This window comes from Glycine soja, chromosome 12, assembly GCF_004193775.1.
Source record: "Glycine soja cultivar W05 chromosome 12, ASM419377v2, whole genome shotgun sequence".
Lineage (NCBI taxonomy): Eukaryota > Viridiplantae > Streptophyta > Magnoliopsida > Fabales > Fabaceae > Glycine > Glycine soja.
In genome coordinates, this window is record NC_041013.1 from 18,120,676 (window position 1) to 18,192,764 (window position 72,089).

At 33.8% G+C, this 72,089-nt stretch overlaps 3 protein-coding genes and 1 non-coding gene across 5 annotated transcripts; all 4 read right to left on the reverse strand.

Moving 5' to 3' along the window:
- Positions 1-15,557: 15,557 nt before the first annotated feature.
- On the reverse strand, positions 15,558-17,538 carry LOC114378840 (uridine kinase-like protein 1, chloroplastic). Its single transcript, XM_028337441.1, has 5 exons — positions 17,370-17,538; positions 17,182-17,273; positions 17,027-17,096; positions 15,864-15,962; positions 15,558-15,715 (listed from the first exon to the last, which is right to left on the reverse strand). Exons 1-5 carry the CDS (start codon positions 17,536-17,538, stop codon positions 15,558-15,560), a joined length of 588 nt encoding a protein of 195 aa, XP_028193242.1.
- A 5,015-nt stretch (positions 17,539-22,553) lies between these two features.
- LOC114379484 (NAD(P)H dehydrogenase (quinone) FQR1-like) lies at positions 22,554-24,680 on the reverse strand. The gene is made up of 4 exons (XM_028338157.1): positions 24,555-24,680; positions 24,374-24,467; positions 23,450-23,712; positions 22,554-23,007 (listed from the first exon to the last, which is right to left on the reverse strand). The coding sequence occupies exons 1-4, from the start codon at positions 24,575-24,577 to the stop codon at positions 22,776-22,778; spliced, it is 612 nt and encodes a 203-aa protein (XP_028193958.1). The 5' UTR covers positions 24,578-24,680; the 3' UTR covers positions 22,554-22,775.
- Positions 24,681-45,093: 20,413 nt separating this feature from the next.
- LOC114380603 lies at positions 45,094-45,200 on the reverse strand. The gene has a single exon (XR_003659779.1). It is a non-coding gene; the product is annotated as a small nucleolar RNA R71 (small nucleolar RNA).
- Positions 45,201-66,299: 21,099 nt separating this feature from the next.
- Positions 66,300-70,562, reverse strand: LOC114379069 (G-type lectin S-receptor-like serine/threonine-protein kinase At4g27290). 2 transcript variants are annotated; one of them, XM_028337627.1, is made up of 7 exons: positions 69,003-70,561; positions 68,758-68,877; positions 68,051-68,202; positions 67,749-67,959; positions 67,381-67,618; positions 67,145-67,295; positions 66,300-66,624 (listed from the first exon to the last, which is right to left on the reverse strand). In XM_028337627.1, exons 1-7 carry the CDS (start codon positions 70,270-70,272, stop codon positions 66,319-66,321), a joined length of 2,448 nt encoding a protein of 815 aa, XP_028193428.1. In that variant the 5' UTR covers positions 70,273-70,561; the 3' UTR covers positions 66,300-66,318. The 2 variants fall into 2 exon arrangements, with proteins under 2 accessions (XP_028193428.1, XP_028193429.1); XM_028337628.1 differs by lacking the exon at positions 68,758-68,877 and having other exon boundaries at positions 69,003-70,562.
- Between the last annotated feature and the right edge of the window lie 1,527 nt (positions 70,563-72,089).

Here is a 72,089-nt window from a genome sequence, read left to right on the forward strand (position 1 = left end):
GGAATGTACACAGTATGACAATATTTACCGAACATAAGCAAAAGGGTATATGATACTTATGCATGGCAGTGTGAAAAATGGCACGCAGCGTGTTTGCTCCGTGCCCCTATTTAAGGGACCTATAAGGGAGAGAACTAACTAGGCTTTTAGCAATAATCCCCAAGGTAGTTATATCTCTCTTGATGGTTTCTAGAGGTATCATCCCCTTCGAAGAACATATTGCAGCAGTAGGGACTACTAGCAACAATAAGTTTTCAAAGAGAAAAGCTCTAGATGAGGGTTCACTGTAATCAAGCAAGTCGGAGACCTAGCATGATCACAGATTCACCTCCACTCCTTATGCTCCCATGAACCCGGGTATAGGGCCCTTTTTCACTCACAGTGTGTGCAAATAGTGTTGGTGTTTGTGTGCATCAAATGAATAAATATTTACTTCATGCATACATTTTAAAACGCACTAAAAGCAACAAAGAGTTTATATACACAAAAACATAATGAAAGGAAACCAACAAAGGGGTAAGTCACGGTAAAACATTGCACAAAATTAAATGGCCTAACTCTCTAAAAACAGTCCCCAGTGGAGTCGCCAACTGTCGCAACCTACCCTTCGGCGGGAGGGCGACGCGTGACTCGCGGGATGCGTGTTCCACGAAAGGAATACGCGCGGAGTCGCCACCAACGTTTATTTGAGGAAAACGTCGGAAAAACCGGAAAAGACGCGATCTACAAACTTTTAAGTGAAAGGTTCGGGAGTTGTATTTACGCACGGGGAAGGTATTAGCACCCCACACGTCCGTCCCAAGGGACGGCAGCCTTTAATCGAATGTGCAAACATGACTTTGATTTTTACGTTCCCTTTTATGTCCTTATATCCTTTTTATATTTTTTCTTTTTTGTGGTCGACAAGGGTGTTTCCCTTTGCTCCTACGTATTCCTCAATTTGGGATGAGAAAATCAGACCTACGTAGTTCTTTCTTGTCAAGTGATTCTTTTTACTTAAGTGGTGATCATTTTAAGGCGTTGGACCTTAAAAATGATCCGTTTTACTTAGTGAGAAATTGAAATGACAAACTTCAAAAGCCTATTTTTTATGGACGAGCTTGACTAGGCGAGTTGATTTTAACCTTAGTTTCACTTTAGTTATTAATCAATTCGATTAAGAATGAGAAGTCCCAAAGAGAAAACGTCCGATTGATTTTCCGCTTTATTTTACTAAAAGATGTTTTTTTTTATTATTATATTATTTTTTACCTCTTTTTTTATTTCCAACGTGGTTACGGCACGACCGAACGGTCGGAATTCATTTTAACCGAAATTAACGGATAATACAATTCAAACGTTCGGTGGAAATTTATTTTATTTTTAAGTTAAGCGAGAAATGACTTAAGTAAAATGGCTTAAGCACGTCAAGAGGGGGTATAAAAAGTAAACAAAACGAGAATAAAAATGCACGAAACACAATGTGGACCACTACGGGTACATAGAATGAATCGAAAAGCTTGGTTCGAGGTACTTACCCGTTGAAGATCGAAGAACGATGAAGAACGAATGAAGAACGTCGAAGAACGGTCGAAACCTTTGCGAAATTCTTTACGGAAAACGTTACGGAAACGTTTCGGAAGCGCCTCGGCTTAGATTTTCTTCACGGAAACAATTTTTCCAAGCAAATTCGAAAGAGAGAGAAGTGCCTAAGGGGCTGAACCCTTTTCTTCTTCACTTCCTCCCCTATTTATAGCAAAATAGGGGAGGTGCTTGCCGCCCAGCTCGCCCAGGCGAGCCAGGTTGCTTCCTCCAGAAGCAACAGCCTTCTGGAGGAATATTCTGGAGGGCCCAAGTGGGCCTGGGTGCTATTTGCACCCCCATTTTTACTAAGTACACCCCCCTCTGCTTTTTTTTTGGTGATTCTTTTTCGTAAAGTTACGGAAACTTACGAATTTCGTAACGATACTTGTTTTCTTTCCGTAATGTTACGGAACCTTGCGGATTACATAATCATCCCCTTTTTAACTTACGGAATGTTACGGAACCTCACTTAATTATGCAACGATGCTTCCATTTGATTTCCGGTGTGTCACGGAAACTTACGGATTGTGCATCAATATTTTTTTTGTTTTTCGGCATGTCCTGAAATTTCACAAATTGCCTAATGATGGATGCCAAGCACCTCACAAGGACCAAAGAAAGGTCGCATGTCATCAAGCAAAGGTCCCCAGACGAAATTAGGGTATGACAACCTGCCATAGTTGGGAAACAACCCCTTCGATAGAATCAGCTCCTTTCTTGACTTCTTGAGCTAATCTTTCCATGTGCCCAAGCATTGGGCACTAAAAAAATGGTGTTTCCAACGACACAAATTCGTCGGTAACCCCAAAAATCTATCAGTAATTAAGTATTTCCAATGGACAAAAATCCGTCGGTAAAATAGTCATAGGAAATTCTAATTAACGAAATTTTGTTTTCCATCGTTAAAATAGTGTCATACCCTAATTTCGTCCGGGGACCATTGTTTGGTGGTATGCAACCTTCGCTTGACCGCCCCGAGGTACTTAACACCCATCGTTAGGCAATCCGTGAAGTTCCGCAACATGCCAGAAGTCGAAAGGAAGCATTGTTGCGTAATCCGTAAAGTTTCACAACATTCCAGAAGTCAAAAAGGGCATTGTTGCATAATTCGTAAAGTTTCGCGACATTCCAGAAAGAAAATAGGTGTCATTACATAATCCGTAAAGTTCCGTAACATTTTGAAAAAGGAATCAGCAAAAAAAAAGGGCAAAAGAGGGGTGTGTTTAGTAAAAAGGGGGTTGCAAATAGCAACCAGACCCACTTGGGCCTTCCAGGGGGTTCCACCAGAAGGCGGTGCCTTCTGGTGGAAGCAACCCAGCTCGCCTGGGCGGCAACCACCTCCTTCTTTTCTCCTATAAATAGGGGAAAGAGGGCAGAGTAAAAATTCTCAGCTCTTCTGGTATTTAGGATTCTCTCGAAATTAGTGAGTGAAATTGTTTCCGTGGAAAAAATCCAAGCCAAGGCGCTTCCGTAATGCTTTCGAGACGTTTCCATGAGCGATTTCGTGAAGATTCTTCACCATTCTTTATCGTTCTTCATTCATTCTTCATCATTCTTCGATCTTCAACCGGTAAGTTCTCAAAATCCGATCTTTCAATTCATTCTATGCACCGTTAATGGTCCCCACTTGTTTCGCGTGCTTTTATTTTTATTTCGTTTGTTTTCCGTATCCCCTTTTGACGTGCTTTAGCCATCTATTTAAGCCGTTTTCTTGCCTAATAAATAATAAAATGAATTTTCCACCGATCATTTGAGTTGTAATATCGTTTAATCTCTGTTAAAATAAAATCCAACTGATCATTTATGCCATAACCACGTTTAAAACCAAAAAAGACAAAATAATAATAAAATAATCAAAATATCTTTGAATAAAATAATCATAAAATCAATCGGACGTTTTTCTTTAGAAGTTTCCTTGAATGAATTGACTAATAACCAAAGTGAAACTAAGGCTAAAATCAACTCACAAATCAAGCTTTGTCCACAAAAATCACTTAAAAACCGTTTTAAGGTCCAACGCCTTAAATGGTCCTCTTTGCTTTTATTGGTTAACATGGACTTTCGAAAGCATAAAATCAACATGTAACTTTGTCGCTACTTTCAAAAACCAAGAGATCGTTAATGGTCCAACACCTTAACGTTTCTCTCCTTTCAAAATCAAAAGATCGTTTAATGGTCTAACACCTTAAATGACCTTTTGTTCAATCAAAATATATCTTGCAAAAAAGATAAAAACAACTTAACCAACGTTCAGTTCTCAAAGAACTTCGTAGGTCTGATTTCCTCATCACAATTTGAGGATACGTAGGAGCGAGGGAAACACCCTCGTCGACCACAAAAAGATAAAAACTCAAAAAGGCGTAAAAAGGGAAAATAAAACATTTTGAAGTCATTTCCACACTTAATTAAAGGTTGTCGTCCCTTGTGACGGACGCATGGGGTGCTAATACCTTCCCCGTGCATAAAAATAACTCCCGAACCTTTCACGATTAAAGGTCGTAGACCACACCTTTCCAATTTTTCTGACGTTTTCCTTAAATAAACGTTGGTGGCGACTCCGCGCATTTTTCTCTCATGGAAGACGCACCCATGAGTCTCATGTCACCCTCCCGCCGAAGGGTAGGTTGCGACAAATAGTCATAGGAAATTCTAATTGACGAAATTTTGTTGTCCGTCGGTAATTACCGATGGAAATATCCGTCACAAAAGACCATCAGTAATTTCCGACGGAATACCGACAAAAATATCCGTTGGAAAATCCGTCCGTAATATTTTTTCAACAATTATTTATTTCATTTAAAGCTTATATTTTGTTTCTTTTGAGCAATTTAAGGCCCAAACACTTATTATATAATTAAAATCTGCCTTCATTATATCAAACTGATTGTTGAAGGTTTACCTAACCTTTCTTTGGTGTCATCTCTTCTTATTTGATGTTTTTATAGAAGAAACACTGATTAAAACTCACTAATTCAGTAGTAGTAAATTTCCACTAACATGGCACATATATACCATTTGAGATGGAAATTTGGAAGGACACATGAAAAAGGTCTACTCCAAAAACTAGCCCAACCTTGATTTTCCATGCTTTAGGCTAATTGGTTTGCAATTCTTCAATGTGGAGGATGTGAGAAATTGTTGACTTGGGTTGGTCCAAACTAGTCCATGTACACCCTACCTATAATTGGTTGATAACTATTGTGCTAATATGTTGGGGCATCTTTGTATGGTTAAAAAAAATGGATCACAACCCTTCACATCTTTCTTTCTAAAAATTTATTTATTTTATTTAATTGATAACCAAACAAGGAGGAATCCCCTCTCCAAAAAAAATACTATAGTATTTAAAGAAGCAATAACAATTCTGCAAGTGGTCGTTACTAGGGAGAATAAGTATTATGCATTACACATTTACACATAATAAATAACCAAAACAAAAACAATTGAAGATTTCTAAGAATCCTAGAGTTAATAAAACTCTCCAAAAGAAACCATTGTCCAATTCACTCAAGACTCCTTACTTTTTATGAGCACATTATGCAATCAAATTTCATAGTTGTGCAATAAATTACTTGTATCTATGGAATCAGGACATGATAACTAATACACAAAGAAGAAATTTTTCTATAGCAATTAAGCTCCTACATGATATATGGTTATTACCAGGAAGTCTCCCTTCTTTAGGGCATTGTTCAAGTCCAAATACATCCATTCTTCCATATTTCATAGGGATTTTGGGCCTCTAGCTTCCTGAAATTCCAAAAAGTGATCAATGTATCATCCAATTAATTCAAATAAACAATAGTTAGTGTTGAAGCCAAAATAGAACTAAGATAACCTCCACAGTCGTAGTACCAGCCAACTGAAATAAGTCTGGATATGTCACGCTAGAATATTTGTCTTTGATTAGCTGAAAAAGTTTCAATGCATTTATAAGTCCTGATATGACAATTCATCAAGGAATATTACTCCATAAGCAAAATTCAGAAGAAAAAAACATGTACCGGAAAAATGATAATTAAAAATAATTTGACAGAATTTAAATTGGCTTAAAAATATTACTATAAGTAATTGTCTAACAGTTAAAATTTTCCTACATTAGGGATTATATTTGTTATCCATGCGATCCTATAAAATATCAATACATTAATTAGTATAAGAAAATACAATAGTTATCTATTAAAGGAATTTCTCGTGTATAAGGTGCTTTAATAGCTACATATTCCAAAGAAAATCACTAATGTAAATATTTATTCTTTTTAAAACAAAAAAAATGGACTTATAGGTTGTAATTAAATCTCAATTGCAACTGCAAGATCTATTTTTAAGGAAAAAAATATAAGAATTTTAATATCAATTGCAATAAATTGAATACGCTAGAATACTATTGACTTAAGGTCACTACTAAGAAAGTATGCAAGTCCATGAGCAGAAGTATACTTGATAACAAAAAAAGAAAGAAAACCAATAGTCACCGAATTTGATTATTTAACGTATTTTTTTACTTGCATGCGCAGAGGATGATTATCTAATAATAACACTCTTCACCAAATGACAAATGAAAGCTCGCTTGATTTGTTTTAATTTAATTTTGTTTACATTAAAATCAAATGCAACATAGCAACACAGTGATCTTTAAAATGAAAAACAATAAATAAATAAATAAAATAAGTAAACATTACGAGAATAGGATGGCAGAACTTAGAGTTGAGAAGCTCCATGATATCTTCTCTAGCGAAGGTTAGTGGAAGATGAAATGACTATGGCGAATTGGCGATTGGAGTGTGAACGTTAGTGGGAGAGGAAACGACTGAGGCAAATTGGAGTGCAAACCAGCTGGCGTGGGCATGACGGTTAGGGCTCAACAGCAGCAACGCGACGATGTCAGTGACGGGGGACTCATGCGATGACGTGGACTGAGTGCAACAAAGGTGTGGCTGTGAGTGTGAGTGAGTGAGAGAGTCTAGCTAGGGTTGGGATCTTTTTATTTTGGTGAAAATTTAAATTTTTGATGGATGTATATTCCGTCGAAAATATTTAAATTTCTTACATAAATAAATCTGTGGGTAAAAATTTGTTGCTAATTTTAACTTTTTGATGGAAAAAATATTCGTTGGTAATTAAAAAATTTCCGATGAATTTTAATTCTTTGGTAAATTCTGTTGGCTATTTAAATATTTCCGATAAAATGTTTTTCGTGAGAAATTAATAATCCATCGAAAATAGCTATTTTTCTTGTAGTGGAGTAGTACCTGTCAATGCAATGCTAAATTCTCATTTTCTAAACTAATTGAAATGTACATGTTATTTTCTTGTGGACAATACAGATGAAATAGGAATTGAAGATCACAATTTACCAATGGATGATCATAGTACCATGTATGAATAAAATGAAAATGAAGCAAAAGAAATTTAAATTCGAAATATGCTTTGATTAGGTGAACATTTGGATGGGCTACCGTAGGAAATGTAAAAGAACTATTCAAGAAGCGAATGCATTTATAGCAAGAATGAAAAGAAGAGTTAAAATGACAATGCTTAAAATCCAAGGAAGTGGAACCACTACTACAAAAGAGGCTTTCTACATCGGTTAAAATATGTATTTTACGTCGATTATTAACCGTCGTTGTAAGAGACATCATAAAAAGTTAAGTTTACACTTTCTACGACGGTTCAATAGGCAATCGTCTTAGAAAAAAATATCATTCTAAGACAGTTCATAGCTAAAAATTGTCTTAGAATGATATTTTTCTAAGACGGTTCTTAGTTACAAATCGTCTTAGAATGATACACTTTCTAAAACGATTTTTTAGATAATCATTTTATAATGCATTTTTATTAAAAAAAAATTAAAAATATATAAAGGATTCTAAGACAGGTTTCTCATATAGACGTTCTAAGACAGTTTTTCATATAACCATCTTAAAATGTGTTATTTAAAAAAAAATGTTTTGACGACCAAGAAAAATGAGTAAATATTAATTGGATATATGTTAAGGTAATCATATATATATATATAGTAAAATATTAATTGACGATCAAGAAAATTGAAGATACTAAAGGAATCTTTCGCGTGGGAGTGTGTGTGAAAACTTAATAATGAATAAGAAGAATAACAATTATGTATAAAAAAAAAAAGTATTTAAGTGTATATATACCTTGTTATCAATGGTCCAAATGATGTCTTCCGTGCAAGGAGGTGCAGTGAGTGATCCCATGTACCTATAGTACATCTTGTTGCCCTTTATGATTTCTCAGGGATCAATCACCCCTACGCTTTTCTCTTCGTCCTCTGAATCTCCATTATGTATTTTCCCAACTGAAATTTATGTATAAATATTATACATGCAAGATTGATAAATAGCTAACTGCATGCTTGGTTTTCTTCTTTTGTTCTTTAATTTTATAGTAAACATTATTGCACTTACGTACCTTAGAGAGCAATGGATCGGGGGAACCGTACTTGTACAGAATACCAACAACAGCGGTCTTGTTTGTTCCATCAAGTTGTATGCTAACATGAACCATGTGCAACTCCAAGTCATATCTAATATTGATATTAAAAACAAAAATTAGAACTTGTGATCAATGATATTTAAATTTGAGAAGAAAGAAAAATAAAATAAGAAATGGTTGTGATGAAGGGAAATTAACCTCCGGCCGTTGGTCAAATCGACTTAGGTATAGTATTAGCTTAAAGATGATCTTGTGAAATTTGTCTTTAAGACAGTTAGACAAAACCTAGATTATCTTCTCTAGTATAGCTGCCAGCTAAAGATGGACATGTCAAAAGTAACTAGATTTGTAAGAACAATTTTTGGAGTATTGACAATCAGGAGTACTACGTTATTATTTGCCTAACACCCTATAACTTGGACAAGGAGCCCTTAAATTTGATGAAAAAGTGCATGGTTCTATATGGTAGGCTTATCATAGACTGTCTCCATGTGCGAATATATGGGTTAGATCATTCTTGAATACAAGGAAAAAACCCTTTTATTCATCAATGTAAAATATTATATTTTCATAACAAAAAATTTTAAACACTTAATTAATAATTTTTTTCTTTATTTTTATTTTTTTATCACATTACACAATCAATCAAATTAATTATTTATCTTTCATCTCTATTTTTTTCTCTCAAGTTATATATAACTCAAAATTATCCAAAAAATATTTTATATATATATATATAAGTTATATATATATATATATATATATATATATATATAAGTTATATATATATATATATATATATAACAGACATTCGAGTTTACTTTTTCCTCACTTCCTTAAAAGTGGGCTAGCTTTATATTTAGACAAGACACATAATGCAGCACCGCGATGGCCTCGGTCTTCAAAAAAATAAAGCTGCAATAATTGAAATGTATATATTTCAATATTTGATATATTTTCAAAATTCAATAATGTATTTGGCTATGCATTATTTGCTTTTTTAATAAAATTTCTTTTTATTAAAAATACTTTATTATAATGTTGATTTTTTAAGCACATTACAAGCATGTTCTTTATGTGACACAATTGCTATCTAATTACCTGAAATGCATGAAAACTATTGCTGTCTCACACACTCAATCATACATACATGCCTTGGTCTCACGTAACTAATTATGGTTGTTGTATTAGGAAAATTAAATTGATAGCCTCTAAACACCTTAAAGTCAGATCATGGCTCTATTCTAGCAATTCCTAATGAAGTCAAAGAATAGAATGACTCCAACATTACCGCTGTGTAGGGCTTGCAATCAAGCAAATTATATAACTAATTGTATAACAAATTAATTGTATAACTAATTGCATGAATATATTAATTTTTTGCTAAAAAATTATGAAATCATTCTTGCATATGAATGTTGAAACACCGAGAGCGAATACAAAAAAGAATAAAAAGATCTAGGAAACCAAATCAAGTAAAAATTGATCTCACCTGAATTAACAAATAAGCTAGTGCTACGAATCTTGAAACACCGAGAGCGAATACATAATACCCTGTAAATGTTTCAACCATCTAGAAAATACAAGAATTACAACATATACTCTAAAAATAATAAAAATACTAGAACAGTCTAAAGACCTACCTTTGCATTCTGCATAAAACGAAGTTGAGGCAGAACAGAAACAGCTTCCAAATACAAACTGAATGCCCAAACAATTCGAACTAAACGCCAATGAGTCATAAAAGGGTGGATTAGTATCGCAAGGATTGCAGAAGGGACCACCTAGCACACAATGATCAATTTTATTCTATTCAGATTCAATTCAAAAGTAATCGTTTTAGCAAATTGTATAACTAATTGGATGATCTTACAAATAAAAAATGGTAATCATTGCAATTTATTTTTGCTAATATAATATCCATGTTTCCTATGATGTGGGTGTTGTTAGCCTGCTGGAATCCGTATTTTCAAAGTTATCTAGGTTAAGCTCCCAAAAAGGGATATATGATGTTACATATATATGAGGTAAACACAAAAGGATCTTTCCAATACAGGGAAAATAGCTTCTCTGCGACAGTGTTAAGCCAAGGACATCATGACTTGAGTTAGATTACGACAGAAACAACATGTCAGCTCTTAGATGAATCCTGTAAGGAGAGAAATCTATGCAAAATTGTGTCAAATATAAGTAATCAACAATTCCGTATTAACAGATTGCCCATATTAATTCATAAAATTTTAATGAAAAAAATAGCAGCAAAAGTGATAGATCAGTGCATGGTCAATTTGGAGTAGATTCCCTTTGAGCATCCTAGGGTGCCACAATTATTCAGCAACATATGACCCAAATTAACTTAATGCAAACATAAAAAGCAAGGAACAATGATTCTACTACTGAGCACCATTCTCTATATATAACTTCCAACTGCTAAGGTGATAACCAAAATTTTTTAGGCATGTAAAAGGTGAAAAGGTTGTGATATTTTATTTCTTGTTGGTTCAAGTTTGATGCATCGAATCTCAAATTCATCTCTAGAAAAAAAAAAAAGGTTGTATAGGCACCAAAAATCATTGAAGTGAAACAGCAAATGTCAATAGCCGTTTTAGAACTAGAATTCAACTTGATATCTCCAGAATTATTCCTCTGACACCCTCTACCTCTCACATATATATTAATAAAGGAATAAAAATTCAAATATTAATTAAAAGTATTTTTAAAACATTTTTAAATACAAGTCTTTCAAATGGGTAAAAGGCTCACATTCACTTTCTTCTCCATCATATTCAAACTTGTCCAAATAAATAATAAAGTCATCTCGGCTCAAAGAAGGTCATCTAAGTTTCATACAATTAATATAGAACATATATCCTAATGTCACATCCTATCAGAGCGTGGTGTTCTCGTGTCCTCTAGCATGAGGTTCTTCATAGTCATCCATCTATTCATTGCTCCCCCGAACACAAAGTTCAAGATCATCACAGGATCCAAACAAAAACAGCAAACCAGGAGTGAATTATCACATTTCTAACTACTAGAGAAAAACAACACAACATATAGTAGCCAAATACAATTTACTTAGCATATCTCACACTATTTCATCACTTTGTCATTCATCAATCACACTTTTCAATCATCAATCACAATACACAGGAATCACACACTCCGATCAAGACATAATAACACATCAATTTCATAATAAACAATTAGCAAGTGTATGTTAAGACTCAAGCCTATATGCAATGTGGTACCATGTCAGTGAAAAACCTCGTCGGGCGCCTAGGAGTACATGACAAGACAAACCACACAATAGTAAGTCAAGTCACTCTCACTAGGTAATATCATAGGGAGACCAGTCAGGGTCACAGTGTTTTGCGAGAATGCTTCAACCATATGGGATCAATATAGGCTTAAAGGAGCACTCAAACCGCGTGACCCCCAAGGCCTACACTCCGAAGAGTCCGTCAGGGCCTCTCCCTCCTGATTCAGGTCCAACCCAGAAAATATTTTAGCACACAGACTCTATCTATGAACTGTACAAAACACACGACTCCTCAATTGTTCTCAAAATAATTTTAACTCGTCGCCCTTTAAGGGTCTTATCATTAACTCGTCACTCTTAAAGGGACTTAACATCAACTCGTCGTCCAAAAAGGGACTTAGCATCAACTCGTCGCCCTAAAAGGGACTTAACATCAACTCGTCGCCTTAAAATGGACTTAGCATTAACTCGTCGCCCTTGAAGGGACTTATGATCGTGTGATTGTACAATTCATAGTTCACAACTCAATGCACATATATATCTCAATCATATACATACTCAATTTATCACATACACTTAATCTCAATCACAATGGTATAATCTCAATTTAACATGTTATCACACCTCATGAATCATATACACTTTACCTATGAAATATGCAATACACACATCTACTCAATTGTTTTCAAAATCATTTTAATTCGTTAGGTTCCCACAGTGGATCCCATCACAATACTCGTTACCCTTAAAGGGTCTTACAATTGTGTGATTACACAGTTCATAGTTCACAACTCAATACACACCTCTCATCTCAATACACATGTATTTCATCATCCGTCACATGTTCAATTTATCACATACTCACAGTTTGAATCATCATTTCATAACCTCAACATAACGATTCATACAAAAGATTTTATCACAACATGGAATGTAAAACCTCTGAAATAGTTTCTCACAATTGTATCAAAATCATGGGTTAACACAAAGACATCAAGAGCACTCAAGTTTATCAATCAATTCTCATCAGGACATCAATTGGTACATATAACACAATAATATTGTATTCATAATCATAAAGAAAAATTATAATTCAATAAACATCCCAAAATAAACCCAAATTTAGTTCTCTAAGGATCCCTACACATGTTCATTCTAACCCCCAATTGCAATAAACTCATCTCTTACCTTTGAGCGGACTCACGTATCTTCAGCTAGAGATAGTAACATCTCTAGCGGTTCCCTAAGATTCCTTCAGTTATTCCTTCGACTGCTCCGATAAAATTCTCAAACGTCAGAGAGACGGAGAAGAGATTGAAACCTCCACTTGTACTGTCTTCATGCGATTCCTTTTTCTCCCTCCACGAATATTATCTCAAAAATCACAACGGTAAAAGTGTGCACAATTGAGTTTCGAACAACATATCAAAATTTCATGAAAATCTAACGGTTAACGAAACAGGGATCGTAGTTTTACCGAGACAATTTTTGGTTTCTGCGGGAAAATAAAAGGCTACAATACGAAGGGTTTTCCTCTAAGCTCAGAAATAATATAGAAATTCCCAACGGTAAGAATGCTTCGAATTGGGTTGCGAATGTGGTGCTCAAATTTCACAACGATCCAACGGTGAATGAGCCCGAGATCGTCGTTTTACTAAGACAAGTTCGGTGGGCTACGAGAAAAGGAAAGGGTTTTGAGAGGAGAAGGGGAAAAATGAAAATGAGACCAAAAAGAGACACCTGACTTAACATAACTATTTATACCTAGGGTACTCAGCGTATTATTTGCTCTATATTTATTTATTTATTTATTTTATAAAATAAACTCTATTTTATTTTCTATCAAACAAATAAATGAAATACCCTTTTTATTTTCTCTCAAATCATTATTTTAATTAATAATTATCTCCTTATTTATTTATTTATAAAATCTCATCATTTTTTCTAAAAATTTATTTAGAAAATCTCATCATTACAAAAATTGGGATGTTACAATTCCCCCATCCCCATTAGAGCTAAAAGCAAAGTCTGACAAGAGGCAAGCAAACTTCCAAAGCAAAATTGTGTTTTTCAACACACAAGCAACATGATAATATGTATATTGGTTTGAACATAACCAAGCATAAGATTTGTTGAGGCATTAACTAAATAGAAAGCTTCCTAAGTATTATTAAATCTGATCTGTCAGCAATATCACCCAATCTAACATATTATGATAGTTTCACCTCCCAATCTAACTTTGCATTTTTTAGTTATTCACCCAAGTGACTGACTTTCTATTTAATTTTAATTTCTTCATCATCTAACATACAAGATATGGCACCATGATTAATAGTATACTTGCACATTGTTACGAACAGAACATAATGCAGGAAATTAAAGAGTTGGCTTCGAGGCACTAGAACCTCCAGAGGAAGAAGAAGAGTAGAGAGGAGAGTAATTTGCTAATTTCATTCATGCCTGATGTTGTTATTACATAGTCATATATATATATTGAATTCTATTTACTAATTTTGGCATTTTGTGATTTCTAGAATGTTCAGAATTCAACAATTTGGTTATTCTTATCCCCTAAAGGCCAACATCAAATCTTTCATCCTGCACACAATGCTCCTGCACAGTCCTACTCAAACGAAGTCACTAAGGTAAGCAGGCCTCACCATTCTTCTCTTGTTTGTTGTTGTTTGCACCCCCTTTGCTTGTGTTTGATCTATTTGTGCTTGGACTTCTGCTAATGGCACCATCTACTCTTTGTCTTCTGCTGTTGTATGCTTCCCTATCACTCCCTGCCCCATCAAAAACACCTTGTCCTCAAGGTGTTGGGTTTTCAAACTATGGTGTCCAAAAATAATGCCGAGATCCCAAGGTTTATTCCGACGAACTGCACTAGGTGAGTCAATGGGTAGTGAGCCAAGAGGAGCTTCAGGAAATCCAGCAATATGGAAGTACGAAACATCCTCGTTGTTCCAATAAAGGTGGCAGAACTGGTGTTGGGGAAGAAGACCCAAAGTGGTGGCATTCTCGCCCTGCAATTCCACGAAGTGCCCGTGATGAAAGAACATCACGCGTAATCGTGTTGGAGCGGTCCGACAAGGTAAGCTCAGAGAGTTAGCTAGTTGAGGCTGGAGGAAGTTGTGGGTACTTCCCCATCAACAAGGAGGACCACACGATGGCCGGAGAGAAGGCCGATGAGGCGCAAAGTTTTCGGTGCTAAATTACCTGATAAGGAGTTCAAACGAATTTGGGCCAAATGGGTCAAGTGTGGGGTTTGGGTTCAGGGTTGGGTCAATTGGGTCTATATTAGGCAATTGGGATCTTTGTCTTCAGCAACGAGAAGGAAAGCTTTAGAGGCGCAGCAATGCCCGCTAGGGTATCGTTCGTCACAAGTGAAACACAACCCACGCTCCCGGTGGAAAATGGGTTCCTCTAACGTCAAGGGTTTCACCATGGGTGGCAGAGATGGCGGTGGTGATGGCAAAAGAGGCGAAAGTGTCATGGGACGAGGGGGTGGAGGGATGATAGGTGGGGGTTGCGGATGAGGCAGCAGACGAAGGTCTGACAACTTCTGCTTTTGGAGCCTCGCGAGGCCGGCGACCTGGTCCAGAGTCATAGGTTGATGGGCCTAGACTGCGTGGCGAATCTCCGACGTCAAACTCGAGATGAAGCAACTCAACAGGAAGGGAACCGGTAAGCCAATAATTCTATTAGCCAAGTCTTCGAACTCCTTCAGGTATGTTGGCACAGAACCCGTCTGAGTGAGTTTGAACAGGGCATCGGCAGGGTCCTCATACCGTGATGGTGCGAACCGGGTTTGTGCAGGAACAGAGGTGGAGTGGCGAGGGATTGGTGTGGAGTTGGGCATGGTGGAGGAAGGCACAGGAGCAAGGCGATTGAGAAGCTTGTCCATTTTAAGGGTCATAGAGTGCATGGTATCGTCAAGACGAGCAAAGGAATCATCAAGGTTGTGGGAGACCATGAGGACAAACGAGAGCATCAAATGTTACGAACAGAACATAATGCAGGAAATTAAAGAGTTGGCTTCGAGGCACCAGAACCTCCAAAGGAAGAAGAAGAGTAGAGAGGAGAGTAATTTGCTAATTTCATTCATGCCTGATGCTGTTATTACATAGTCATATATGTACTGCATTCTATGTAACTAATTTTGGCATTTTGTGATTTCTAGAATGTTCAGAACTCAGCAATTTGGTTATTCTTGTCCCTTAAAGGCCAACATGAAATCTTCCATCTTGCACACAACACTCCTGCACGATCATGCTCAAATGAAGTCAATAAGGTAAGCAGGCCTCACCATTCTTCTCTTGTTTGTTGTTGTTTGCACCCCCTGCACCCCCTTTGCTTGTGTTTGATCTGTTTGTGCTTGGACTTCTGCTAATGGCACCATCTTCTCTTTGTCTCCTGCTGATGTATGCTTCCCTATCACACATACAAATGTTTACAAGTAGAAACTAAATATGATCGAGAGCATATATTGATAAAGGGTATAATCCAAAAATTGCAATGCCTTGTACTGTGAGACGCTTAGCAAGTAAAGGGTGTAGATCTGTTTGTGTACTAACCCCACCTTGAAAGCCAATAATAAAAAGCCTTCCATCAAAATTCAAGCTATCAAGATTTTTTTGATAGTAGGTTGCTCCCATACAATCAAGAATAACATCAACACCTGCCATCACACACCAGTTAAAATGTTAAATATGCTTCTCAGTAAAACTAGTAAAATGCACACTCATGTTAATGGTTTTTTTTTTTTTGTAACAACTCAAGTTAATGGTTTAGTGTTACACTATTTCTTAGTATATTTATGTGCACAAATTAAAAAGGTAGTATAAATAAACAAATAAACAATTGGAAATAGCAAAGCGATTGGTGAGAAAGGTAAGTTTTATCATTGTAGGGAATTGCAAAACGATTGGTGAGGGCTGCACTAGAAGAGGAATTGCATTAATACTCCTATTGATATCTTCTTTGTGAACTCAAATGAAGTTGATCTTTAAACTGAATTAGCTATTAGCAGTGACTCTCCACGTACTGCTTTTTACCAAGAAATTTGTCTCATTCAAAAATAGTAGTTACGGTGGCCAAAGGAAAAGGATTGTAAAAGGAGTAATACTCATTATCTTAATCATCTTATCAACACTTATTTTTTTTTTCTATTTCTCTTATCAAATCATAAAACCTACTATACTTATATATATATATATATTTTTTTTTTCTTTCTAGATATAGAATAACATATAAGATATTTATGAAACATTTTTCTTCTAAAAATAAGATAAACTAGTAATCTTATATTATTATTATTATTAATTAAAAGATAAAAGTTTAGGTGATTTGAAGGGTTAATTGAGATATCAAAGCTGCGTCAACAAAGATCTTCATGTTCAACAGATCCCACACACGCTGATCATGGAACACAAGAATCCCCTCCAATATAATCACATCAGAGGAATTCACCAAAGCCAAAAGCACCACATTAACATCCTAGTAAGTAGTAACAAACCAATAACAACAAAACGACGTCATTCAATCGAAAACTTGGCAAAAACTATCGAAAGATCGTTGGTGATTCTTGAAGTCATTAATGGGAACATGCACGCCCTGACCACTGATGAGCTTCCTCGTGCACTCTAACAACTACTTTGTGTAAAAAGCATCTACAAAGAAACGAAACTTTAATCATCCTAAACTCAACCACACACACACATAGTGAGTTTAACTGAAAATTACCAGGGTGGTTGAAATTGTACTTGTGAACACGTTTCAACTCTTCAGGATTCAACCCGTGATAAAACAAGTCCTATAATTATAAAATATAAATTCAAACAAAAGTTACTATAAATTAATTAATTAATTTAAATTGAAAGAAGAAAAAAAAAAGATACCTTATTTACAAGGACAACGCAGTGATCGTGGAGTTGCTGAATGATCATATTGCCGACGGTGGTTTTGCCCGAGGCAGTACCTCCAGAAACTCCTACATACACGTGTGAATCGCATTGTCGTTTTAATTTTGGAATTGGAACATTGAAGGAAAGAAAAGTGTGAAGAAGAAAAAAAGAAGAGTAGTGACCTATGACGAAGGGTTGATTGGGAAGGGAATTGAGGGTTAGGGTTGAATCGAGAGTGGAGGACGCGGCCGTGGCGGAGGATGGGACCTGGCCGTCGAGTCTCAGGGCGGAGAAGTGAGACCTAGATGATGCCTCCATTACGTAGTCAATCGACGTCGTTTCTTCCGACATCATCGTTTTCTCGATAATGTCATTTTTTGTTTTGGTCATTGTCGTTTCATTTGGGGTGCTACAGACTCTGAATCAAAGCCATTATTGTTCCCAAAAATGCTTTTCCTCTATCATCGAGCTCCTCCACATGGCCACACAGGTGCGCGATCTCCTTCGTCGTGGCATCAATCTGGTGTCAGAGGCACTTCTCCTCCACTAGCCATGCGTTCCGGTGCGAGGTGAAGAACGAGGGGGTGTGTGGTGGAAGCGAATGAAGAAGAAGGCAGTGGCGGTGATGAATGAGGTTAGGGTTTGGAGTAGAGGGGGTGTGAAACATGAGGTTGTTTTGGGAGGAGGCTCTGATGGAGTGTAACCTAAACGACAAGGAGGAAGACAGAAAGTGAGGTGGCGAAGGAGAATGAAGATGGTAACGGAGTGAAAGAGAAAGTCCTGTGGAAGAAGTAGTGAATGTGAACAATCTTTGAATACTTGAAGACTGAGCGCGACAACGAGAGGATAAGGCTCATCGAGAATGACATTAATTTCAAAGACGATTTTAAGAAAATTGTCTTTGAACAGTCATTTTAACACGATTTTGATAAGACCGTCGTTGTATGTATTTTATTATTTCACTACAAAAAAAATGTTAAATAATGGAGGTTATTTTGCGGAGGTTTTAAAAACCTCCTTAATTTATTAAAAACTACAATTTTTTGTGCTTAATTTGTGGAGGTTTATAACCTCTGCTAATTAAATATTATTTTCCCACTCTTTTCTCTTTAAAATAAAATAAATCATGTTTTTTTCTGGCAAAAAAAAATTCCTCTAAAAAAAATAACAAAACCCCTCAAAAAAAAATTCCCTCTCAAAAAAATCACAAAATCCCTCCAAAAAAAATTCCCTCTCAAAAAAATCACAAAACCCCTAAAAATAAATTCCCTCTCAAAAAAATCACAAAACCCCTCAAAAAAATAAATTCTCTCTCAAAAGAATTACAAAACCCCTCTTTCAGTCACAGCTTCCTATTTCTCTTCATTAAAGATTTCCAAAACCCCTCTCTTCAGATTACCCCCAAAATTTCTCTCGGTTTCTCGTTCCAGGCTTTGATTTTTCTTTTCTTCTTTCGCTTCCCAAATCCCCTCTCTTCAAAGGTACTTCCTCTCTTTTTTCAAAGGTCCGTTGCTCTTTTCTTATTTTTGTTTTAATTAATCGAATCACCATCTTTGTTTTTTTTTTCTTTTTTTTTATGTATATATTCGGACAAAATCAATACACACTTGATGCAAGCATGTGTTTTGCTTGCTATTATAGAGTGCAGTTATCTTCGGAGAGATTCGAAGGATTCAAAGAGAAAATAAGGCCAGGTATTGCGCAGTTATCTTCGAAAGCACTATTTTTATTTTATTTTAATATATCTTATCTTTTGGCATGTGTATTGTCTGGGCACTATTTTTATTTTACTCTGGTATTTCTTTCCCTTGTTTTGCAATGTGTATGCGAGAGAAATCATGGATGTTTGTGTAGTGCGGTGCGGTGCAGAGAAAAAATACTTCATTTAGATTTTGGTCTCGTGATAGAGATTATATCCTTCATTTTTCGGTGCAGAACATTCTTGTTATAATTGGGACCCCTTAATTTTTTATTTATTATTAATTGATATGCTAGTTTACAAGCCTTGATATTCTTTTCTCTCTCTAGCTCTATACTATATACGATAAATTCCATGCGCCATTTTCAGAATAGAAGAATGAATTCCACCAGCTGATGTTAATTGTTAACCACCCTAAATTGTGCACTCCAGTTAGGGGATAATGCATTGACATTCAACCAATGGGATAAGACATCTTTTTGATATGATTGTTTCCTTATTTATATTATTAATTTAGTTTCCTACTTACTATTTGTATGTAATTGATTTATCTTGATTATTATCCCTACAATTAAGGGATTAGGTTATTACTCTAATTAAACATTGATATACAATGACAGGGAAGAGGAGGAATGTTTCAACCAAGTAATTATTATCCCTACAATTAAGGGATTAGGTTATTACTGTAATTAAACATTAGATTATTATCCCTGCAATTAAGGGATTAGATTACTGTAATTAAACATTGATACACCCTTGTATATAGTATATGTGACTAAGTGTTTTTTCTTTTCTTATTTCAGCCAAATGATGCTTCAAGTGTTCCTAATACACCTTTGGATGCAAGAGGATCTTCTGGTGCTAGCAACCCTTAGTTTGCTTATAATGTATTTTGGATTTAAAGTTTAGTACAATACTAATATTAATTTGTTATGGATTTTATGTCATACTTTGATTTACAATAGAAATTTGAATTATAAATCTTTGAACTATATGCTATTATTTTGGTTATTGAAATATAATTTCTACGTCCTCATTATGAGTTTTTTTATTACATTTTTTTTATCGATATCATAAGAAAATGAAAAATTATAATACATGTAGATTATGAAACTAAAATGAGTATACAAAATCATTATATACAAGAAAATAAGGAGAATTAGAAAATCAATTGTAAAACATCTATTGCTAGCATGATTTAAAAAAAACCCCTCCATAGTATAGTTTTAAAACCTCTTTTAATAAACCTCCGCATTTAGCATAGGTTTAAAACCTCCTACAAAAAACCTCCATATTTAGTGTAGGTATAAAAACCTCTTCCAATAAACCTCCACAGTTAGCGTAGGTTTAAAACCTCTACAAAAAAAACCTCTGCAAAATGTTCTCGATACCAGATGTTTTCAAAAACCGCCGCTAATTGCTTGTGGCGCATCTAACTGCGGAGGTTTTTGAAAACCTCCGTAATTTATTTTGCGGAGGGTAAAAACCTCCACTAAACAAAAAAATAACCTCCATTATTTAACAGATTTGTTGTAGTGTTTACAAAAATGCCACCGCTTTATATATTAAAACAGTTTTTTTAGAATTGTTTTAAAAAGCGCGCCGTAAAAAATTACTTTTTTAGTAGTGAACCCCAAGACCTTCAAAGAATATTAAGATTTGGAAATACTTAAAATTTAAGAACCCATTGAAAAAGTAAAAGAAACCCAATGGTAAAAACAAAAACCATTTTGAGAACCACCATAGTAATAAATAGCACTAATAATAATGACAAGAAGACAAACCGAGTATAACAAGAAAGATAAAGTGCACACAATGTAAACTTTGCAGCCATTGTTGATCATGTAAGGTCTTTGCGATTCTCCTCTTTCTCTGGTTAAAATTATCAGCTAAATGAAATGAACTGTTTAATTTGGAGATTATGAAATGGTGGGAAGCACAAGCCTTATAACTTATAAGTTATAATAATTTATACTTCCTTTCTTTTATAAAAAAAAAAAAATAGTTGCTAAATTCTTGATCAAGTCTACTAGATTAGGAAATAGGCCTAAAGCTGAAATTTTACTCGTAGGTGTTGGAGTATTCAATAATGCTAAGAAATAGTTTATTTTTCTTTAAGAATTTCATATCAAAATTCAACATGTGGAGTATGGTATTTACTGTGAAAAAAAATGTCTGTTATGGTATTATTAAGTCTTTCCTCAACGACGAGGCAAATAAAATAAGGCCAATAATGTGATTGGATAATAAATTAATGAATTTTATTTTAGGTCTCTAATAATTTTTTTTACATTGAGTCTCTAATAAAATAAAATTATTTTTTGTTATTATTATTTTATTTTAGTTTATGATAAATTAACAAATTTTATTTTAGGTTCCAAATAAATTTTATTTATTTTGTATTAATTCATTTAAAAAATATTTGATATGCACTAATAATAAAGGATCTACATATTTTTTTAGAGATAAAAATAAAAAAATAAAAATCTTAGAATGATTAAAACTAAATAATAAAGACTAAAAATAAAGATTTTATTTTATTAGAAATTTAATAAAAAATCATCAGAGTTACAATAAAATTCATCAATTTATTAAAAACCTAAAATATATTTAAATCTTTTAAATATGAAGCCGAACCATTATTGGATAGTCAAGTTGTTAGAATTTTTAGATTGGATCAAGTAGAACTATATTAAAATTGAGCCCAAGTTTAGATAACTCAACTGCTCTATATATATGGACTATTTAACCCATGTATCCTTGGCCTATTTTTTTTTAAGGTTATCATTGACCTATTTTAATTACCCATTTAGTCCTTAAAGTTTCCAAATTTATTCAATTTAGTCCCTATAGTTAATAAGTGGTCTTTTTAGTCCCTGTAGTTTACCTTTTTAATTTTCAATAGGTTCCTACCGTTAAAATTGTTTAACACTGTTAAGGGACCTTGACAAAACTCCCTTTGCACCGCACCGCACCGCTAAACTCTCTCTGCATTTTGAATTCATCTCCCTCTCGGCCACTTTCGTCCATTGTGTTGGGAATTAAAACTCATTGCGATTTGCTGCAACCAAGCATTGGCTCATGTCGTCCATTGTTGCTACGAACTGAAAACTAGACGTGTTCTTCTTCAACAGAGGATGAAGGTAGGTTAAGGTGCGAGGTGTTGTGCAAGGTGCGGTGCGATATGAGGTATCGTGCGAGGTGCGGTGCGGTGCGAGGTGTTGTGCGAAGTGCGGTGCCATGCAAGGTTGCAGCAAATCGCAATGAGTTTTCAGTTCATTGCAACAATGGACGACATGGGCCAACGCTTGGTTGTAGCAAATCACAATGAGTTTTAATTCCCAACAATGGACAGCAGTGGCCGAGAGGGAAATGTATTCAAAATTCAGAGGGAGTTTTGTGGTGCGGTGCATAGGGAGTTTTGCCAAGATCCGTTAACGGTGTTAAACAATTTTAACAGTAGAGACCTATTGAAAATTAAAAGGTAAACTATAGGGGCTAAAAAAGTTACTTATTAACTATAGAAACTAAATTGGATAAGTTTAAAAATTATAGGGACTAAATAGGTAATTAAACCTTTATTTTTTAAGAAACTGCGTCTAAGTTTTGTCTTGTCAGCAGAAAGATGGACATAGAGAAGGGAACAAACATTATTTAATCACAAAAGGACAAGACAAAACAAACTTCCTTTATTCAATAAATTTCAATAATCACTACACCGTAGTGTAACATAAAAATATAACTCAATACATAGTATTTTCTTTTTGAAAGATAAGAAAACTATAACATGCAAGCACCTAAAGAAACAGAACTCAGAACATTCTAGGACTAAAATATAATGAACGATTCTCAAACATATATTTAATTCTAAATCTTAATTGATTCAACATTATGCAGCTTCCTTGAGCTTCTTTGTGATGCCGGCAATATACTTGCCTTGGTGGAATGCTTGCTCCAGTTCAAGCTTAGTTGGCTGTCTTGAACCATCACCAGCATAAGTTCCTGAACCATATGGGCTTCCACCTTTGAGTTCCTCCATCTCAAACATTCCAGCACCAAATGTGTATCCAATTGGAACAAATAGCATTCCATGATGAACCAACTGAGTTATAGCAGTCAGCCTGGCATACATTCCACAATTTCTCATCATTAACATTCCGAAAGATCTTGCTTACCATACCTTATAGACACTAGTCAGCAACTTTAAATACATCATATTAAATACTTACAATTACTTAAGAAGTTAACATTGAAAGTTCTTTGTGTTTTCAATATAATACTTTTTGCAAACAACTAACAAGTATTCTTAGAATCAAAAGTGACAAATTTTACAGAAAAGTATCACTAAGTACTAACACATACCCCATTATGATTTTAATAAAAACTTTATTTGTTGATTCCTTAATAAGTATCTTAAACATTTTAAAAGAACCTATAACTTTTCAATAAAAAAAAATTATCTGTTTGATTTTTTAACTGGTGCTAAGTGACTGTTAGAAATTCCCTAAACCATATATTTGGGAAATTGATCAGTAAACTACAAGTTTATATAGAGGGTCTTACGCTGTAGTCTCTTGTCCACCACCCTGGGAACTAGTGCTATAGAAGATTCCAGCCGGCTTCCCTGCAAGTTGTTGTGTTTTCCACAAACCTCCAGTTGCATCTATAAAAGCTTTGAACTGAGCAGCCATCATTCCAAATCTTGTTGGGAAGCCAAAGACAAACCCATCAGCCTCAGAGAGCTCATTAGGGGTAATGATTGGTACGTCACTCTTTGGTGGTGCTCCCATTTTGCCAAGAACCTCTTCTGGCAATATCTCAGCTACCTGCTCATGTACACAGCAAATTTTTACAAACAACTTAAACATCTTTGGTAAGTAGCTTGTTACATGATTTCATTGGAAGAACAGAGATTTAAAGAACAGAGATTGAGGACAAAAAATAGGTTCTGAGGTGTCAGGAACCATTGCAAAATATGATCACCATGAAGAGAAAGTTTAACATAACCTTGTGAAAAGTGGCTATTTGATAGGAGGTTGACCAAGCATCTCCATTTGGGCCTTAGTTATTATTTAACTTTATTGAGTTATTTGTTATTTTTCCTAAAGTGGCACAGCTATATATATTGGGTATTCTTTGTAGTCCACTTCATGCTAGGTCTTAGTTTGTATTTAAAAGAGTACTGTTGCTTTGAATCATCATCAATGAAAAATATCTCAGTTATTCTTTTATCTTCTTCATAACTTTCTTTAGTCTTTAATGGTGTTTCCTTAGGAGTATATTGATAGACTGATAGTGTAGCTTTCAGCATCCCAACACTATAACTATGAGATTGAAACCAATTACATAATAATCTAACTCTGAACCCTTAATATAATTTTTAAGGTAAGCACTACAAAAATTCAAAATTATGAATTATATGAAAATTTATCATTGAATAATCATATAAATTGTATATTCCAATCAAATTAACATAAATAAACTTGCCTGCCATAGTTTGGCCTCAACGCCTTCCACCGAATCAGCTCCTTTCTTTATTTCTTCTGCTAATCTCTCCACATGCCCGTACATAGAGTAGTACCTGTCGAAGTAAATAGAAAATTTTCATTTTCAAATAAAGATTTACAAAATTCGCCCTTAGTGTGAATAAATATAGAAAAATGCATACACAATATAAACTTGGACAGCCATTGATGATGATCGATCTTCTAAAGTTACTGTTCGTGCTTCTCTTTTGTTTTTATTTCTTTATGAATGAATTGATAGCTAAGTCGAGGAATGTGCATAATAACGGGAAGCGTCAGCCATATTAATAGTTGAACACATGACTTGATTTTGAGCAAGGTGGCTTGACTTTTTATTAATTAGTTTCTTATTTCTAAGTTGATTTCTTATTTTATTTTGGTTTTGTTCGGAATGGAACGACGCCGTTGCTACAAGAAAAATAATCGGTGGTGATGATAGGGTGGCGTCACGCTCGCTCACCATGAACTGGAATTGATTCGAACAATTACTGAAATTCTCCAGAAGCTGCCAAATTCGGAAGCTTTAAATATTGTACTAATTGATACTAATATTTTTTAATAAACATTCATTTTTGTATTTGTTTTTTTAATAAGTTTTTCTTTTCTATTAAGTTTCTAATAAAATAATAATTTTATTTTTTATTCTTGATATTTTTGTTTAGTTTTTGATAAATTAACAAATTTTGTATTTATTTTTTAATAAGTTTTTTTTTTATTTATCAGTGAAGACTAAAAGAAAATTGGTTAATTTTTCATGAAAAAAATATAAAATTCATTAATTTATTGCAGACTAAAATAAAATGTGAAGAATTAAAAATATAATTATTATTTTAATAGAGATTTAACATAAAAAAATTATTAAGAAAAAATAGATAAAATATTTATCAAAAATAAAAAATATATTTGAGACTTCAATGAAACACACGAAAGTTAGGAAATTTTCCTTGCTACTCCTAGTTTCTATACCGAAAAGCTAGCTCTCTTTTCAATTAATCACTTAAATTAATAGTATATCTAAGTCTAACTATAATAATGTGTCATGTAAACACGAGACAAATTTTCGGACGGGTAGTTGGGAAGAGATGGAGGTGAACATGTTAGATTCTTGAATTTTGAGGAATCAAGGGTGCGATTATATATGCATGTGCATTTTAAGTATTTTTCAAGCCGACTCAATATATAAATAGATTTAAAGCACATTAGGAGATAATTTTTTAAATTCTTTACTAATATAAAAAGTTGAGAATTTATATTGTTAATTTGAATAAAAAATATAAATATTATACTTACCATATATTAGAGTATTTATAATAAATTAGTATATATTATTTACAATAAAATATAAACGAATAAAAATGTTATTCCTTCTCGTCTTCTTTATATATTTAAATTATACTTTTATAATAGGGTGAAGGAACAAATGTTATGCTTGATTCCTGAGTAATAATTTGATTTATCATAAATGTTAAACTCAATTTCAAATTTATATTTTAAAGAGCAGACATAATTTTTAACATATTATTAGTGTGAAATATTTATGATGATTAATTTTCGTAAAAACTTCTAGTAGGTAATCATTTGTAAGTCTTTCCATTTAATTAATTATTTTTATTAGAAGATTTGAGATTTTATTTAAAGAGATCAATGTCATGATGAAAAAAAAACCTTTTATTATACTGTCTTAATTGGATTCGGGCATCACTTTTTCGTTTTCTAAATTTTTCATCATAAAAAACTTACATCGTATATATAGTTTTTAATTAAGGCTTAATGGTTACTGTTTATATATATATATATATATATATATATATATATATATATATATATATATATATAAAATTTGATTATTGGGTGCGTATATCGTTAATTATCATGTGATGTTCAATTACAAATTTAACTGTTCAATAAAATTGTCTGTGATAATTATAGATACTCCAATTCGGAATGCAACTATATAGCACGTTAATGTCAAAGTCAAAAGTCTTATATATCCATGGTCAATAAAATATCAAATATGAAGATGTTACTTTAGTTTTCCCGTTTTGGTGGCTTCTATATTACACTGGTGGGATGATACTAAAAAAAATTAATTCAGCTATGTAATAGTAACATCACTAGGTTTGACGTATAAAAATCAATTAAAAATTAATGATCAGAATTATAATTATATATTAAATTAAAAAGTTATTACATTTTTTAATTAAATTTTAATTGAATTCTTATAATTTTATATTTAATTTTAAAATATATTCCGCTCTTCACTTGTGGAGATTCAATAAGAAACATGAGGGTCTGCGCAGCCAATAAATGACGGTATCCCTTTTAGATATCTAAATATTTGTATTTGGATATGTTAAACACTTGAACTCGTCATTTGTCTTGTTTACACTTTTCGATTCGTACTTTGTAGAACATGACGAAGGAACCACGTCGGCTGTGCGTAGGGTTTGTTGAGATATGGTTCGAATTGAATTTCACGTAAACAAAACATTTAATTTTATGATTAACAAAATTGTGATTTGAAATTAATATTAAATTGCAACTAGTTTAACTCGAGTATTTATTATTTACATTAAATTATTAATTTGATTTTTATTTTTATTTTCTTATTTTTAAGAATAATACTTTTTTATATAATAAATCAATGAATCAAATTTCATTAAATAAAATAATGATATGTAGAGTCTCAAGCCTATATATGATTTTTTTAATGACTAACCTATTTATAAGTGAAAAATACTTATATTAAATAAAAAGTTAATTACATAATTAAGAAAATGTGATTTATTAATTTGTGTGTGTGCGTGTCCTATTGGAAGGTCTACAAGAAAGGTCATTGAATTTTCAGGGTTTGGTATGTACATTTCCTGTTAAGAAAATAGTATATTATGATCCCAAATCAACAACCACGATTCTCAACAATCATCTTAAAATATAAGGCAGTGACCATTTTATAAATAAGAAAAGTTCAATAACGAGAGTTTTACAAAAACCGTCGTGGAATACTATGTTCAACGATAGTTAATTATATAACCGTCGTTGAATGTAACATTCCATGACATGTTTTTGTAAAATCGTCATGCTTTGTGCGCTCATTTTACAAAAACGCATTCACTCACTCACTCTCCCTAGAGCCCTCACTCAGCTCGTGCCCTCCCTTCCTCACCAACCGTAGAAGGTATCTTACACATTGTGTCATTGTGGAAGGTTTCTCCATTTTTCGTGTTATTGTTGTCGGGGAAAGTCGTGTGCTGCCATTATTATGGAGGAAAGAACCCTTTATTTTGTTACTTCTATTTTGTTACTGTTAATTTCATAGCAAGAGTCTTCTGTTTTGTTGTTGTTGCATAGAACTGAAATGATAATCAGTCTAAATTTGGGGAAAACCCATCACGCCAATATTTTGTTATGAAATAAAAAAAAAATCAATTGTAGGAGAGATGAGAAGGTTAGAGGGGAAGGGAACACTACTAGAAAATAGGATTTTAATATTGGTTATTAAAGACTTTCAACATCGGTTAATATGTTAACATTGGTTTTAAAAAATCGATGCTAACATAAAAATGAAAACATCGATTTTTTGAAAAACCAATGTTGTATAGTGAGAATTATAAAAAAAGGTCAAATATCTACAAATCAACATCGGTTTATATCAAAACCAATGTTAAATTATACATACAACATCGATTTCTAAAAATCAATGTTAATATATACATACAACATCAGTTTTTAGAATAAATCGATATTGATTTGTACTATATAACATCGGTTTTTATACAAATCAACATCGGTTTTTTTGGATTTTTTTTAATATATTATTTGTTGTTTTAATTACCCCAAATTAACCTGCAAATTTAAAAGCAGAACCACAACAGATAAATTTTAATCTGTTTTGAGACAGTTTTTAACAGAAACTCCATAAAAATTGAATATTTACTATGAATAAAAGAATATTTAATGTTCATACATTGCATAAATTGTAAAAAATGTAAATTTGACTTAACTACAATTCCAAAATTACTTAAACACTTATTATTTCATTTTTAACTTTCAAATAGTAGCTTGCCCACTAGATGTGAAAAGCCTTCAATCTCTGTGGTTCCAATGGTCTAACATCATTGAAATTCTGTATGATATAATAAAACATAAGTTAATAATATATATTACCAATTATAACAAAATGAAATACGTTTGAATTAAACAATTATTGTTTCAAAGTTATTCTTAAAACTTTTTAAAAATATAGTTGACATCTAGTGCATGACGTAATATCCACACTTAATGTTTTCTTTTTGTCTATTACACTAAATACATTATGAAATTTAGATATTCAATGTTAAGTACAAATTAGTCTACACATTAATAAAATATTATTAGAAACATTGTTTAAATGACTTACTTTAACAACAATCCACCTAGAGTAACTTTGGATTTACTTTGTGGATTATCGTTAAATCCTTTCAAAGCACTATTCAATACAAACATGGATGTGTATTGTACAATTAAAGCATTGATGTTCCTGACTTATGCTAATGTAAATGTATTGAAAAATATAACTTACCTGTTAATAATTCCTTTCAAGTAGTTGTCTGACCTATTGTGCAACGAACAAAACCAGATGACAACAATTTCCTTAGGCAAAATGACAACCATTTACCAATGTGCACTGCAGTGTAGAACAATATAAGTTATTATACTATTATACATTATTTAAATTCATTTGTTTAGTTTAACTTACGCATTCAAGTAGGCTCCTAGGTACACATCCCTCTTTGAATTCTGCATCTAGTTTATAATATAACTTTTTGATTCAAATTGTGATTGCCCAAATCTCTGTATGGATTGTGGCTCAAGGAATCCATACATATCGGAATTCCCCGCTCGCCTACTTGTCTTAGTCATATGCCTATTGTTGTTAAAATAAAGTAAATTATGTATGAATTTAAAAGAATAAGTTAGGTAATAAACAATAATGTAAAGTGACTTACAGAATACACAAGTGTATAACAAAGATGCTAAGATATTGTCTACCGTGGGCTATTTTAGACAGATCTTCATACTTTATGTACAAGGGGAAGTTGTCATTAAATAGCTGTGGGATGGTCAATATCATAAGATATAGGGGATCATCGACATCATGATTCGACCTATCTGCAGGTTTCACCGATCGCACAACTCCTGTTTTATCCAACACAATTAATTAACATAATTTAATGACAGTGAACACTTTAATTGAAAAAAACATTTAATGACTGTGAAATACTTGTTCTGAGAAACGCTTCACAAGATGTGTCAGTCAAGCAACGAAGGTGTTAAGTGCATGCCCCACTAACTAAACCTCTTGAGTGGGTATGTGAATATGAGAATCTGCATCTCTAACTTCCTTAGCACCAACCTTGACTTGATCATTGCCTAAAGGGATGTTGTGAATGGTTCTCAATCTCTCATAAAGTCTTCCTAATGCAACTAGGCAGGGAGGATTTTCTTCGACGTACTACTTGCATTTCTCTAAATCACTCGTGTCTGGGTTATTCCTTGAGGGATCAACACAACTCTCCTTTGTGTTGACAGGAGTAGCTGAATGACCAACGTCAGGCTTAAGAGGCATTACAAGTCCTTGTGATTACATCTATGATTGAATTAGGACTGCATGTGGTTGAAGGACAACATTAGTTGTCGAGTCACTTTTTCTATGATTGACTCCTCCAAATGGTCCTTAATTTTTTGTATCAGCTGCTCCAGGTCTTCGGGAGCCATGGACGAAGAAGTGCGGGAGGTCGTTGGAGCCGGGCCAAAGTATTATCTAATCGTGACACCGACTCTAGCAACACGAACACGACCAGGGTGTTTTGGTTGCCCAATGACAGCAGTCAGTACATCCTGACATCCATGGGCGACAAAGGAACCCTGTGAGGCTTGCTCCTCCAAGGAATCCTGTAATGAACAGATTTATTGGTTTACTCTATGCAACAATAAATATAAATAATAGCAATTGACAATTAAAAGTGACTTACAATCTTGTCAACAATTTCCTTTGCTGCTTCAGACGTCGTTTGACCAGTTTTCTTGGTGCGGGTCATCTTCTACGTCACGTGTCGTCTGATGGGAGATGGAGGATCAATGACGGTGTTAGTGCTTCCGAATTTTGCAGCTTCCTCAAGTTGTTTGCTCTTCTGCTCTATCAACTTGTTTTTCTAGAAATTCATAACCCCCATGAAACAACACGTGAGGGAAAGTGTTTTGTTTCTGAATGACCTGTGCCTTCTTTCTCATATCCTTCGCAAATTAAACATTATCCAAAGTTATTATTACTGACAATAATAATTAAATTTAAAGTTTAAAAAAATTAAAATCACAAAGTTACCTCTCGCGAAGGGTCTCTATGGCTCTGACAAAATTAGGTCCACTTCACCTTGCTGATGTTGTACTTTTTGCATATAGTCATTGACACTATTCTTGTTGGCTGCAAGAACTCATTTTGACGTGAAATCAGACTTAAACAGTCTCCACCGCTCCCCCACAATCTGAAGTATTTTCTTTTTTGTCCTTATATCATATGCTCGAGGGATATCAAATTCATCCTAACAAACGAAAATTACATTTTATTGTTACTAAATTACAATTTAATTGTTATCAACAACATGCAACATTTAAGTAAAATACCTGAATATCCTCACATATTAAATCCTTCTGGGCAGTAGAGACTTGTTTCTAATTATTGTATGCCACATCCACCTTATCAAGAGCGGCAATCCCCAAATATGTTCTTAATTTTTTCTGTGTGGTTGTCGGCTTTCCTAGTCGCAGGATCGACATGGACCAGGGGTCTCTCTGCCCCAATTGGTCTAGTAGCCAATGATCTCAAGCGTGTGGCTTTTCTTGTTTGCTTCAAGGTAGAAGGGGAATGTGATGTTGCATCAGTAGGAGGAGGAGGAGGAAAGCTGGGTGGTGTAGTCATTTGCATGTAAAGAAAAGAAACATTAATTTTCAAGATGATCAGAAAACTCAATAGCTCGTGTAATTGAATGGACTGAAATGAAGTACATAATAAAAAAAATTACATCAGACTGTGTTAATTAATTCTCATTCACAATGATCATTATGATTTGCATGAATGTCGTCAGCTTCTTCTCCGACGATGTTAGGCGAGATTTGTGTGGACAAAGGACTAACATAAGTATCAATGAGTGAATCATCATCTTCAACATTAACACCAATTGTCTTCTCCTGTAGAACTACTAGCCACCTTTCATCACAAGGGTCTTGAACATAAAATACTTTTTTAGCTTGTTCTGTCATGATGAAAGGGTCATTTTGGTAAGCAAGTTTCTTAAGATCTACCAACATAAATCCTACATCATCGGTCCGCACACCGATATTGCTAGCAACCCACTTACATTTGAAAACTTAGACAATGAATTTGACATAATTAAACTCCTAGATTTCTTCAATGAAACCAAAGTAACGGATGGAAGCTACATAGGGATTATCATCATGTACACCAACGAAGTGTTGAGATTTAGCCCTTAAGGTAACCCTACTATTTTGCATTGTATTTTTCTCGTCTTGTGCTTTTGTATAGAATGACTACTTATTTATATCGTATACTTTCCAAGTTATAAGATTTCTTTTAGTCCCATCTGCTAGCTTTCTCAATGTTTCAGAAGCGTTATCGTCACAAAATATTGTATCTTTAAACCAATTTAGGAAAGTCTTGTTATGCTCTTTCAGCACCTTGTTCTTTGACATTTTTGGACTACTTTCCTTCACTAAACCTTCATGACGAAGTATGTATGACAAAACTTCATTACTATTATTCAATACATACAAATGAGCTTGTTACAAATCTTCTACACTTGGAGTGATAACATGCAGTTCTCTTGAACCCTTACCTCCCACTCTTTCGTCATGCTGAGACTTGGGAAGCCCAACAGGCTTTACCTTTTCAAGGTACTCTGCAAAAAACTCAATAGCTTCTTCTGTAATGTACCTTTCCACAATAGATTATTCTGGACGGTGTAGATTCTTTGGATATCCTTTTGAGATCTTCATGTATCGCTCAACTGGGTACATCCACCGCAAATAAACAGGACCAAAACATTTGATTTCTCTGACAAGATAAATAATTAAGTGAACCATGATGTCGAAGAACGCAAGAGGAAAATACATCTCCAACTGACACAATATAATGGCAGCCTCGTTTTCCAACTCATCTAACTTGATAGGATAAAGGACTTTGCTACATATGGCATTGAAGAATAAGCACAACCGAGTTATGGCAAGCCTGACTTTGTTAGGAAAAATGTGTCATATGGCCACGACTAACAATTGTTGCATCAAAATGTGGCAATTGTGAGTCTTTAAGACTACCAACTTTAGATCTTTCAACTGCATAAGGCTCTTATTATTTGAAGAATATCCTTGTGGGACTTTGACATAGCGCAAACATTGACAAAAACTCATATTCTATTTTCTGAACAAAGTATAACAAGTTGAAGGCAAGAATATTTTTTACCATCAGACCTTGGATGTAACTAGGCTTGTATACCTATCTCAGCTAGATCTTAACGAGTATTCAAATCATCTTTCGTCTTGCCTTGAATGTTAAGGAGGGTACCAATAACACTATCACATACATTTTTCTCTACATGCATAATATCAATACAATATTTAACATCTAGATTGGACAAGTACAAAAGATTAAACAAAATCGTCCTTTTCTACCACATGCAAGTCTGACTTGTTTCCTTCTTTTGGGTCTTCCCAAATATAGTATTCAAGTGTTGAACCCACTGAAAGATCTTGTGACTAGTTAATGGTATTGGTGAACTTTCATGCTCTTGACTTCCATTAAATGCTTTTTCAATCGCCAATAAGGGTGATAAGGTTTCAGAAAATGTCGATGCCTAGTGTCTACTATTTTTCTATCATGTTTTAATTGTATGTAGCTTGTGTCTTCTTCATAGATGGGGTATGCATGATGGCCCTTAACATTGTACCCGCTCATATTCCCATATGTTGGAAAGTCATTAATGGTACAAAAAAAATTGCATGTAAATCAAGTCTCATTTCGAAACCCATCAAACACTGAAACCTTCTCGTCCCATAACTCTGTCAAGTCTTCAATCAAGGGACTGAGATAAACATCAATGTCATTTCTTGGCTGTCTTGGGCCCGACATCATCATAAACAACATCATGTATTTTTTGCTTCATGCACAACCAAGGAGGCAAGTTGTAAATTACTAGTAAAACTGGCCACGAACTGTGTTGAGTGCTTAAACTGCCATATGGATTCATTCCATCAGTGGCAAGTTCAAGCCTAAGATTTCTTGCGTCTTTGTTGAAATTTGGATACAAATGATTAATCTTCTTCTATTGGGAGGAATCAGCCAGATGATCGCAATTTCTTCCATTTGCATGCCATGTAAAGTCTTTTGTATCATCTCTATTAGCAAATAGACGCTTAAACCTTAGAATGATCGAAAGATACCACAAACCGTCACTAGGGGGCCCTTCTTTGAGTTTTCGTCACTACTACACTTGTCATCATCCTTCACGTTGTACCGTGATACCCCATACCTAGGGCATTTTTGCATTTCTTGAAACTCCTATTTGTACAGTATGTAATCATTAGGGCAAGCATGAATCTTCTGATACTCCATACCTATCAGACACATTATCTTATTTGTCTGATAGTAACTTTTTGGCAACGTGTTATCCTCTGAAAGCATATTGTGCACTACTTAAAGCAGTGAACTAAATATTTTGTTACTCCACCCAAATCTAGCCTTCACATTAACTAAACTTAACACCGCTGACAACAACGTCAAGGAATTGTTGCACCTCAGATACAAAGACTTCTTTAAATCAATTTGCAATGTATCATATATAGGGCATACACTTGCTAAAAAGACTATTGTCCAAGATCACGAGTCATATCATCTAAGCGATCTCCCATTTCTACATCAAATGGTTTAGATTGGGACCCCCTCTGCATGTCTGTCAATTCAGCATGCCATATCCATATTGTATAATTCTTCTTAATCCCATCACACAACAGATGCTCCTGTATGTTGTCTAGTATTTTCTGTCTCCCGTTCAAATATTTTATATAAAGAAAAAAATTTTTCGTCCCCATTCAGTCGACTTCTTTCAGAAGCAAATTGCAAAAATTGTTCCACGCCTTCCTCATATGAAGGGCTCATGCAACTTTCATTCATCTAACTTCGATCCATCTGACTTTTTCATTAAAGGTGTGGCCATATCCCATTCAGGAAGGCATTCTTTTATGGTAGATTCATATGTCAAAGTTAAGTCTCTTTTGTTAAGTTTGACAAAATTTTGCATTGATCTCCAAGTACACGACTTGAAAGCAGTGAGATTAATTCACTGACAATCAAGTATGCACTCAGAGAACAACTAGAAATGCATTGTACCAAAATTTCATCAAATTCAACAAAATAATCTTAACCTTAACACATGAATCTACCATAAAAATATGACTCTTCCCAAACCGTCCAAATGGACAACTCATGATTCAATACAACGATTAATGCAAACTATCCGCAACAATCATGGTATTCAATCTCAAACGGGAATCTAAGGTTCACTCATGATGAACATAACTTGAATAGCATATATCAATTCTCATTAATCGCAGTGAACAAGTAATAAAAACATTGGTAACAGAAAACAACATCAAAAGTTTACAAAATACGTTTGTACCTGTGATGATGAGCAACATGGTCCAAAAACAGAGCAACAATCTAATAAAGAACTCAATCACCACCTTCATCAATCATCATTCCCAAAAACATTAGATATAAAACTTCCTCGACACAGCCAACACAGTCCAAAACCACCATGATCCATAATCACTGACTCTATATAAGTAAATAACATAATACCTAAGGCGTAGAGCAACAAATTCTCTAGTTGAAGACATTAAGTTCTTTACTACCATTGAATTACAATTTTTCAACAGCAAAAATTGGAGACAACGAATTAAAGCAACCAAATTTGTTCAACCATATTGCTAACATGTGACATACAAAAGTTGATTGTACCAATAATATAGAATTTGTAGTACAAAACACTAACACAAGCCTTAGAAGCAACACAGAGTCACCTCCTTTGGACAAAATTCAACAATTTAACACACAATGAATCAAACTTACCAACAATTGCAGTAAGAAACTAATGTAAACCTAGGTTGGAGTGGGAGCAACCAACTCATGGGACACAACTTAAATTGCTCCTATCTGGAAAACACACACACACACACACACACACACACACACACACATATATATATAAATGATGCATCACATTCTTCAACATTATTAATAAGTTCAACAACTTTTATGGTATGTGTTGAGCAAAATGTGTTAATGGTTTTCTGTAAGATTGTATAATGAACTTGGAGAACTACATAAATGAATGTAAGCAAGCGATATTACAGATTTTAACTAGTCAAACCAAAAATTATTTTACAATTTCAAACTATGCATGCCAGTAGTCATGAGTCAGAGGGCCACTGACACCAATGTTTATAAAGCAATTGAATTCCTTGTTCTATGCAGATGACTCTAACTGAAACAAGGTAAAAGCATGGAGTAATATCCATATGGCTCTGTCTTCTCTAGACACAAACCTCAAGTGAAGAGTTTTTGTCCCAGTAAAAATGGAAAGATGCTTATCATTAGACTTGTTGGAACAAACTGAAGAAACCTGTGAACAAGACATATTTAGATTTGGCATTCACTGGAACAAACAAGTAATGAAAGCTGATATATGTATTAAAATTGAAAAATAAAATAAAACGAATGGATCATTTTTGTTTGTCAATGATAAAATTGCAAGGATACAATCAGAACCCAGTAATACTACTTCTATAGATGCCAATTTCAGCAATAGATAGTGAAGACATTGAAGAACCCAATATTTCAAATATGTAATACCCATATATAATTTAACCAAGACTCAATTACTCAATTTAACTCAAACTTTTACCTAGAAATAAAAAAGACTGAGTGAGGGGTTGTTAATGTTATGCAAATCGAGAGAAGAGAAACATACACACATAACTAAAGCCTAAACATGTCGTTGCACAAGCATTGCTACTACAACAACCTGCTAAATGTAATTATCAAAACTCAGCCATGCGAGGTCTAGCCAAGAACGTTGCAGCCACCATGGTCGAGGCAATGCCATGCTACTCTGCCATGGCACTTGGCAAAAACTCAACCATGCGAAGTGAGCCAAACTCAGCCATGGTATTCAACACAAAAAGATTCAAAGAGAGACACAATCGTGAAAATTCAGCATAAACACAGTGTTCTGATATTTTTAAATTTAAGTTCAACACCAGTTTTTTATTGAAAACCATATTTAATAAAGTGATGTCAACGTCCAGAAAACCAATGTTAACTTATCATACATTAACATCGGTTTTTCAAAAAACCGATGTGAACTAATACACATTATTTACAATTATGCCACCGTGTTTATGTTAAGATCAGTTTTGTCGAAAACCGATGTTAAATCTATATTTTCTAGTAGTGGAAACTTCGTCTTGGTTGGTTTCATCGACAACTGACTGAATAGTCTTGTTGTGTTGTGTTGTGTTACTTCCTAATTGGAAATTGAAATCGAAATCCCTCCTCCTAGCGGTGGTCATTGTGGTCGTGGTTTTTTCCTTGCATGATGCGCTCAGGAGTACAGACGAGCTTATTGGGGATTATCAAGAATCTCCTTATGGTCTTATGCTTGGTGAAACTCCTACCAATGGGGCCTATGTCCCTATTTGAGCTTTTTTAAACTTTTTTTTGTACAATTCACTAACAATCTCAAATTTATTCTTTTGCTCTTTCACTGCTCTATTGCATTCCTTGTATGCAAACATTTAGTTTGGTATTGGATGGGATGATAATGCTTGTCAATATTGGTGTTGTCTCATAAATTTAACAATGAATTGTGAAGCTACATGTGGCGTTGGGAAATGGGATTGTGTCATCATCATTACAACAGGGTTTCTATGTTATGGATTATTCACTTTATTAACTTTGCTCTATGATTTGCTATGTTGAACTAAAATAATGCACAAATAATGAAATTTAAACATGTAATTATTTTAAGTGTTTTTGGTACTATTCTAGTTTTACTTTGTAAATATGTGAAATTAAGGTTTATACTAAATCTCAACATAGGTTAACTAGGTGAAATTTCAATTTTGATTGAAAAATAGAACATCAATACCTAAGGACTTGTTTCACATCCTTTTTGGGGTTCTGAGTCTTAGGAATGGTTAGAGTTTTACAAGTTTTTTAGAACTTGATAAACCTTTTACAAGTTTTTAGACAAACTTAAGAAAACTTTCTCTAATGATGACCCTTATCTAACATAGGGTGGTGGGCTCCTCTACAAGCCAACAACCTAGATATTTGAATTATTCTCCCAAAACAAATTCATTTGTTTTTGTTTAATTTCTTGCTGGAAAAAAAGTATGTCCTATGTATGCATGTAATATTATAGAAAATCACAAAACAAAATCCAATTCCAAGCCAACCATAAGCTTTGGCCTGATAGAGTGAGTGAGTTGTGAGCAGATCCTTGCATAATAAAAAAATGACCTATATATATATATATATATATATATATATATATATATATATATATATATATATATATATCATTCATGGAATTTCAAGTTACCTATTTATCCAAATTATAATATTTTGAAGTTCTTAAGTATTGAAAGAAATACAACATAAATCTTTTGCTCCAAAAGTTTTGGTTCTAATTTTAACGGCGCTCTGGGGCGTTCATCACAACAAAAGCCTACAAACATGAAATTAACAAAATTTCATAAAAGTGACATTTTCATATTTAGTTCTGATATTCTACAGTTTTTTAAGGTATAGTCAATATGCTAATGTTGTTATGCTTGTCTATTTTAGATTATACTAGTTTGAGAAAGTTTCTAGCCACTTATAGAGCTGATCTTATGATTAAGGTAAAAGGGGATTTCTAAAGATTTAGAGTAATGATATACATTGGCACTTGTATAGTATATACACTTGATTGACACTCTTTATTTTTACTAATCAGTCTCTTCTTGTTGCATTATATCATTATATTTATTCTTCTTTTTCTTTATCTTTATAGAAACACATCAGTCTCTTCTTGTCCATGCATAATCTTCCAAAAATTTATTTAAACTTAATTATGAAAATGACTTATGACATATATATACTTTTTTATATCATATTTGAATGGGCTACAAAGAGAAAGCATAATAGAATAGTTTCTTTTTAGTGTGTTTCAGTAACTAAGTTAATTATAATGGAATATGCTAATCAAATAATAGATTTTGATAGATCGGGAAAGGTGTATGATAGGAGATATCCATGAAAGAGCTAAGAGCCAGTTCTATCAAATTCCCTATGCTAATCCAAACATACTGTCATGATATCTACTTCTCTGGTCATGGCAACTTCGATTAAAAATTTAAGTGATCATAATATTAAGTTAAGTTTAAAAATTGTAAAATCTTTAATTATTTTAAATAATGTTAAAAATTATTTCAAACATGTTTAAACAGTGTTTAATAAGGTCATGTATTTTTTTCTTCTTAGATAGTAGTTTATCTTGGCAATCACCCAGGAGCAATGATGTAGATAAATCCTTTTACTAAAATAGTCTAAAAGCAATATTTAAGAGGACCATTTTATGATCCTCGGAAAGTTTCCTAGACCATGACAACCTAAGGCCACGTAATCATTCATCATCCAAAGACTTCACCTAATAGCTTCTCCCATCCCTCGTCATCTTTTGACTTGAACTTGTTAGCTTCTCACAACCACATCTAATGCGTTTGGTAGCTAAATATTGCCAACCCATCTTCAACATCATGGCCTAATTAATCAACCAAAATATAAAAGAGATATCACTGTGTTGAGAATATAAGAGTAAGCCTCAAGCTCATTCAATTCAAACATACACAGAGAGTGATGGTGATGGTTTGAACTAGCTACATTTGATACCTTATATGACACATGACTACGTTGAATTTGTTCATAGGTCGAATCCCATTAGTGATCCCTTAGCTGATTTGATTAAAAATTTGCTTGACCTTTACATGAAGCCTCTTCAAGTGGCGAGGGATGCATCTAAATTTGAGGTTCACAATGATGATTTTCCCTTGTTCATAATGTTAACTGATGTAAGTGAAATAATCTCAGGCCAACAATGTTTGAAAATCTCTATATTACAATTTTAGACAATGTAAGTGTATTTTATTTGAAGGTTAATTCATTATCTAATTACTTATAATATAATTAATGATTTTTATTTGATTAAACAAAAATAGGTTTTTAAATGACTTGTCAATAAACTTGTGTCATGGTTCTGTGTATGGATTCCTTGAGCCTCAGTCCAAACACAATACAAATGATAAACATGATGAAGGATCACAAAGAGAGATATACCTAAGAGTTTACTTGAATTAGTAAGTAAAAATAAAACTAAATTGTTAAGTAATATTTACATCATTACTAATTATTATTCTCCAACGTAGGGGCCATTGAGAGCTCCTTCTTATATGTCCTTGGAATGACTTTGTTGTATGGTTTTGTTCCTTGCATAAATAGCCCGATGTTCACATCATAGCCATAGTTAACAAGTTAAGTTTGAATTTCTAACACTTTTACACAAATAATTTTTAGTATGGATACACATGAATCTTTTGATCTTACCATAATATACATTTACATTTTTTTAACTAGTGCTACGAAGGAATTAAAGAGATTCTATGGTAATCCCTCCCAGAGTAAACCTTTACTCGTACCTCATTGGATTGAGGTAAACGTATGTCATTTAACCAATGCTTTAATCTGATGATGACATTTTATAACTTTGTAATTATAATATTTAACTATATTTCATATTGAATTTATAGTCATATTCAAAATGAAGGCTATGAGTGTGACTATTATGTCATGCATTGGATGTTGACCGTAGTCATGGGGGGTTTGAAGAATGAATGGAACACGATACTAGTTTACTTTAACAAATTTCAATTATTAGATTTTTTATCATAAAATGTCATTAACTTGTATTTAATAATATACTAGTTTAGTTTGACGTTTTTAATTGTTACATTTTTTATTATTTAATGTGATTAACGAATGTTTATCATATGTTGTCATGGTTTAGTAATGGAACACCATTCAAGTTGAAGAAGATTACAACAATTTGCAAGGCATGGACAACATACTTCTTAAAATGTAAAAACAATGCATGTATTTATATAATGTTGATAATATCGTACATAATTTATATCATATTTGTTTATATTAATTAACTATACTAATTTATAATTTGGTCTGGACTGCATGTATTTGTTCTTTGTTAAATTACATGTGGGGTGTTCCATAAAAAAAAGTAACATTTAAAAAAATTAACCTCTATGATAGTTTTTAGACAACTATCATAGAACTTGGACTTTCTATGCTGCTTTTCATAAAACTGTAATAGAAGACTTACATTTTATGACGTTTTTCTGAAAAATCATCATAGAATGTTGACTTTTTATGACGATTTTTCAAAAAACCGTCATAAAAATACACGTAAATATTTTATGTGTAAGCAATCCACATTCAACAATGGTGGATTCCATGGCATTTAAAAACCATTATGGAAGGCCATAAAGAACCATCATTGAAAACCTTATTTGTAGTAGTGGTTCTAACTTGGGTTTGTAAGGCAAATGGAAGGATTGGTGAGCAAAGATGAAGTTGAGCATCTTGGCACGTGGAGAAGGTTTTGGAGATCTGGAGAAGGTTTAACATTGGTTTTTATGGATTTTGAACATTGGTTATGAATCGATGTAGAAACTACTATCGTTAAAAGTTTCAATTTTAACATCGATTATGAAAACTGATGTTAAAATTCACTACACAACTTCAATTTTTAACGAAAACTGATGTCGTATAGTAAGAAATATACAAAAAAAATGTAAAATCATCAGATTTGCTTAAAACTATTGTTGTAAGGCGCATGTCGGTTTTGTCAAAACCGATGTTATTATGCACCTTACAACATCGATTTTAACCAAAATTAATGTTGTAATTACAAGATCATTTTCTCCCAAAATCGATCAATGTTGTTTTGCTACTATGGTGCATTACAACATTGGTTCTTCTAGAACTGATGTTGTTTTTGCATTTTTTTAATATTCTATCTATTTTGTTAATTAAGTCAAACCTACAAATTGAAAACACAACCAATCTAGGCAGTATTCAGGCATTATCCAGGCAATACAAAATATTACATTCAAATTATTATTGAATAATTACTATTAAATAAAAGAAATACTTAAAGTAATGGAACAATAATCTCAATAAATAAAATCATCTATAACCTAAGCTAATTAAACATAACTCTACAATTGTAAAATTTCTTAAACAACTAGTGCTTCATTTTTAACTCTTAGAAGACATCTTGCCCACTAGATGTGAATTGTCTTTATTCTCTCTGGTTCCAATGCTCTTAGATTAGTAAAATAATGCATGATATAATAAAACATAACTTAATCAGTGCAAATAATAACAACTATAACAAATGAAATTAGTTTTCAAGTAAACAACTACCATTTTCCAATCATCCTTGAAATCTCCTAGGACTATGATTGACATCTAACGCATCACGTAATAATCACATTCAATGATTCCTCTTTGCTTATTACACTAAATTGAATAAGATATTCAAAGTTATCCCAAAGATATACACTGTAATAAAATTCCATTTTAAGAGATTAAACATTGTTTAAATGACTTACTTTAACTGGAATCCATTTAACAGTTGCCTTGGATTTACTTCCTTTATTATTGTTCAATCTCTTCAAAGCACTGGTTAAGAGAAACATGCATGCATACAGTACAATTAAAATATTGATGTCAGATACTTTGATAAAGTAAATGTGTTACAAATTACAATTAACCTGTTAATAAGTTTTTTTCAAGTAGTTGTCGGGCTTATTGTGCAAGGAACAGAACCAGACAATAACATTGTCCTTAGGACATATAATGACCAATTGTCAATGTCCACTACATTGGAGAACATTAAGTTATTATAATGCATAAATTATTAAAATTGATTTGTTCAGTTTTACTTACCCATTTAAGGAGGCTCCTATGTAGACATATCTTTGTGAATTCTGCATCCATTTCTTAATATAATCCCCAAATTCAAACTGCGATTGGCTAGATCTCTGTATAGACTGTGGCTCAAGAAATCTATACATAGAGGCATTCCCCGATCACATACTTAACTCATTCATATGCCTATTGTTAAAATAAATTAAATTATGCATCAATTTAAAACAATCAATTAGGTAATGGACTATAATTTAAAGTTACTTACAAAATTCATAATTATATAACAACGATGTCCAAACATTGACCATCGTGTGCTATTTTCCCAATATCTTCATGCTTTATGTACAAAGGGACATTATCATTGTACACCCTAAACATAACTACATCTTACAGCACCTGCATAGGCTTGAGGAAAAGTTGCGGGATCATCAATGACATCTGGTATATTGGATTGTCATCAGGTTTTGACTTATGAACATGCTTCGCCGGTCTCTCTGGTCCTGTTTATCCTACATAATTAATAAACATAAGTAAATGACAGTCAATAATTTATTTGTAAAAATCCTTTTTAAATAATAATAAACACAACAAAAAGGAAACATCTTTTCTGAAAAAGATTGTTCAAGATATGTCAACCAAGTAAGGAAAGACTTAAAGGTCTGCCCTACTAACTGAACCTTTTTTAGGGGATACAAGGACATGAACATAAACATCTTGAACTTCCTCAACACCTACCTTCACTTGATCATTGCCCAAAGGGACATTGTGCACAGTTATTGACCCCTCATAAACTCTGCTAAAGGTAACCAAGCGTGGAGGATTGTCATCAAGATATAACCAACGCTTGTGTGATAAAGCCGTGTTTGGGCCTTGCCTCGAGGGATCAACACAACCTCCCTTTCTTCTAACATAAGAAGCAGAAGGAGAAACCTCAAGCTCAAGAGGAGGTATGAATCCATGGGATTGCATCCGGCTGAAAGACAACATTAGTTGTCTCTTTGAGGTTTTATTATTACTATTGAATTCTGATCAGTTTTTCCTCTTCACCAATTACTCTGTATTTGTTGCTATTAATCCATGCATGCTTAGTGCCTGATTAATTGTCTCTGCACTTAATTTACGTTCATGCTTAATTATCAGTTTCGTTCATTATTAATTGGTGTATGTGTTGCTTAATCACATAATGAATGCCTTATGTTAAATTTCGCTTAGTAATTTAATTTAGGGTTGGATTAAGTGGTTGAACTGATAAAGGATAAATCCTCGTAACCTAGGATAAGAGACTTGCTTGTGAATCAAGGGGAAACAACGTGTTTTAATTCTGATATTTTCTAATTCAAATTTACTTGCTATTTAATTTACAAAAACAAACAACTCCCCCCCTCCCCAATTCGTTACTATTTAATTACTATCTATTATGAACGTTTGGTTGACCATTGCTCGTTGGGAGACGACCTAGGATCACTTCCTAGATACTGCATTTTTAATGTTTATTTGATTCGGGTACGGCCTCGATCAAATTTGGCGCCATTGCCGGGGAGCAATGGGCCAAAGGTTCATATTAGTGTTTAGTTATCTTATTTTGTGTAGCGTTCTGTTTTGCATTTCAGTTGCATTCCCTATTTAGTGACTGTTTTAGCGACTGCTTTAGCCTTTTGTTTTGCTGTGAACAATGCTGAACAGTGATTAGCGACGGATTTTGCAATTTAATTAACAATTTTTTGTTTTGATAGTTAGAGTTGTTATTTTTGGCTGAATTTTTGTGTGGTAGCTTCTTTTGATCCATATTTTGTGTGAAAAATATCAAGAGCACTTGGTGTGGCGTTATTTGAGAGGGACAAAAATATTTGGAACTTGTTTTTAGCAAAACTTAAAACGACCATAACTTTTGCTGCGGGTATCAGAACGACTATTATTATATATGCATTTGGGGTAGGAAAAAATTTCCCATATTGTGGCAACTGGCTTGAGGACTCCCAAACTCCAAAAATCAGCCATTTACTAATTACTTTTTTATTTTTCAAGTATTATTGTCCTATTTTTCAAGTATTATGAAAAAATTTCCCATATTGTGGCAACTGGCTTGAGCATTCTGTTGAGGGTGATTCTGAATATTCTGATTTTGAGCACTCCACTACTAACTTTCATACTGAGAACATGGTTCGACCTCCACCTCATGAGAGGACTCTTAGGGAGATGGCTGCACCTGATTTCACTTATGAAAGCTTGTGCATTCAATATCCTGATGAGGGTGTTCCATATGTTCTCAAGACTGGACTAATACATTTGCTGCCCAAGTTTCATGGTCTTGCAGGTGAAGATCCTCATAAGCATCTTAAGGAGTTCCATATTGTTTGTTTCACCATGAAGCCCCCTGATGTCCAAGAAGATCATATCTTTCTAAAGGATTTTCCTCATTCTGTGGAGGGTGGCTCTACTACCTTGCTCCCAGGTCCATTTTCAGCTGGGATGACCTTAAGAGAGTGTTCTTGGAGAAATTTTTCCCTGCATCTAGGACCACTGCCATCAGAAAAGACATTTCATGCATTAGACAACTTAGTGGAAAAAGCTTGTATGAGTACTAGGAAAGATTCAAGAAATTGTGTGCAAGCTGTCCTCACCACCAGATTTCTGAGAAACTCCTTCTTCGATATTTCTATGAGGGACTTAGCAACATGGAGAGGAGTATGATTGATGTTGCTAGTGGTGGAACTCTTGGTGATATGACCCCTGCTGAAGCTAGGAATTTGATTGAGAAGATGGCTTCCAACTCCCAACAATTCAGTGCATGAAATGATGCTATTGTCCTTGGAGGAGTCCATGAGGTGGCCACGGATTCATCTTCATCTACTGAAAATAAAAAGCTTGAAGGAAAACTTGATGCCTTGGTCAACCTAGTAACTCAGCTTGCCATAAATAAGAAATCTATACCTGTTGCAAGAGTCTGTGGTCTATGTTCTTCTGCAGATCACCATACAGATCTATGTCCTTCTTTGCAACAATCTGGAGTCAATGAGCAACCTAAAGCTTATGCTGCAAACATTTATAATAGACCACCTCAGCAGCAAAACCAACAACAGCAGAATAATTATGACCTTTGGAGCAATAGATACAATCCAGGTTGGAGGAATCATCCAAATCTGAGATGGACAAGTCCTCCACAACAACAATAGCCTGTCTCTCCTTTTCAGAATGTTGCTGGTCCAAGCAAGCCATATGTTCCTCCTCCAATGCAGCAACAACAGCAACAGTCACAACAAAGACAACCAGCAACTGAGGCTCCTCCTCAACCTTCCTTAGAAGAGTTAGTAAGGCAAATGACCATCCAGAATATGCAATTTTAGCAAGAGACAAGAGCCTCCATTCAGAGTTTGACAAATCAGATAGGGCAGATGGCTACTCAAATGAATCAAGCCCAGTCCCAAAATTCTGACAAATTGCCTTCACAAACTGTGTAGAATCCAAAAAATGTGAGTGCCATCACCTTGAGGTCTGGCAACCAAATTCAAGTGCCTCCACCAGTAGCAGCACCTGCACCTGTCAAGCTTCATTCTACACCTGAAAAAGAGGATGAGATAGTTGCACAAAAAAGAAAGCTTTCTAACAAAAATTTTCATGCAAATGGACCTTCTTCTAGTAATTATGACTTGCAACAGCCTCATATCCCTCTCACATTCCCACCTAGAGCAATTCCAAACAAAAAAATGGAAGAAGCGAAAAAGGAGATCTTAGAGACCTTCAGGAAAGTAGAGGTGAACATACCTCTGCTAGATGTCATCAAGCAGATTCCAAGATATGCCAAGTTTTTAAAGGATTTGTGCACCCATAAAAGGAAGCTCAAAGGCAATGAACGGATTAGCATGGGCAGAAATGTGTCAGCATTGATAGGTAAAGTTGTTCCTCACATTCCTGAAAAATGTAAGGACCCAGGTACTTTCTGTATACCTTGCATTATTGGGAACACTAAATTTGAGAATGCCATACTAGATCTAGGAGCATTAGTTAGTGTCATGCCTCTATCCATTTTCAATTCTTTATCTCTTGGACCTTTGCAATCTATAGATGTGGTGATTCATTTGGCAAATAGAAGTATTGCTTACCCCACAGGTTTCATAGAGGATGTGCTAGTTCGGGTTGGTGAACTTATTTTTCCTGTTGATTTTTATGTTCTTAATATGGAAGAGGGATTTTCCCATGGTTCAGTTCCAATTATTTTAGGCATGCCATTTATGAAAACAGCCTGAACCAAGATATATGTTTATGCTGGCACATTGTCTATGGAATTTGGTGATATTGTTGTTCATTTTAACATTCTTGATGCCATGAAACATCCATCTGAGGATCATTCTGTTTTTCGTGCTGAGATAATTGATCAGATTGTTGATGATTATATGTTTCATTTTGATTCTGTTCTTTATGGTAGGAAACATCCATTTTTATCTGATCTGGATGCTTGTCATTCCGTATGCATTGAATCTGAATCTGAGTTTGAATTTGATCTTGTATCTAATTTTTATGCTGAGAATGAATCTGAATTTGAGTCTGGTTCTGATTTTTTGGGTGTTGTACCTCTTGATGTTGATTTTTTAGAGTCAAAATGCACTAACCATATTGCAGGAAGTACATATACTTCTGACTTGCTTTATGAGGTACAGGCCGAGGAACCTTCTTCTCCTGCCATGGTTTCTCCCACTGTTCAGCCACCACCCACACCAGAGTTGAAGCTCTTATCAACAAACCTCAAATATGCTTACTTGGAGGACAAGAAAAAATTTTCAGTGATCATATCTACCTCCCTTGATGCTGAGCAAGAGGAGAAGTTGTTGCTAGTGCTCAAGAAGCATAAGAAAGTCATTGGATGGACTTTAGCAGACATTCCTGGTATTAGTCCATCTACCTGCATGCATAGGATACTTTTAGAGGATGGATCTAAGCCAGTGAGGCAGCCACAGCGGAGACTCAATCCCATTATTCTAGATGTGGTGAAAAAGGAAGTGACCAAGCTCTTACAAGCTGGAATCATCTATCCCATCTCTGATAGCCAATGGGTGAGTCCAATTCAAGTGGTCCCTAAGAAGACAGGCCTCACAGTAATTAAGAATAAAAGGGATGAGCTTATCCCCACAAGAGTGCAAAACAGTTGGCGAGTATGCATTGATTATAGGAGGCTGAACCAGGTAACCAGAAAATATCATTTTCCCTTGCCATTCATTGACCAAATGCTTGAGCGCTTGGCAGGTAAGTCTCATTACTGTTTTCTTGATGGTTTTTATGGTTATTTACAAATTCATATTGCTCTCGAGGATCAAGAAAAGACCATATTCACCTGTCTCTTTGGCACTTTTGCCTATAGGAGGATGCCCTTTGGCCTATGCAACACCCCTGGTACCTTCCAGCGGTGTATGTTTAGCATTTTCAGTGACTTTTTAGAGAGTTGCATAAAGGTGTTTATGGATGATTTTACTGTTTATGGATCCTCTTTTGATGCATGTTTGAATAGTCTGGATAGAGTTCTTAATAGATGCATTGAAACTAACCTTGTGCTGAATTTTGAAAAATGTCACTTCATGGTAGAACAAGGTATAGTTTTAGGGCATATTATTTCCAATAGGGGCATAGAGGTAGACCCTACAAAAATAGATGTTATTTCACAATTGCCTTACCCCTCTTGCGTGCGAGAGGTTCATTCTTTTCTTGGTCATGCAGTGTTTTATAGGTGCTTTATCAAGGATTTTAGCAAAGTGGCCCTTCCACTATCCAATCTGCTGCAAAAGGAGGTGGAGTTTGATTTTGATGACCGATGCAAAGAGGCTTTTGATTGCCTCAAGCGTGCGGTGACTACCACCCCTATCATTCAGGCACCCGATTGGATAGCCCCATTTGAGCTAATGTGCGATGCATCCAATTACGCATTGGGGGCTGTCCTTGTCTAAAAGATCTCCTTACTTCACCCTACTTCTCTTCCTCCATGACTTAGGGAGTTTTCTTTTTCTGTCTCCTTCTTTACTTTTATTGCACTTGTCCAATTTTACTGATTGTTTTGATTGCTCTTGATCTTGTGATTGTGCTACATTGAGGACAATGTGTTGTTTAAGTGTGAGGGGGGGGGGGGGAGATTATTCTTTAATTTTGTTGGGTGTTCTAGTTTAATGTTAATAGGTTTTTCTAGGTTAATTTTGTTATTTTGGTTTTATGTTTTGTGTACAACATTGCATGTTTTTCTTTGAATTTTGGGTTATGTACAGGTAATGGGTAATTGTTTTTGAAATAGGAGTTTCTTGGCATTTTGTGAATTGAAACCCTTGTTTTTCTCTACATGTCAAGTTAGTTTTGAAAGTTCAAATTGAAAGTGATAGATTTACCCTTGGTGAGAATTTGAGCCATCATCATATATTTTATTTGGTGTGTTTTGCCCCATTGATTGCTTGCACAATAGCCTTGGCTTTACTCTTGTTGATACTTCTTGCTTCACATGCATGTTGGGAGATGATTTAGGCATTTTGTTCTTATAAGCCTCTAGCCAAATGAGCCTACCTTGAATTAATTCCTTTGATAGCCCCTTTGAGCCGATGTTCCCCTTTCTTTGTTTTGAAGCTCATTACAAGCCTTAAGTGAAAAACCATGATTTTACCCTACCCTTAAGGAATTTTGGAGCTTTGGAATTGTTTTGGGAATAAGTGTGAAGGGGGGGGGGGGGTATGTTTCATTGGATGATATGTTTTTGTTGGCCATGCTTGATGTATATATATATATATATATATTGCCTAATTGTTGCTTTATTTTTCAAATGCTTTCAATTGCTACTGTTCATGTTCAAAAAAATATATATATAAAAAATAGAAAAAGAATGAGGTTGAATAAATGAGGTCTTGGTTTGAAGACTTGAATTCGTTTGAGGACTTGGTTGATTTTGTTTGGGTTACTTTTTAAAGCTTAATTTGTAATTTTGGTTTTGGGGTTTATTACTTTTTCTTACTTTCCACTTATTCCCCAATGCTCCTCTATTCCTTTGGGTTTTAGCTACCATCCCATACTTTCATCTACCTTGTCCTTGGCCCCATTACAACCTTAAAAGACCTTTTGATCCTCATGTGCATGTGCTTGTGATGTGCTTGTCAATTTTAGAGTCTTGCCAAGTCTATGTGGTGTTTGTTTTCATGGGTGCTCTGAGAGTAAATAGTAGCCTAGACACTTGAGAGATAAAGTGCATATCTTGTGAGGCTTTATCACTTTTCATTCTTGAGCTGATTTACTATCTTGCCATGTTTGAGATGCTTAGATGATTTTCATGACGGTCTTGACTCTTTAACTCTTTACGTGTTGGATGTTACCCATTCTTTTCATTCCTTGAGATTCATTGAGAAATATGTAATTGTTGTTGTGTCTGTTTGTTTCTCTTTAATGTCTCTGGATTTGTCCCTTGCTTTGTTTTTTTTTCCCCATGAGTGCAAAAGGCTAAGTGTGAGGGGATTTGATGTGTCATCATTTTCTCATATTTCTTAACCCTTTTTGTCACCATTTTAATTAATAATTAGCCTTAATTGTCAAATTAATTATGCAGTTTTATCATTTGGGCCTACTGGATTAATTTTGTGTTTTTAATTTAATTTCAAGAGAATTATAAGTAATTGGGCTTGAATCCGGAATTGGGCTTGAACTTGAAGAGAGCAGACAATTTTATTCTACCAAATCTTATCTTATCTAGATTTTATCTCATCTAGATATTATTTCATCTAAATTTTATCTTATCATATCTAGATTTTATCTCATCTAGATATTATTTCATCTAGATCTTATCTTATCTTATCTTATCTAGATTTTATTTCATCTAGATTTTATCTTATCTTATCTAGATTTTATTTTATTTATGGGCTTGGACTTAAAACAAATTTGTAAGCTTTGGGGCTGAGAACTACATAACAACACCAAGGTTCTAGTTTTAGGTTCTCTCTCGCTTGGTTTTAGTTTTTTTCGTTTTGAAGAATAATTCTAGTTTTCTTTGTTTTCTACTACAATTTCGTTTGCTATTGATTAATGGAAGGCTAAGTCTCCAGCGTTGTTTTCTCTTGATGATCAAGCACAGCTCTCTTCGAGGTTTTATTATTACTATTGAATTCTGATCAGTTTTTCCTCTTCACCAATTACTCTGTATTTGTTGCTATTAATCCATGCATGCTTAGTGCCTGATTAATTGTCTCTGCGCTTAATTTACGTTCATGCTTAATTATCAGTTCCGTTCATTATTAATTGGTGTATGTGTTGCTTAATCACATAATGAATGCCTTATGTTAAATTTTGCTTAGTAATTTAATTTAGGGTTAGATTAAGTGGTTGAACTGATAAAGGATAAATCCTCGTAACCTAGGATAAGAGACTTGCTTGTGAATCAAGGGGAAACAACATGTTTTAATTCTGATATTTTCTAATTCAAATTTACTTGCTATTTAATTTACAAAAACAAACAAATCCCCCCTCCCCAATTCGTTACTATTTAATTACTATCTATTATGAACGTTTGGTTGACCATTGCTCGTTGGGAGACGACCTAGGATCACTTCCTAGATACTGCATTTTTAATGTTTATTTGATTCGGGTACGACCTCGATCACCTACGTCCAGTCCTCAAGCAACCCACTTGAGATTTTTCACTCTGTAAAATTCCTTTTACAAAGTCTAAACCACACAGGGACAACCCTTCCCTTGTGTTCAGGAATCCTTACAACTTAAGAGACTCTTGGTCTCTTAAACAATTTCCTTTGAATAAGAAGAGGAAGAAGAATTCTCTCTTTAAGAGAAGGATATTACAATGAAGATCATTCAAGATTCCTTATTGAATATGCAAGTGTTTGACCAAGAAATCTTTTTAAGAGGATAAGACATTTTAGTTCAGAAAAACTATCTTTTTATTTCGTATCCCAAGTCACCTATATATAGGCCTTTGACGGCCATTCAAAATATCATTTGAAAAGATGTGATTGTTGGGAGTTATTTTAGAAAATTCCTCACTGGTAATCGATTACCAAAATGGTGTAATCGATTACACAATTGTTTTCTGAAGAGTTGTGACTTTTCACTTTAAAATTTGAATTTTTAAGACTGGAAATCGATTACCAATTCACTGTAATCGATTACATAATTTGAAATTTAAATTCAAATTTCTTAAGGCTATTTTAAAATGTTCAAAACCTCTAGTAATCGATTACATGCTTTCGAAAATATTTAAGACAATTTAAAACCTTTTCAGAAAGCATATTGGCCATTAGTAATTGATTACAGACTATGGTAATCGATTACCAGAGAGTAAATCTCAATTTAAAATGATTTAGATAAAATTCTTTGGCCAAAAATTTTGTTTTTTCAATTTGGAAACTTCTTCCTAAGACTCTAGAGATCAACTTGATCATTTATCTTGAATTTCTTGAAGTCTTGTCATGAATTAGACTTGAGAAGCACCTTTCTTTGGCATCATCAAAACATCATGATATCTTGCTTCTACAATGACCCCCACATATGCCCTTAATTTATTTTTATGGGGACCATCAGCTTTCCCAATGGTAGGATCCACATGAACTACTGGTTTCTATGCCCCCACGGGTTTGAGAGATAGTGATCTGAGTCGTGTGGCTTTTCTAGTCCTCTTCGATGTAGATGATGAAGATGTTAACTCAAGAGGAGGAAAGCTTGGTAGTGTAGCCATGTGCCTAATAAAAAAAATTAATTAAAGTCAATTTAAAATATACTAAGTTATGTAATTGTAAATATGGAAACAAGTAAATATAAAAAATGATTACATTATTGGATGTTAATTAATTCTCTTTCATCATGATCATTACAATTTGCATGGATGTCGTCAACTTCTTATTCCCCGTTGACGTTAGGCATGTTTATAGAGAAAAGAGTGACATGTATCAAGGGTTGAATTGTCATCTTCGATATTAAGACCTATGGTTTTTCCTTGTAGAACCACTGACCACCTTTCATCACAAGGATCTTGAACATAAAACATTTATTTAGCTTGTTCTACCATGATGAAAAGCTCATTCCAATAAGCCAGCTTCTTCAAATCTACCAAAGTAAATTCGAAATCGTCAGTTCGCACATTGATATTGCTACCAACCCATTTACAGTTAAAAACACACAATGAATTTAACATAATTAAGCTCCCAAATTTCTTCAATGACTCCAAAGTAAGGCATGAATGCCAGATGTGGATTGTCATCATTTACAATAGCAAAATGTTAGGATTCAACCCTAAGACTAACCCCACAATTTTGCATTGTACTCTTGTTGTCTTATGATTTGGTGTAGAACGAATACTTTTTTATATCATATCCCTAACAACTTCTAACATTTCTTTTAGGCCCATCTGCTAACTTCCTTAATGTTTCAAAAGCATGATCATCACCAAAGATTGTATCTTTAAACCAATTAAGGAAAGTCTTGTTATGCTCTTTCAACACCCTATTCATGGTCTTTTTTGGGTTATTTTCCTTGACTAAGGCTTCATGATGAACTATGTATGGCATAATTTCATTATTGTTATTCAATATATACAAATGAGATTGTTTCAATTGCTCTAGACCCGGAGTTATAACATGCATCCCCATGAACCCTTACCTCTCACTCTCTTGTCATGTCGAGACTCGGGAAGCCCAACAAGTTTTGCCTTTTCAATGTACTCTAAACAAAACTCAATAGTTTCTTCTGCAATGTACCTTTCAAAAATGGATGTTTTAGGATGGTGTAGATCTTGACAAGTATTCAAACCATTTTTTCTCTTGCCTTGAATGTTAAGAAGCATGCCGATGACACTATCACATATATTTTTCTCCATATGCATAACATCAATATAATGTCAAACATCTAGATCGGACAAATATGAAAGGTTAAAGAATATCAACCTCTTCTTCCATATGCAAGTTTTACTTGTCAGCTTCTTTTGGGTCTTTTCAAATATAGTATTGATGTTGTCAACCTGCTTGTTGATCAGTTAAGGGTATCGGTGTAATTTCATGCGCTTGACTTCCATTAAAAGCTTAATCGCTGATAAGGGTGATAAGGTTTCAAAAAATGTTGATGTCAAGTGTACATTGTTTTTCTTCCATGTTTCAGTTGTATGTAGTTTGTGTCTTCTTCACAAATAGGGCATGCACAATGGCCCTTAACATTGTATCCACTCAAATTCCCATATGCAGGAAAATCATTTATAGTACAAAATATCATTGCATGCAACTTGAATGCCTCATTTTGACTCCCATCAAATACATCAACCCCCCTCCCCCCGTCCCATGACTTTCTCATGTCTTAAATCAAGGGACTTAGATAATATATAAACATTGATGTCATTTCATGACTATTTTGGCCTCAATATCATCATAGACAACATAATGTATTTTCTCTTCATGCTAAACCAAGGAGGCAAGTTGTAAATTACTAGCAAAACAAGCCACGAATTGTGCTGAGTGCTTACACTATCAAAGGGATTCGTTCCATCAATGGCAAATCCAAGCTGAAGATTTCTTGCATCTTTCCCAAAATCTGGATACAAAAGATTAATCTTCTTCCATTGGGAGGAATCAGCCGGATGGCGGAGCAATGCAAGGTCTTCTGCGTCATTTTTATTAGCAAACACACGCTTAAACCTTGGAATGAAAGAAAGACACCATAACACCTTCGTTGAGGGCCTTTCTTTGTGCTTTCATCACTGCTACAATTTTCATCATCCTTGAATTTGAACTGTGATACCCCTTACCTAGGGAATTTATGTATTTCTTCAAACTCATCTCTGTATAGTATGCAATCATTAGGGCATGCATGAATTTTCTAATACTCTATATCCATCAGACACAATATATTCTTCACCTCATAGAAACTTATTAGAAACATGTTTTCTTCTGGAAGTATACGCTGCACTACCTTAAGCAATAAAGTCAAGTTTTTGTCACTCCACCCATATCTGACCTACACATTAACCAGACTTAACATCACTGACAACAATGTCAATGACTTCTTACACCATGGATACAAAGACTTCTTCTAATCACTTTCCAATGTATCATACATAGGGGAACGTGCTTGCTAAAAAGAATCTTTTCCAAGATCATGAATCATATCCTCTAATCAATCTCCCATTTCTACGTCAACCGATTTCAGTTTGGGTCCTACTTTGCATGTCTGTCAATTCACCATGCCATATCCATGTTGTATAATAATTCTTAATCCCATCACATAGAAGATGTTCCCGTATGTCGTCTCATACTTGTTGACTCCCATTCAAATAGTTTATACAAGGACATATATATTTTCCATCCTTATTCGGTCGAGTTCTTTCCAAGGCAAATTCCAAGAATTGTTCAACCCCTTTGTCACACGCAGAGCTCATGCGACTTGCATTCATCAAACTTCGATCCATCTAATAACTCTATGATACTCAAAGTTATTCGATACATGAAAATCTCATTTTTTTTCATTAAAGGTGTGACCCTATCTCATTCAGGAAAATATTTTTTTATAGTAGATTCATACGCAAAAGTTAACTCTCTTTTATTAGATTTGACAAAATTTTGACAACATTTCGCATTGATCTCCAAGTACATGACATGAAAGTAGTAACATGAATTCCACAACAATTAAGTATGTACCCGAAAAACAAAGTGAAATGCACTATACCAAAATTTCATCAAATTTAAGAAAAGATAGTTAACATATACGTATGAATCTAGTATAATAAATGAATCTTCCCAAACTATCCAAATAGACAATTCAAGTTTCAATACAACGATTAATCTGAACTATTCGAAAGAATCATTGCATTGAATCTCAAACGCAAAGGTAAGGTTCACTCATGATAAACATAACATGTATATAAAATAATAGTCATTAATCACATAAAATAAATTATAAAAACATTTGTAACAAAAAAAACCCTGAAAAGAGTATGAAATACATTCGTACCTGTTAAGATGGTCATGAACAATAACAATGTTCTATAGGAAAAGGAAAAATGCCTACAAATTACAATTACAATTGCACCAACATGAAGAAATAAGAAACTCAAAATATATAGTTGTTTTTACTTCAAGCTAAGTGTTACGCCTGATGAGGACTATTCTCATGTGTATTCTCAACAGAGACAATCGTTTTTCAGAATTGAGACAAATATATAAGGAGTTAGCCACAATACCTGCTATATCTTTATCTAGCTTCTTTGAATGGTCATCAGTGAAAACACCATGCAATCTATGTTCCTTGTAAGAACCTGCACGACCCTTCATGGTTTTCAGGTCAGGTAAATATGCTAGAAGATTTATGGCTATCAATTATTTTTAACAATGTACTTGTATATTCCTTTCTCTGAGTATTGCCAAACCCAAGATTTTCAATCATAAACCCATTTGTTTTAAATCTTGATAGAATTGATTTTGAAGTATTAAACACGATTAACACGAGATGACCTTGTACTTAAATTAATCTTAGTTTAAATATTTCGCATTAAAATATATGCTACGGTGAATAAAAGTAACAAAATCCTCCATGGAATTTGATAATAATAATAATAATAATAATACAACTATTGGAATTGAAAATATTCCTCTCATATCAACATAACATAGGGCTATTCCTCTAACTATAGAATTGATTTTCAATCTTTTTTCTTCCAAGAGAAGACATAGCAAACTTGGCATATCATATGACAATATAAGAGATAAGATTTTACAAAATTAAGTAATTGCAAGTGCATACATTTTTTTTTCTTTCCGATGCTTTTGGTTAGCTATAGGAAGGTTTGGTAAAAGCTCTTGCACTTGGGATTGAGGGGGACTAGGTGGTAGTGTGGTATACTCATTTCATAGTTAATAGATTATACTACTCATTTAGTCATTTTATAAGTAGGACTGAACCTTGAGATTAATAGATTATAATACTTATCTTAGAGGTATTGGTAATTATAATAGTTAATTATCTTGGAATTATTAGTAAAGCTTTCTATCCTTTTAGAATTTATTTTGAATAGGTCCAATTTTTTAATTATTTTTATCCCTTGTCGTCTAAACTTATGGTGACTAAAAGCAATTAAAAAAACATATATAAAGGATAATTTTGAAGTATAAGAATTAAAATGTAAAACTTAAATGTGTATAAAGATATAAGCATCCTTATTTATTATACATCTTGTTTTTCATTTGGGATATTAGTGTAATTTTATATACATATTTTTTTCCTTTCAATTTTTATACATGAAAAAAATTAAAAAATCATCCCACTCTATATTTTTCTATTCTCTCTCTATCTTTCTTTTTACTTTTATTCTTCTGTACCTTTCCTTCCTAAATTAAACAAAACATTAATTTCTAACAAGAATTCAAGAAAGAGGAATAAATTAAACCACACTTCGAAATCATTCCTGGTAGACATGCATGTAACTATAGTACTCTATTTTATTTAAGCATAAACATATGTCAAGTTCTTGGCATGTTTCCTCTGGCTATGTCATTCATAGGATCTATACCTTATCCAGTCACATGGTGTGTTTCCTCTGTTATATTGGTTCCATTTACATAATTAAGTGATATAGAATAAATCTATTGGACAAATTGTTTACGCGAGAGAAGATTGTCTTTCTCTTCCTCACTCTACGTCTTTCTAATTTCCTATTCATGAAATGAAAAAGATATTCAATACTAATTAAATTTTTAAGAATTTAATTGCATTTACTTTCGAATCAATACTTATTTAAAGAGGATTAATAGAAAAAATTGTAAGAATACTTGATGTCTTGATGATCAGTTGCAACTTGCAAAACCTACATTCAGCCCAATCAAAGTTTATACACTTGCCTACAACAGATAAAACAGCTCACACAAAGGTCCAGATAAAAGAGAAAAGAAGAATGATATTATCATAGTAATATCATCATAATATCATTTACAAACTATTATTAGCTGAATCTTATGCGGATCTCGCTAAATGATGTCAGTCTTAATCCCTATTTAACGGGTTTCATTTTCTATTTTTCCAAGCCTGATAATAGATGGTATAAAGTGTCAAAGAGTATTTAAAATGACACCTACGAGTGAGTTACAAAGGATTGCCAAGATTTCTCATTAGTGATTGTTCTCTTTCATTGAGAATTCCTTGACCCTTGGCCAGCCTCTCCTATTCCTCTTATAGTTTCTTCTTCCACTATACATATTATCATTATAACTTTGTTTTAAACTGTATTTAAACTTACAAATATAATTTATTTTTATCCTAAAATTATGTGAAATCTACAAAAAATTACAAACTATACTAATACACCATTGGCAAAAAGTTTTCAAAAGAAATAAAAAATTGCTCCTACTAAACAAGGAAATAAATAAAGTACCCGACTGCTCAACAAATTGAAGAAACCAATTAAAACTTTCATTACCTGCTCTAAAGTATTTGAATGTAGCTGCTCTTTTAGTGTGCATGTTTCATTGCATGTTCAGTTAGTACTACTGACCCACTAAATTTATATTTTTTTAGTCAGTAAACTAAAAATAGACCAAAGAAATCAATCGGTAAAGCTTGCAAAGGGAAATTTCAAAGTTCTTTTTGGCATTTGATCAAACACATAAGAAGCAATCAACAAATCCGTCTAGAACAACAAGTAAAGATTTTAAAAGTTCTTTGATCCCTGTCTAACACATGTGAGATGTTTCCAAAAAATTGAAAAAATGAATCCTAAAAATAATTATATGACCAATTTGGAATTCATTCAGGTATAAAGTAAATACTAAAAATAATTCATCAGTTACAGCCAAAAATTTACCTTTCTGATTTCATGCTTTCTATTTACCATTTGAAGCTTATATCTAGGACAGCCATCATGCTTGTTGCAAGCATTTGTTAGAGGTAAAGAGTGAAGGACAAAGGTTTCTACATTTAAATATACACTGAGCTGCTGTTCTCGCTACTTAGATTGAGATTGCTTATGCTATTGCATTGTAAGTAGTGTTCACAACATCGTAAGGTAATTGTCAGAGTTGTTTTGAATTTTATTTTCCACTGTTTCTTTTGGTTCAAATTACACCAGACAACTAGGATTAAACTTCCCTAATAGCAAGAATCTCTATATTCGTAGTGTTCAAATCCCTTGAACCCTACTTCTCTTATTACATATTGAGTGCCTAGGTTATACCCCACGGCTTGTATCCAACATAACAATATTCCATTTATACTGCCATAATTTCTCGGATCACTGCTCATTTCATTACTTGAAAATAAGTCTTTCCAAAAAAATATCATCACAAAAAATGATATCATTACGGAAGACGCAAACATAGCAATAACAACCATTTCAATTGTTTCAGAACACCTATTCAAATTAAAGAGGGGAAAATGCCGGCATAGAGAATAGAACTTCAATGACATATTATAAGAGAAAAGAGAGGGATTGGGGACATGCCTATGGCGCCGGCGATGGGGAAATGGCGGAGAGGGCATGTCGGAGAGGACAACGAAGAGGGAGGATGATACCTGTGACCATGAGAGGTGGCGACATTGGCGATAGTGACGACGAACGGCTAGGGCTCCATAGGTTATTGCAAGACGTTTGGATTCTGAGATGTGAAGAATGACTTTTGAAAAGTTTGGGCACAAGTTTAATAAAACCATGTTGTTATTAGAAAAATAACATGGTTTTATTAAAAACAAATGTTAACTTACCAATTACAACATCGAATTTAAATAAAACCGATGTTAAGGAAAAAATAATAACATCAATTTTATTAAAGCCGATATTAACTTACCACTAACAACATCAATTTTAGTAAAATCGATGTTAAGGCAAACTCATAACATCGGTTTTTAATAAATCAATGTTAACAAAAACACTTTATTTACAAAAATGGCACTGTATTTTTGTTAAAACTGATGTTAACTGTACGACGTTTATTAAAAGTTTGATAAGTATTGGACAGAGTATAGTGATGGATTATCTTTTGGAGTTATTCTTGACACATGGTTGAAGGAGGATTTTATAAGTTATTGCTATAAAAAAACATGATCCTTTGACCTCTAAATTGAAGACTGAAAAGTTGATAAAAAGAAGTTCAAGGTGTTAAGAATATGTAAGGAATTTTCCTATCTCAAGTGTTTCTCTTTCTCAATCATCTAATGATTTCAATGTGTTGTCATGTTTACAAGGGAATAAGACCAAGAGATCAAAGATTATTTTTGTAAGTTTTTATACTCAGTGTTCATTAATTTTCTTTTTCTTCTTTTGTTTTGATAATTATTAATACTAATATAATATACTAAATCATTCATTGACAAGAGTGAAATAGATGTTTACTTGGATGAACCAATGATAGATGATGATGACATGGTGCAATTTGATGTACTTCAGTATTGGAGGTCTAATGAGAAGAGATTTCCCATATTGTCTATAATGGCACGAGAGATGCTTAGTATTCCCATCACTATAGTGGTGTCAAAGTTGGCCTTTAGTGTTGGTGGCCATACTTAACAAATATAGAACCTCCCTTCTTCTTGAGCATGTGCAAATGTTAATTTGTACACAAAATTGGTTGCATAGTTTTTATGAAAATTCTAACGGTGAGGTTTTGTATTATAATTTTTTAGAATTATATGTTATCTTGGATAATTAACTCTAGAATAGTGGTCTATTTGTATTTCAATTGGTTATGTTTTTCTAGATGAAGTTGTGGCTGACATTTTTGGTCATGAGGCAATAATAGATGGAGTTATGCCTCAAGATGTTGAAGATTGAGAAAGATTTTGAGTGAGGCTTCTACCCTTTTTATTATATGTGTTTATTATGGTCTTTATGTGCCACTAGCTAGAATTAACTAACAATTGAATTTATGTTTGTATTGGTTATGTTGTTAGTGTGACTTAAGTTTTGATATGATCTAAAGTTTATTTTATTTGTATATGACAGGTAAAAAGTGGCATTGACAACTGGAAAGAAATTGTTGTTTGTTGTTTTGTGATTGTCCAATTTTAAAGTTGTATTTTATTTAAGAACACGTGTACAATGTTATTATTAGTGTTGTTTTAAAGTTGTTTATAGTTATCTTTAGTCTTTACTCTTTAACGTGTAGTTACATTTGATCCATCTCCTTTCTCTTTTATGCAAACATAAAAAACTATTATATTGAAATATATATTTGAATTATGAAAATTGAAAAAAAAGGTCTAATATTTTTAGCCCATAGGCCAAGTCTAGCTCACAAGACTTTATGGGCTTTTCGGCCAATGGGTGGTTTAACTATGTGGCCCATTTGACCTTGTGGGCCATTTTGGTCCTAACGCACATGGACCAAGGCTGAATTGGTTGGGGGGATAGCTCTAACCTAACAACTTGCAAAGCCTTCCATGATGGATATAAACCAAAAAAGCTTTCAACAAGGAGAACTTAGAGATATTGTTTTTAAAACAACCTTTGGAGCAAGAGCCAAAGAAAGTGACAAAGGAGGAGATCAAAGTTGTTGTTTGAAAAGGAACCATTTTGTTGTTGAATCTTAGTTGTTTGCCACAAAACCAAATGGCACCCAAGGAGTTGATGATCAAAGATAGGACCACATCCTTAGCTTGCTTGCTCCAAGAATGCAGCAAGGTACCGAGGACTGATTTTGCATAGAGAAGATTAAAGTTGACATTGATTTTACTCCCAGCCCAGGCCCAAATCTGTCTCGCAAAGTAGCAATCAAAGAAGAGGTGGGATGAGGTTTCATTACAGGAGCCAAACAATAAGAGCAGATTCAGGTGATGAAGCAACCTCTTTTCATCCGTGGGCACTCTATTTTGATGAACCTGCCAGAGGAGGAAAGATTTTGATGGAGGAATCAGCGGGGACCAAATGATCTTCCACACCAAGGATCCTGGTTTTCTTGAGGCCGCAAGAATCTTAAAGCATCATTAAACGAGAGGATGCCATTATCAGTTGGACTCCAAACATGTAAGTCGTCCAAAACGGAAGATAGCTTAACCTGCGAAATGGCATTGGATAAGGAGGGAATTCTGGCCAGAAGCGAATCCGGGATCAGCCACTCATTATCCGGATGAAAATTATGGATAGAAGAAGAAAGCTTCATTCTAATGTTATGAGGAAGCTGAAGCGAGTCAGCAATGGGAGAGTCAAAACATCAATTATCCTTCCAAAAGTTGATATCCGAGCCCGATCCAATGAGCCAACTAGTATTATCCTTTAAAGCCGAGAGAAATTTCTTAATGGTGACTATTGCCTTTGAATGGTATATGTTTAAATCTCAATCCGTTCGTTAGAATAACTATTCCATTCTTCAGAATTAAAACTCTATTTATATTGTGGTAACTCTTTTACTTTTGACAGAGGATGATACTAGCATAGTTAGAGATATGCAGGTGCCAATGATAGCTTTTCATTGCCACATTTATAAAACAATTTCCTGCCAGAGATAGAGATCCCAATGCAACTTGAACAAACGTCTTCCAATATGTTGTAATTTTTTTTTTCAGTCATAACTATTCAATTTCACCATATATAACTTGTTTTTTCAGAAATCAGATTGGATTTTAAGCTACATATCCATAGCAATTGGATCTAGTGAAAGTGTTGCATACGTCCTGCAAAACAAAACCAGATTGCCGCCAGCATCTTGTCACTGTGTACTGTTTTGCTTGATGTATCATCCTCACATCCTTAATGTTAATTAATGTAATTTCACATACTAATCACTCGGTGAGTACAACTAACAAAATACAAAATAGTAGCACATGTTGATGATACATTATTGAATGTTGAATCATCTGAAAAATAAATTACCAAAACAGATCATCTGTAAAGACCAGGATCCAAAGTAATGTAAGGGAAATACAAAAGAAGAATATTTTATGTACATTTAAATATACTCCCATTAATTCTCAAATAGTTGGACATGTCTAGGTTTATGATTACCTGATTTCCCTTTTGTTCCTGCTCCTCTTTATAGTTGAACAAACAGATAACTTCCTACTGAACTAGTTGTATCCAGTTTGGCCAAAATTTGATCATGGTTTAATCACAAATTAAAATTTTAAGTGAAACGATCAATCGATCTTTTGACCCAAAAAAATCATAAATTAAATTATTTCAAACCGATCAAACCATTTGTCTTGTGGAAATTGAACAGTTTTAAAACCGAGTCTCATATTTTAGGGGCTATCTCATGGGCTTTGGCTCCATATTTATATTCTTACATTTCTTTATTTTATTTATAGCGCCTGAGTCTTGTTCGGCATGAATTTCCAATTTGTTTATATAACTAGTCATCTTCAACCTTGAATAACTTGTTTCTAAATTCGTTTTCAATTTGTTTTTATAGCACCCCCTTCTCTCATAAACAAACTTGTTTAGGTTGAAGTAATGAGTTGAGTATTATTTCATACTAAAATTTGTTTTTTATAATTTTATTTTGACAATTTTGATTATTTTCGTTCAATCAAATGACTTTTTCTTTTCAATCGTTTGATATTTTTTCTGTCAATTTAATTCATGAAAGATATATTTTTTATATTCAAACAAAACACTCTGTCATAAAATTAATTATGAATTAATATATCCTAGCATAAGTTATTTTTTCATAATATTTTCCCTTAAAAATTTGATTATAGGAATATCTGACTTTTAACATAACTCTTTTCACAGTTAATCCAAAGTCACACTTGTCGTTTCGTACATTAAAAAAAGTCTAAAATATGTTTTCAATCAAAATACTTAAATTTTATGTTTACTCATTCATAAATTATTCATTTCATTGAGTTACTAATAAAAAATATTTATTTGACACTTTTCTTTAGTTTCTGATATATTAAAAAAATTTGTGTTTGCTCTCTAATCATTTTTCTTTTTGTTATTAGTCATTTTCAAAGTGGCTAATGACAAATAAAAAAATTTAAAAAGAAACAAATACAAAAATTATTAGTTTATTAGGGACTAAAAATAAGTATCAAACACAAAAATAATTTTTGTTTTATTAAAAAACAAAAATGAAGAAAAAATTTGTTGGATAACCAACCTAAAATTTAAATTTTTATTAGTGATTATCAACATATTTTAGCCTTAAGAAATAATAAAATATAAAATACAAACATAAATTTTTGACTCGTTGGATTATGAATGCCGGTCCCCCGGTCCCCCCCTAAATGCCATCGCTAAGAAAGAAGCAGCGAGAAAAACGATAAGATGGACTATGATAGAAGTCAATTTCGTCAGCTAGATTATTTGGAAATTGAAATTTCTGAACATAGTTGTCTACATTTTCCATTTTATCAACAGAGTAAAATTCAAGCTTTGATGCAGCTAGCACTGAAATATTCTGTTTAATGCCTCTTCTCCAGATTCAGTAAAGATAAATTAAGTAATTTCATGTGTTGATGGATAAGAAAATTAGCATATCATTATTTGTCATGTTCGTATACATAATATCAAATATTGATATTTTTTTATCAGTGACTGACATTACTTACTTTAACTTCTAAATTGATCAACATACCTTGATTTGGTGAACATGCAAAATTTGAGATTGGCTGCCCATGAACTTTATGCACTATACGGTATACATAGTAACACGAAATTTATGCTCCATAGTCAAAAGTATTGAAAGAAAATACCAAGATTAGCTATGATGTAGTGAATTTTGAAACTTAAGACACTGGTTCACAATAGATTCCCTGTCATTTTTCCGAATTGTGATAACTGTGTTTATTTATTTTTCCTGTTTATACTTCCAAAAGCTTATGTTTTACTTTAATCCATGAACTGAGATATTGAGAGAATGAGAATAAACTATGTTCTGTTTGGACAAGTCGAAGTCTTAAAGAATATGGAGAGAAGAGAAAATGTAGATAACGGCACAACTTTTTTCCCTTTTTTGTTTTATCTTTGTATCATTATAAGAACACATTAATTTTGCAACTAATGAAATGATTATTATAAGAACATGACATATTTATTTCATCTTTGTATCATTGTTGTTATCACTTCTTATAGCACAATATTCTCATTATCCTTTTTTCATGAGAAATTATTGTCAGAAAGTGGGTGTTTAATGAGCTTAAGTCAACCCTACAAAATTGGCTTGTAAGGTGAGGATTACTCCCCACTTATATAATTTATCTCGACACTATCTTTATTCGATGTGAGACTTCAACATGCTCCATCACCACACCTCTCCTCACGCTCATCAAGGCTACCTACCTAGAGCGTGACAACCATAGGGATCCATTTAAGATAGACTCTGATACCATGTCAGAAAGTGCGTTTTTCATGAGTTTAGCTCAACCCTACAAAACCGGCTTGTAAGGTGAGAATTACTCTATACTTCAATAGTTTATCTCGACACTATCTTATTCGATGTGGGACTTCAACATGACCCATCACCGCACCTCCCCTCACGCTCATCAAGGCTACCTACCTAGAGCGTGACAATCATAGGGATTCATTAGGATAGACTCTGATACCATGTCAAAAAGTGGGTGTTTCATGAACTTAACTCAACCCTACAAAACCGACTTGTAAGGTGAGGATTACTCCCCACTTATATAGTTTATCTCGACACTATCTTTATTCAATATGGGACTTCAACATGCCCCATCAAATAAAAATAGTGTCGAGATAAACTATATAAGTGGAGAGTAATTCTCACCTTACAAGTCGATTTTGTAGAGTTGAGCTAAATTCATGAAAAAACCACTTTCTGACATGGTATCAGAGACTATCCTAAATGGATTCCTATGATTGTCACGCTCTTGGCAGGTAGCCTTGATGAGCGTGTGGGGAGGTGTGGAAGGATCCCTATGATTGTCACGCACTAGGCAGGTAGCCTTGATGAGCGTGAGGGGAGGTATGGTGATGTGGCATGTTGAAGTCCCACATTGAATAAAGATAGTACTGAGATAAACTATATAAGTGGGGAGTAATCCTCACCTTACAAGCTGATTTTGTAGGATTGAGTTAAGCTCATGAAACACTCACTTTCTGAAATGATATCAGAGCCTATCCTAATCGATCCCTATGATTGTCACGCTCTAGGCAAGTAGCCTTGTAAGCGTGAGGGTAGGTGTGGTGAAGTCCCACATTGAATAAAAATAGTGTCGAGATAAACTATATAAATGGGAAGTAATCCTCACCTTACAAATCGGTTTTGTAGGGTTGAGCTAAACTCATGAAAAACCCACTTTCAAAAGCCTTGATGAGCATGAGGGGAGGTGTGGAAGGATCCCTATGATTGTCACGCTCTAGGCAAGTAGCCTTGTGAGCATGAGGGTAGGTGTGGTAAAGTCCCACATCGAATAAAAATAGTGCCGAGATAAACTATATAAATGAGGAGTAATCCTCATCTTATAAGCCGGTTTTGTAGGATTGAGCTTAACATTACATCAAAGAGTAACTCTAATAGATTAAGTTCCAACATTCTCATCTTCTAAATTTACTTTTACAATTATTGGGTTCTCTAATTTTTCTCTTTAATTAATCAATTTAAATTCTTGTTTAATTTCTTTTTTTTGTTTGATTTAACTTTTTTGTCAATTTAAATTATTATTTTTCTCATAACCTTCTCAAGTTAATTTTCTTTAACTTCTTTTATTAATAAAATGTTCATCTAGTATAAACAAAGTTCCTGTAGATTCAACACTCGAACTTCCATTCTAGCTTTACTACTTGGGAAGAATTGGTGCACTTGCTAATACATAATAGTACTCACATGCATGAGCAATATAGTAATTTGATTTAAATTTCATCTGGCTTCTAATAGTGTGATAGTTATTTCATTGGTTGAAAATAAATCACTTTGACCTGAGATGGAAATTTTTTCACCTTCATCATTCTTTATGTAGAAACCAGGTTCTTTTGGCTCAGCCAATTCACTTTCACTCCCCAACATTAGAACCACGGAAGGCATAAGAGGCCTATCCTCTGCGTGTTGCTGAACACACAAGAGACAGACATGGATGCAACGCAATACCTCTGATAGAACACAAGAGTCCTCTATGTTTGAGTCAACCATTTCTATAGCCCTGCCCCCTTTCCACAGATTCCATGCCTGATCAATGGAATGCAAAAATTGATGTCACAAGTTTCCATGATACACCTATAATGAAAAAGCTTAAACATATTTTTGATTTGTGAAAATACTATGTTTTTGTATGTTACATATCTGATGAAGTGTTTTTCTTGTTTGTAGTCCTTAAAAATTACAAAAATTATGTCCTTTTTTAAACCTGGTGAGGGACAACAAATGCATTGTATTTTTAAAATTCAATGTAAGGATTAAAAATAATTTAAATTTAGACAAGGATTGAAACCAAATGTGCCATTTGGTTTGGGACAACATTTTGTTTTCATTTTCTATTTCCTACTTTCAAAGTTTGCACAGGAAATAGTAAAAACAGAAAATGAAAATAAGAAATGATACAAATGTACAAACTTTTGGAAACATAAAACAAAGGGACATTTTTGTTATTAAAATGAAAACAGAAAATGTTTTATAGAAAGAAATCCATATTATATTCTCCAAAGACCAAAACCAATCAAAACAACTGAGAAAATTGAGACATACTTACATGAGTGACAAGGTTTGCAGATTGGTTTTCAAGATAAAATCCTCTGTTTCTCTTTCCACTTAAAATCTCCAGCAACAAAATACCAAAACTGAAAACGTCAGTTTTCACAGAAAAAATACCATCAGCTGCATATTCTGGTGCCATGTAGCCGCTGCAACATATCATCAAAATAAAAAGCAGTTAAACAAAATTTCACAAAACAATCACACTCAGATTGATACTAAGATAATACTTACTAAGTTCCAACAACTCGATTTGTATTTCCTTCTGTCTGCTCTCCTCCAAATATTCTAGCAATGCCAAAATCTGATATTTTAGGGATCATCTGGTCATCGAGCAAAACATTACTTGCTTTGAGGTCTCTATGAATTATCCTCAATCTAGAATCTTGATGAAGATAAAGAAGACCTCGAGCAATTCCACAGATAATGTTGAAACGCTTAGGCCAATCTAGCAGTTTGCTTTTAGTATCATCTGTTCAATATGATTAAATTTGTTCACCTCATTTGCATTCTAAATCTCAAAATTTAGGTTTCATGACCTCTAAAGGTTAGAGTAAAAACATTAAAGTAATCCACAATAAGAAATCTTGTGATGTTCATACCAAAAATCAACCAATCCAAGCTACGATTAGTCATGTACTCATAAACCAGCATTCTGTCTTGTTCTTGAACGCAACAACCAAGAAGCTTAACAAGATTTCGGTGCTGAAGTTTAGCAATCAGTTTGACTTCATTCTTGAACTCTGTCATTCCTTGTCCCGAGCCTCTTGAGAGCCTCTTCACAGCAATTTCTTGTCCACTTACTAATCTTCCCTACAAAATAAATAAATAAATTGGAATAATCTTAATCACATTGACACTTTTTGAGGTCTTTTTCCTAAAAAGACAAAGAAGATTGAATCACCTTGTATACTGGTCCAAAACCACCTTCTCCAATCTTGTTGTTTATTGAGAAGTTATCAGTGGCAATGACTATTGTTGAAAGGTCAAGTAAGGGGAGATCGATATTTTCTTCACTTCCTCCCCTATTTTGATCACGTACAATATCTGAATACTCTGATAAAATGGAACAATGGCTTCAATTTAGTTAAAGGCACAATGTATATGATAGTTTAGTCAAGTCAATAACTTTGCAGCATTACATCTTTGCATTTTTTATCAAGATGTTGAACAGATACATGGTCAAAATTCTCCTAGGCACTACAATCTTTTACACATTGTTCATACCTTTAACTTTGGCGAGAGATATATTATTGCAAGGCAAAAGAATTTACGATGATTATCCAATAAAACCAGAGAGCTTTAGCTAACTAAGAGTCTAAAACAGAGCAAAATTTGGTTATCCCTACTACCCTATCATCAAGCATGTAGAGAATCACTGAGAACTATTATAGTAAGACACACTAGGCTTCAAGATGCTCTTCTTTGCTCATGGGTTTGCAGCCTTAAATAAATTTAGTTTGGTTACCTACTTTACATACCCTGAATTATCTTGATTATGTGAACTAACTCCACTTGGTTTGTATTTCATTTGGAGGTGAACAGATGATTAAATAAATTAAAAGGTGATAGTATTTGTAGGTATATGTAACTGCCAGGTCAGTTTCTTACCAGTTATGCTGTGCCGCACAATGTATATACGATAACAACCAATACAAAGAATTACTAAAATTGTAGCAATGGTGGTAGAAACTATTATGATCACCACCTTCTTGTGCTCTTCTTGTTCCCCTTCATAGTTGAATTCGATAAAACAAAATAAAAAATCAAATAAAAATGCACATAATATCTGTGTATGTACTTGTATAATGAAATTTTGAAGAAGTTGATTGAGATTATAAAGTCCTTGTGTATACCTAATTCTGAAGAATCCATTCGAATATACAGATCCTGCCCATCATTTTCAAACTGCCTAATATCAATTAGATCACCAAACCACATGACACAGCCACTACCTTCACCTCTTATGTCTGAATTAGTATATGCCATACAAGAACAATTATTCAAGCACTTCATTCTGCACTCTCCAAGACCTATTGTCTCATCTAACCAAGTATGTGTAGTATCTGGCACTTTCACACCTTCCACTTTCATAAATCCATCATTGAGCTTGTTAGTGCAATTTAATGGCTGATTCCGTGTGCATCCTTGAGTCCAGTCAGATGAGTTCCATGCTTGTGGTGACTTGGGACTGAACCCTGCTAAGCACTGGCATATTTGGGAGCCTGTAATCAAGCAAGTCCCATAGGCTCCACATGTGCCATAATAGTCACAGTTGTCTTTTGGCAGCGATTTATAGACCTTCCAATATTGTTCGTTTTCCATCCATACGTATCTAATACTCATTGAAGAGGTTTGATTCATTACCAATCTTGAGATCACAGCAGCATTCTGTAGGCTATAAGTGTAGTACTTCTCATCCTTGTTGGATATGTAGTTGAAAGCATAAATCGGGTTAGGCTTTTGATCTGGTATGCCACTGAAATGCAGGCCATTCCATGGTCCAACTCTCACAAACTTTTCTGTTCCCATCATCAGATAAAACTCAGGATAATTATAAAGCAAAAGGCCCCAATAAAAGTCTCCTGGGGATGGATCATTGGGATTCTTCCAAGATGTCATTCTCCATTCAATACCAGTTCTGAGGTTCAATCCCAACTTCATGCCTGGAAGTATTGTATCTGAAGGGTAGTCAAAGCTTTGCCATAAATATCCTTCTGAGTCTGCTTCACTCTCATCTCTTACAACAAGATTCCCTGAATCTAGAAGCTGCGCCACTGGATTCTGTGCTTGTTTCTCAGATGTTGTGTACCAGACAACCTTGTCATGCTGTCTGAGGACAAGGTTTCCTGTACTGTTCACTGTTAAGATGCCTGAGGAATCATTGATGGCCCTGTTCGAAACCCAAACAACTGTCTGGGGGATATTCTTGTACCAAATTCCGAGATAACGTTTGTTGGAGTTCTTGGGACTGAAGAAACCAAGTTCAAATGTTTCACCTCGAGAAACCAAGGTCATGCCATCACTAATGGATTGGGACAGAAGAATGGTATCAGCTGCTATGCAGAATTTGAAACAAGGGATAAGTATACTTGCAACAAAGATCAATGAAGAAAGAATATCCATAGAAATTTTCTTGTGCAGGATTCAATTATTCAACAATTTCTATGAATAGAGGTAAGTGTACACTTGGAATATTCTAATTAGATGTTTGAAAATGGCTGATCTGAAGGATGCATGACTGAATCAAAGTGTGACAAAAAAATTGTTTCGTCTTTGCTTACATATTTAGAGTTGAAAAATAAGGCACAGATATCAATAAATTTGGGCTACATCAGTGTAAAAATATCAATCCAAACTGATCTTCAAAAATATTTTTCCTTTTCTTTGAAGCCTTGTTCGTGTACGATTATTTGGAAGAGAAATTTTATGTGACGTACAGAGATAAGAACGTTATATAAGATGTGTAATTTTCTGCTACCATGTTGACATTTAATTGATTTTGTGGCCATTAGCTGATGTCAGGGAAGACTAATTGTGAATAATGAAAGGAAGTGGAGACATTGATAAGAATCACATTTAGTGACTTTTCTTTTAGTTACAATCATGCATGTGTGATGACTTGACCGAGTTTGTGTGTGGAAAATGATGTTTTATATAAGCAGTAGTCAGTGTGTTCTGTAGATTTGCAAGTAAACATAGAACGGTAAGAGGAAGAATTATTTATTCATTTTACTACTTGCTCTAGAAAATAAAAATTCATTAAATGGCTTTAAAATTAATAATTTTCTAGTAATGTTGCATTAAAGAAAAAGAATATGAATACAAAATAAATAAATAAACAAGAAAGAATGAAAGAAGGAAAAAGAATAGGATCGATGTCTGCAATTTGTTTGCTTAAACTGTTTTCTTTGAGATTCCCGTGCAGAATTTTGAATTTAACTACTTAAGTTGGGTTAGAGAGATTAATTTAAAAAACTTAAATTTGTTCAAAACGTAATTGTCTCTATCCATAAAATTTGAAATAAAAGATTAAAAGAAATTAAGTTCATAAACCTAAAAAAGTCGCCAAAATGTGAGGATATTAAATGATTTTGGTGCATTAAATTTGCCGGAAATAATGCAACGTGGGAGAAAACCATATATATAAAACAAAAATGTCCGGGAAAATGGGAAACTATAGTCTGCACATTAGTAACCACAGTCAACTTAATTTGGTGGCTATAGTTTAATGGAAACTAACTATAATTTCTTAAGCTGTGAAAATTATGTGCATAAGAGATTAGTTAAATGATCTTGCTCAAGAGGAAGCCTACTAGCATCAAACAACAAAGGTTTTTTGGATTAGGAATGGCGATTGATGCAATCCTACTCCGCAAGGGCATTGGATAGAAGACTTCAAGTAGATTGGGCCAGAGATGCAAGAAAAAACTCTAAGGTTCTCATGAGCCCTAGGCTAGATTTTGGGTGCATGTGCTAAGTATGAACTCATTTATCTTTGTACATATTAGATTGAGGTTTCATTATTTTTGGGTCTTGTATTCAGGGTTCCATAATGTAGGCAGAGTATCCTAAAAATGTAGGATTTTTCAGCCCTTGTATTTTAGGGCACCTAGACTAGTTTTTGTATTAGGGATAATTTTGTAATTTCACATGCATTAAGTGAATATTTGATGTGTGTGTTAGAAAATAAATTTAATTGAATTGGGAGGAGCCCAATCCGATTAAATTTTAGAGGGAGAGGTGAGCATTTGCTTGCTACACCCCATTGTCACATCATATAGTCACACTTTGTGCATGTCCTTCATGCTTTACATGCCTCATGCCACCTAAGCATACTTAGTGAAGAATCTTGGATTTGATTTTGGATTAGTGAGCTGAACCATAACTAAAATTCACTAATCATAATTAGTGAAATTTTGGCTACAAAATTTGGCTCCACA

Bases quoted from the DNA above. Each gene is read 5' to 3' on its own strand.
- LOC114378840 (XM_028337441.1), bottom strand. From the start codon at position 17,538: ATGTCGGAAGAAACGACGTCGATTGACTACGTAATGGAGGCATCATCT. The intron at 15,963-17,026 runs GTAATTTTCAGT...GTGTGATGGCAG, and splicing joins GTACAATTTCAACCACCCTG to GTGTTGATGTTATTCTTGAT. The intron at 15,716-15,863 runs GTGGGGTTAGTA...TATGTGTGATAG, and splicing joins TTTTATTATTGGCTTTCAAG to GGAAGCATACATCAGCAGGA.
- LOC114379484 (XM_028338157.1), bottom strand. From the start codon at position 24,577: ATGGCTGTCCAAGTTTATATTGT. The intron at 24,468-24,554 runs GTATGCATTTTT...TTACTTCGACAG, and splicing joins GCTGTCCAAGTTTATATTGT to GTACTACTCTATGTACGGGC. The intron at 23,008-23,449 runs GTAAGACCCTCT...AATGTATGCCAG, and splicing joins GGTGGACAAGAGACTACAGC to GCTGACTGCTATAACTCAGT.
- LOC114379069 (XM_028337627.1), bottom strand. From the start codon at position 70,272: ATGGATATTCTTTCTTCATTGATCTTTGTTGCAAGTATACTTATCCCT. The intron at 67,960-68,050 runs GTGATTCAATCT...TTTATTTTGTAG, and splicing joins GTTTTGGACCAGTATACAAG to GGAAGATTAGTAAGTGGACA. The intron at 67,296-67,380 runs GTAAGTATTATC...GATATGTTGCAG, and splicing joins AATCGAGTTGTTGGAACTTA to CGGCTACATGGCACCAGAAT.